General features: G+C 38.8%; 1 protein-coding gene and 1 long non-coding RNA gene across 6 annotated transcripts; both read left to right on the plus strand.

Annotated features, from left to right (window-relative positions):
• The first annotated feature begins 9,363 nt into the window (after nt 1-9,363).
• LOC107798616 (protein DETOXIFICATION 31) lies at nt 9,364-52,443 on the plus strand. 5 transcript variants are annotated; one of them, XR_012703645.1, is made up of 7 exons: nt 9,368-9,760; nt 10,377-10,646; nt 10,814-11,085; nt 11,416-11,502; nt 45,287-45,393; nt 51,198-51,254; nt 52,198-52,443. XR_012703645.1 is itself a non-coding variant. In XM_075240581.1 (5 exons), exons 1-5 carry the CDS (start codon nt 9,458-9,460, stop codon nt 17,662-17,664), a joined length of 1,101 nt encoding a protein of 366 aa, XP_075096682.1. In that variant the 5' UTR covers nt 9,364-9,457; the 3' UTR covers nt 17,665-18,087. The 5 variants fall into 5 exon arrangements, 2 of the variants coding, with proteins under 2 accessions (XP_075096682.1, XP_075096684.1); XR_012703644.1 differs by lacking the exon at nt 51,198-51,254 and having other exon boundaries at nt 52,198-52,442; XR_012703643.1 differs by lacking the exon at nt 52,198-52,443 and having other exon boundaries at nt 51,198-51,470.
• LOC142174669 (uncharacterized) lies at nt 38,458-41,177 on the plus strand. Its single transcript, XR_012703646.1, has 2 exons — nt 38,458-40,199; nt 40,603-41,177. It is a non-coding gene; the product is annotated as an uncharacterized LOC142174669 (long non-coding RNA).
• Nucleotides 52,444-58,829: the final 6,386 nt, after the last annotated feature.

Genomic DNA, 58,829 nt, shown 5'->3' on the forward strand with positions numbered 1-58,829 from the left:
GGCCATGTAGAACATCTCAGAATTGTGTTGCAGACACTACAGGATCACAAGCTATATGCAAAAATTTCTAAGTGTGAATTCTGGTTGAAATCAGTAGCGGTTTTGGGCCATGTCATCTCAGGGGAAGGGGTGAAGGTGGACTTTCAGAAAATAGAGGCAGTGAAGAATTGGCCTAGACCCACCTCAGTATCTGATATAAGAAGTTTCTTGGGTCTAGCAGGCTATTATAGGTGTTTCGTAGAGGGATTTTCTTCTATCTCATCCCCTTTGACTAGATTAACTCAGAAGAAAGTCAAGTTTCAATGGTCGGATGTGTGCGAGAAAAGTTTTGAGGAGTTAAAGAAGAGATTGACTTCAGCTCCAGTCCTGACACTACCAGAAGGAACCGAAGGGTTCGTTGTTTATTGTGATGCTTTAGGGATTGGCCTTGAGTGTGTATTAATGTAGCACATTAAAGTCATAGCCTACGCGTCGAGACAAATCAAGGCTCACGAGAAGAATTATCCGACTCATAATCTTGAATTAGCAGCTGTGGTGTTTGCTCTTAAGATCTAGCGCCATTATTTGTATGGGGTACATGTTGACATTTTTACAGATCACAAGATCCTCCAGTACATCTTCAAGCAAAGAGAATTAAATCTACGTCAGAGAAGGTGGCTCGAATTACTTAAGGATTATGATGTTGATATCATCTATCATCCGGGGAAAGCAAATATTGTAGCTGATGCTCTCAATCGGTGTTCTATGGGAAGCTTAGCTCATGTTGAGGCAGACAAGCGAACTATGATGAAGGAAGTCCACTGCATAGCAAATCTAGGAGTTTGACTTTTGGACTCCGAAGATGGTGGCGTTGTTCTCTAGAACAAGGCTGAATCCTCCTTAGTAGCCGAAGTAAAAGAAAAATAGTTTAGTGATCCCTACTTAATGCAGTTGAAGGAAGGAATTCACAAACACAATACTATGGCTTTTGAGCAAGGGGGGATGATGGTACTTTGAGATACAGAGGCAGACTATGCGTTCCAGATGTAGATGGGCTCAGAGAGAGGATTATGTTAGAAGTCGACAATTCCAGGTATTCTATTCACCCATGTTCTACAAAGATGTATCATGATCTTAAGGAGGTTTATTAGTGTACAACAACAACAACAACCCAGTATATTCCCACTTAGTGGGGTCTGGGGAGGGTAGTGTGTACGCAAACCTTACCCCTATCCTAGGGTAGAGAGCAGTGCCAAATAGACCCTCGGCATCCTTCCCTATAAGAACATCCCACCTTGCTCTTGGGGAGACTCGAACTCACAACCTCTTGGTTGGAAGTGGAGGTTATGAAAAAGAATATAGCAGATTTCGTGGCTAAGTGTCCAAATGCCAGCAGGTGAAAGTCGAACTCCAGAGGCCTGGCGGTTTAACTCAGAATATAGAAATTCCCATTTCGAAATGGGAGATGATAAACATGAACTTCATAACAGGTCTACCTTGCTCGTTCCGGAAGCATGATTTGATTTGGGTGATTGTAGACTGACTTACCAAGTTAGCTCACTTCTTGCCAGTGAAGACTATAGATTCGGCCGAGGATTATGCCAAGTTGTATATCAAAGAAATTGTCCGATTGAATGGGACTTCTTTTTCCATTATCTGAGATCGTGGTGCTCAGTTCACAACAAACTTTTGGAAATCCTTTCAGAAGGGATTGGGCACAAGGGTGAACCTTAGTACCGCTTTTCATCCCCAGACAGATGGCCAGGCGGAATGCACCATTCAGACTCTTGAGGATATGTTGAGGGCGAGTGTTATTGATTTTAAAGGTAATTGGGACGATCATCTACCTCTCATTGAGTTTGCTTATAATAACAGCTATCACTCTAGTATCAAGATGGCACCGTACGAAGCTCTGTATGGGCGAAGGTGTAGATCACCAATTGGTTGGTTCGAAGTCGGAGAAGTGGAGTTGTTAGGACCTGATTTGGCTATCAGGCTATGGAGAAAGTCACCTTGATACAAAGCATTTGAAGACGTCTCAAAGTCGCCAAAAGTCCTATTCGGACGTGCGGCGTATAGACTTAGAATTCCAAGTTAATGATTGGGTGTTTATGAAGGTATCACCCATGAAAGGCGTTATGAGATTTGAGAAGAAGGGGAAGCTTAGTCCCCGCTATATTGGTCCATATAGAATCCTGCGAAGGATCAGACAGGTGTCTTATGAGTTAGAATTTCCACAAGAACTAGTTGTTGTACACCCAGTGTTTCATGTGTCCATGTTGAAGAAATTCATGGGAACTTGTGGTTCCTACAGAGATTATAGGGGTTAAACACAGCCTGTTCCAGTAGCTATTCTTGATCGTCAAATCCGCAAGCTCAGAACTAAGGAAATTGCTTCAGTAAAAGTGCTTTGGAGGAATCAAAGGGTTGAAGAGGCTACATGGGAAGCCGGGAAGGACATGAAGTTCAGATATCCCCATCTCTTTGAAGAGCAAAAGGAAAATGTGGAAGGTAATTAACATTTCCATTCAGTTCTTAGATTATAATCTCCATGTCCTTCAGTATTTACTCATCTTAGTATTTAGTGATCACGTGCTCGTTCAGTTTGATATACATGTATTCATGATATTTCAGTATTATCATGTCCCCATCACACCCGTTTAATGTCCATAGATAGTCGTAGTTGCAGCCAGGACCATCATTCAAGGACGAATGATCCCAATAGGGAGATAATGTAACACCCCATAAATTTAAATTAGTTGTGGATGCATTAAATGAGTATTCATGTGATGGTTATCAATTGGTTATGATAATAAGTGTAAAAGGCATATCATAATGATTTGGGATCCAAGGAAAGGCCTAAGTCTAAGTCAAGTTTGAAAACTTCATGATAGACTAAAATTCAAAATGAGCACGCACAAGATCAAACTTTGCATGATCATATCTACATTTATATAAAGTATTATGTGATTCAAAACCTATCAAATGAAAGATCTTTGAGTCTAGTTTTAAACTCTTCAAACCGTTCGTCATTTAGACACTCCTACCAGAAGTTATGACCAAATTACCAAAAGCTCGCAAAATTTTACACTACCGCGCCGCCCCATGCGGCGCGGCCGTGTAGATTAACAGAGCACCTCCAAATTTCATTTCTAAACACATTTTTCATTACCACGTCTCCCCATGCACCGCGACTGTGCAAATATTCATTTTTTGTCAACTTGACCCTATTTTGATATAAAAACTTAGGGGGTTATTTTCCCCACTTTATTTGGACGAATTTTAGGGTTTTTCTCCACCCTCTCAAAACCTTAAACCCCTCCCATCTACAAGGTAAGTAATCCCCATTATCTTGGAGGATAATGATAGAATTGGAGGATCTCTATGACCAAACCAATGGAACCAAGCTATACTAAATTCAGAAGGAAATTAATGATTTATCTCAAGGCGTCCTCGACGTTACAGGTTATTAAACAAAAATGAAAAGGTTATGGGAAGAATTGAAAATTTTGAGTACCAAATCTCAATGTAGTTGCCACTGCACCTGTGGAGCCAAGGAATCCATGCATAAGGCCAAACAAGACAGGCGCCTGATCCAATTTCTGATGGGACTTAATGAAGTATATACGGTTGTGCGAGGTAGTATTTTGATGATGAATCCATTGCCATCAGTGGCTCAAGCATTTTCTCTGCTGATCCAAGAGGAAAAACAAAGGGAAGTTAGGCCAAGCAACTCACTTATGATGGAATCTGCATCTATGAATGTCAACTCTTCTAGGAATATCAGCCTACCTACAATGGAATCTACCTCTTTGAATGTCAATACATCTAGAAATGAGGGCTTCAAAACCAATTATTCAACTAGGAATCACCCAAATAGCAGGCCTCGTCCATTTTGCGATTATTATAAACATCTAGGGCATACCAAAGATAAGTGTTTCAAGCTACATGGTTATCCCCAAAACAACACCTTTAATTCTAGAATCAATAAGGGTAAGAGAGTTTCTGCAAATGTGCATTGTGCACTAGTTGAATCTATGTCAGTTAAGGATGATGGGATGAGCTCTCAAGGGTGTAGTGACAACAACAACATGAATTCCCCTCTAAACTTGACCAAGGAATAGTATGTGCAACTATTAAGTCTACTACAACAATTTCACATTGGGAATGGAGGAGAGAACACCACCAGTCCGGCTCTAACCAATGGAAATGTAAATTTTGCAGGTATCTTTGCTTGTTCTTCCTCTGTCTTGTCTATTGATTTTGGTTTGCTATCATGTAGGTGCTTTACACCAAGTGCTGACCTCTGGATTTTAGACTCTAGAGCATCCAACCACATGACCTTTAATAAATCCCTGCTATCTCACACAAAAACTCTTTCATATCCTTTGCTAATTATTCTACCCAATGGATATCGAGTGAAAGTGACAGAAATTAGAATTGTAACACTTACATCTCACATAGTATTACATAAAGTTTTTTATGTACCTTCTTTCAAGTATAATCTCATTTCCATTCATTGCCTTACTTCACAGCTTAAAAGCTTAGTTGCCTTCACTGACTCTTCATTTCTTCTGCAAGCCCCTTCAATGAAGAGGCCTCTGGAGATTGGTGGGATCAAGGATGGATTATATCATCTTTGCTCCAGCTGTCTAAAGAACTCAATTTCAGCTTCAGACTCTGCTCCTTTGAATTCTTGCACTATTTTACCTACTTCATGTCATGTAAATAGTTTACATTCTCACATTCACTCACATGTAAATGTTTCACATACTCACACTCATCCATGTTCACTTGTAAATACTTCCAATTGAAATAAAACACAGTGCTCTACTTCACAATATACTTTGCCTAATACAAACAGTGTGGACCTTATATGGCACAATAGGTTGGGACATGTACCTTTTGTGAAGATGAGGGGTATATCATCAATTCCAGTCCAATTTTCTTCAAAACAACCTTTCCTTTATTCAATTTGCCCTATGGCCAGAAATCCAGGCTACCCTTTCCTCAGAAAACAAGCTCCACCAGTAATATCTTTGATCTCCTACATGTTGACCTATGGGGACCTTATCATGAACCTACTCATGACAATTTTAAATACTTCATTACCTAGTGGATGATTATAGTAGGTGTACCTGGACACACATCTTAATATCCAAAAGTAATGCTTTACAGATCATTAAAGCCTTTGTGTCTATGGTCAGCACCTAATTTCAAACTAAAATCAAGTGTATTAGGTCAGATAATGGCCTAGAGTTTACCAACAGTGAGTCCACTTATTTCTTCCATTCCAAGGGAATCATTCATCAGAAAACATGCCCCTATACATCTCAACAAAATAGAGTAGTAGAAAGGGAACATAAGTACCTCCTTGAGACTGCCAGGGCACTATTGTTAAAATCCAAATTACCTCTCAAATATTGGGGAGAATGCATATTAACTGCCACCTACCTTATTAATAGATTACCTACTAACCATCTCAAAAACAGAACTCCTTTTGAATACCTATACAAAAGAGTACCTACTTATTCTCATCTTAGAAGTTTTGGTTATTTGTGTTTCCCTACCACTCCTAAGCCTCACAGAACAAATTTGAACCAAGAGCAACACCCCATGTTTTTGTAGGTTACCCCTATGACACAAAGGTTACAAGGTCCTTAGCCTACTTACCAAGAAAATCTCTGTTTCCAGAGATGTGGTGTTTTATAAGAGTGTATTTCCCTTTGCTATTTTATCTGACTCTATACCTTCTCCTTCTGTATTTCAATCTGTCCCTTTTGTTGATGATTTGCCTCCTCCTTATACCAATACTGATAAATCTACAACCCTTTCTCCTTCATCCAACATACCATCCTCATCCGTTTCTCCATTACATTCTTCTTCTACTCTTCATCCCATTTCTCCTCCTATAGCTACTAGAAAGTCTTCTAGACCTCATAAGTTACCTGTTCACTTAGAGGATTATGTGTGCTCTCTTCCCAACTTAAAAACTCATGTCTCCTCTGATTCTCCTTTGTCTCTTAGTGCTTTGTTCTCCAATCATCACCATGTGTCCCTTACTTCTTTACTCTCAGATAGTCAGCATCTTGTGCAAACTGTTTGTCATGATAGCGAGCATTCTTCTTATGAAGAGGTAGCCTTGCACCCTGCTTGGCAAGAGGCTATGTCTTTGGAGTTTGGGGCCTTACATGCAAATAACACTTGGGACCTGGTTCCTTTACCTTCTGGTAAGAAAGCCATAGGTTGTAGATGGGTCTACAAGGTTAAACACAAGGCTGATAGGAGGATAGAGAGATTCAAGGCCAAGTTAGTTGTCAAGGGCTATACCCAGCAAGTTGGGATTGACTACACAGAAACCTATTCTCCTGTTGTGAAAATCACTACAGTTAGAGCACTCATAGCCACTCCTGTTAAGAAACACTAGGGCATCTTCCAACCTAATGTGAACAATGCCTTCCTCCATGGTGATTTGAAGGAAGAAGTTTACATGCAATTACCACCTGGTTTGGTAGTAGACATATCTGGAGTTTTCGGCAAGTTAAGAAAATCTCTCTATGGCCTAAAACAGGCTAGTAAACAATGGTATGCATAATTGGCAACTGCTCTATATTCTAGAGGTTATGTTCATTCCTTGCATGATTATTCTCTCTTCTACAAGAAATCACCTTCTTCCATAATTTTTGTTGTTGTGTATGTTGATGATGTTATTATTACTGGGACCAGTTCTATAGAAATCACTGAATCGAAAACCTTCTTACATGACTAATTCAAGATTAAGGACTTGGGCAGACTTCACTATTTCCTTGGTTTAGAGGTTCTTTACAAAGAAGATGGAGTTATCATCTCCCAGAGAAAGTTTGCACTGGATCTCCTGAAGGAATTTGATTGTCTCAATTGCCCTAGTCTTACTTCTCCTCTTGATCCCAATGTCAAACTAAAAGCTAAGGAGGGAGCTGATCTTTCATATCCTACTTACTACAGGAAGCTCATAAGCAAACTCAACTTTCTTACTAACACCAGGTTGGACATTGCCTTTGGTGTTCAACACTTGAGCCAATTTATGCAGGATCCCCGCGAGCCCCACTGCTGCCCTTCACTTGCTTAGGTACCTCAAGGGTGATTCTACACTTGGTATTTTTATGTCCAATGATCATGATTGTACCATCAAAGGGTATTGTGACTTTGACTGGGCTGCCTGCCCAGATTCCAGAAGGTCTGTCAGTGGTTACTTGGTGCTGCTGGGTACTAGTCCTATTAGTTGGAAGTCTAAGAAACAAGAAACCATCTCTCTCTCTCCTCTGATGAAGCTGAATATAGGTCTTTTCAAAAGGTAGTTGGAGAATTGAATTGGTTGTGCAGATTGTTTGAGGAACTGACTGTTTCTTTTCCTACACCTGTGAGTGTATATTGTGACAGCCAATTCGCCTTACACATTGCTAGGAACCCTGTGTTCCATGAGCGGACCAAACACATCGAGGTTGATTGTCACTTTGTACGGGATAAACTTCAAGAAGGTCTCATATCCTTACATCATATTGGCACACACAACCAACTGGCAGACATTCTCACCAAGGCTCTCACTGGTATCAAGCATTCCACTGTGTTAAGCAAGTTGGCTGTGAAGACCTCACCTCCAACTTGAGGAGGGTATTGAGCTATGAATATTTATGTATTTCACTTACTGTTAGTTAGCTTAGCTTAACTGTTAATTAGTTAAATGTTAGTTTAGCTTAGGTGTCAATTAGTTGGCAATTAGTTAGTGTTCCATGTTATAAGTGGAGGACCCCACTCATGTATATATGTACTCACTTACTGAACAAAACAAGAGTTCATTTCAGAAGTTTATTCTCTCTCGAAGCAGCTTCTGCATTTTCTCCATGACAGCTCAAGCTTGAGCTCAAGGATCTATGTGGCTTCTCCCTCTTTACACATTACGTTTTCAAATTTATGTGTTTGGAAGAAATGACCAACCTCCATGATGGTAAAAATTGCAAGGCCGGGAAGTGGACCATCCCACAGTCACATGTACCATTGTTTGTTAGATATGAGTTTCAATGTACAGGATCTTAGCCATGTTTAGTTTCAGCACTTAACTCAAAATTTATGGCTTGTTTCAGTTTTCAAACTTATGTGCTAACTGAATAAACTGCTTACTTAATCATTGTTATATTTATTATAATTTATTATCCCATAAAGGTCTTGTTCCTCCGCTTAGAGGGTGGTAAACAAGACTTACTAGATACATTTGGGGATACTTAGCCTGATTAAACTTACCACAAAGCATGACAGGCGCTGAGTATGTAGGTGACAAAACCCATAGCTAGTGGCTGGATCCGTAGACTCAGAGTACATGTTCCATTGATTTCCTCCCCGCCATAGCGAACCTTCTCAGACTCTCATATTTTCCAAACATTGTTAGTTATTCCCATTGAGTGGCCCATAGACTTATATTTTCAAACTTGCAATTAGATGCTCATGACTTTGTTAGTGGATGTAGTTGTCACACATGTTAACGTTTATAATAAAATTCAATTTTCATACAATGATTTTCTTATTATGAATTTCTTGAGTATGATGTTAAGTGCGGACTTTCAGCTAGTTAAAACAAGGCTCGCTTGATGGGTTAGATAGCTCGGGTGCCATCACATCCCATCCTAGTATCGGGACGTAACAAGAACACACATAATTTAGTCTTAGAACAAATGAGAGTATGTTCAAACTTTTTTGCCCTTTCAAATGTATTAATTATTCTTCACCTACTCTCGAAAGTAATTTATTACTCCGCCTCATCCTTTTCGTATTTGTTTTTTTAAAGTTTTAGAATACTAGCAAAAATTTAATAATATTAATCATATGAATTATTCGATTAAATTAATTTTTTATCTCTTTGCAAACTTATTCTGAAGAAGGGTACGCAGGAATTCTTTAAAAAAGATTTATAGTCATTTACCAGAAAAATAATATATTTTGAGAAATATGCTTAACCATGGGCGGATTTATAGTGTACCGAAGGACTTACGTGAACCCGTGGTCTTCGTCAAAAATTATGTATATTATGTGTATAATTTATATAATTTATCTAAATACTACCTTTGTGAACCTATAATTATATTTGTTGTGTTGGTTCACTAGTTAAGTAGCTCTAATTTTTCTCTAAGGATCGATTCTTCTTGAGTTCATTTATTCTATTTTTTTTATACTATCAAACTAGTGGTGAACTTATCCTTTAAGAATCCTAAGTTCGCCCATGTGCTTAACGTCTATATTGGCTTTCTAAATCAAAAAACTATTTTATGCCAAATAATACAAAGCATAGGAGGAAACAATATTATATTTTAAAAAAAAAAAGTCAAAACAAAAAATGAAAAGAAGAGAGAAAAAGAGCAAACAAATGAAACACAGGATTTACTGTATGGGAAATTTTATACTCCACTATCTTATCAGGAAATAAATCCGAATTCTCTTTTGTCCTCCAATGGAAGACTCCCCTAAGCAGCCTCTTCTTTCACCTTGTGAACCCCAAATCACCGCACAAACTTCTGCATCTTCTTTTGTTGCTGATATTCCCCCTATCACTGGAATCCAAGATTTCTTCAGAGAGTTTTTTGTTGAATCTAAGAAATTATGGTACCTTGCTGGTCCAGCTATTTTCACCTCCCTTTGTCGCTACTCTCTTGGTGCTGTCACTCAAACATTTGCTGGACATCTTGGAACTCTTGAGCTTGCTGCTGTTTCTGTTGAAAACTCTGTCATCGCCGGTTTCTCTTTTGGTATCATGGTAATGAAGTGCCACATTTTAAGTGGCACTATTTCCTCTTTAGTAATTAAAAAATGAAGACACTTTTATATTTGAAACTCTTTAATCTTTAAATTTTATTTTATCTTAAATTAGTACTTCATTTATGATAGAATCTTAATAATACCAAATATGTCTAAGATGAATATACATGGAACGACATGGTCATTTAAAAATCATATAGCCGACCGATCCCAACTTGCTTAAGATTGAGGCATATTTTTGTTAGTGTTAAAACGGGGCAACAATGACTAGTAGATCTCGTGTTTTGCAATTCATATTGGAATCTGCTAGTTATTGGACAGATTCATTCATCTTCACGTAGTGGTGGAAAAGAATGTTTCGGAGGCAGAGAGCGATTATAAACTTCACCTCTTTTTGGACCTTTGACAATTTTCGTAGACCTGAACTGCGTGTGCGCTTCTGCCATAACATAATCCTCTGTGTACTTAGTGTATAATTTCAACATTATCTTCCAGCAGAATTCCATATTGGCTACAAATATGTCGGAACAATCATGCTACTGATTTTACTATATGAATATTTTGATTTTTGTTTGAAATTTTAATGGTCCTTTTTTTGTTATTTTGGAAATTAGTTGGGAATGGGAAGTGCGTTAGAAACACTATGTGGACAAGCATTTGGAGCAGGACAAATTGACATGCTAGGAGTATACATGCAAAGATCATGGGTTATTCTCAATACAGCAGCAGTAATTCTAATGTTACTTTACATTTTCGCGGCACCATTTCTGAGATTAATTGGACAAACAGAGGACATATCACGGGAAGCAGGGAAAATGGCTTTATATATGATTCCTCAGCTTTATGCATATGCCATGAATTTTCCAATCGCCAAGTTCTTGCAGGTATAGGTTGATTCAGGATTCAATTTGATGGTTAAATTTTTAAGTTCTTGTTATTGAACATATTATACGTTTGAAATTACGAGTTAAACATTTAACATTTGGTAGAATTTTAGTAATTTTCTCACACACACATATAAACACTCTCAATGTCAAAATCTGCATTGCAGGCACAGAGCAAGATTATGGTCATGGCATGGATTGCAGCAATATCTTTGGTTCTGCATACTTTTTTTAGCTGGTTATTTATGCTAAAACTTGGGTGGGGACTCGTTGGCGCCGCCGTGGTACTAAACTCATCGTGGTGGTTCATAGTGGTGGCGCAGCTGCTGTACATATTTAGTGGGACTTGTGGACAAGCTTGGTCAGGTTTCTCATGGAAGGCTTTCCATAATCTTTGGGGTTTTGTTAAGTTATCTCTTGCATCAGCTGTGATGCTATGGTAAGTTATCCACAAAAATTTCATCTTCTTTCATTTTGTTTTGGCCTTTAACTCTTAGTGGTGCTTAATATTTGGTTTTATTATATTTGAAGAATCAATTTCTTTAAATTGCATTGACAAATAAAGAGTTTACGTTCCGCGTATTAATTGCTTACAAATCTTTTACATCACCAGGTTCAGTTGATTTACAATAATAGATAATTTTCGAAGAAAGATAGAGCCTAATTTTCCAAGAAAAATACTTGTACCTTTGTAGATTAGTGATCTATTATGTTTCTGATAATTATGGTTTTCTTGAACTGATTTAGTTGGTATCTAATTACTATGCAGCCTGGAAACTTGGTACTTTATGGCATTGGTCCTCTTTGCTGGTTACTTAAAGAACGCAGAAATCGCTGTTGATGCCTTGTCCATTTGGTGAGTGCCGGATTACTCATTTGACGCTTGTTGTCTGGCCATAATAAGAAGTTTTGACTCTTTAAGGGGCCGTTTGGTATAAGGGATAAGTAAAAATAGTGTTGGGATAAAAATTTAATACCATCTTATACCTTGCTTGGTAACCTAATCTGGATAAGTTATCCGGAGATTAAAATAAGTACCGGGATAACTTATAACTTATAGGGGATGAGATAATTAATGCTGGGATTATTATCCTAGGACAAAATAGTGAAATTCAAACAATAGCCCTAAGGTCCTCAAACCCTTTTTCTACGTCATTCACAAAAAACTGGTGGATCTTGGTTGAACCTCTGATGTGCATTTTTTTTTTTTTCAAATCGCAACACATTCCATGAATATTGAGAAGACCAAGAAATCAGTAGCATTATATATATGGAAATTAGCTATCTTACATCTGAAGGAAACAGGTTAGTAAATATGATAACATTGAGACCAATTAATTTAACAAGAGTTATATCATTCCTTGGGGTGAATACTTTGCACGACAGCCTCAATCACTTCCTTGGCTCTTTCAAATACATATGGTCCTTTAACTCATCAACTGGGGTGCCTTCATCAATGTCATCACTAGTTCCGTGAGTTTCCTTGTGATGCTGAGGTTTTTTGTCCTTGTGAATCATAGCCTCAATCTCTTCCTTTGCTTGATCTATCAAATTTGGTGCTTTTACATCTTTTGCGTCAGCAGTAGATGTTGGGGCTTCATTGCCTCTGAAGTGGAGTTGGTTGTGTGTAGGATCTGGTGAAAGTGAAGATCATAGCATATGCAATATTTTTTATATAATGTTTGATGCTTTAAGTAGTATAAGTCAAGTTGTTGAACCGATATTTTTTGTATGGGCACAACTCTTGTTGCCAGGAATGGTAGAGCAATATTTCTTCAAATTTGGTTCTGCAATAGGGATTAAAGTTAGGAAGAAGATTTAGAAGAATGAAATCAGCAAATATACAATAACACAACAACAACATAGTCGGTATTATCCCACACACCGTGGGGTCTGGGGAGGGTAGTGTATACGCAGACTTTACCCCTACTTTGTAATGATAGAGACGTTGTATTCAATAGACCTTCGACTTAGGAAAACATAAGTACCACATTAATGAAAATATAGATAAGAAGGGATAGTAAGAAATCAGCAAATATATTTCAAAGAACTGAAAACTAGAGCCTCGAAAGATTATTTAATACTTGTTGATGTAAGAATTGGAAATTGACGTATGTCATTTGGATAAAGGAGCAAGAAGATGGAGGCTAAATAAGATGGAGGATATTTTTGTAAACAAACAACTTCTTCTTAGAAATTATGCAATGCATATTATTTTTAATATAATATACTAAATAGTAGATAAAAAATAATACCGGGATAACTAATACCAGCATAACTAATCCCAACATAATTAATTTTAACGTTACTTATCCCATCATAACCTATCTTCGAACCAACGACCCCTAAAACTATATCATACTATTCTACTTTAGTGGCTATTGTAGACGACAAAGGAGTAGTTGGGGTGGTTTGACTAATAATTGTTTGAGGACAACATTTGACAGTCCCTCACTTGTCCTTTGGTGCAAGGTAATTAGAGATAAAATCTAGTAATACTAATACACTACTAGCAGGGAGTAATTTAATTAATAATTTGCAAAGATAATACTGATTTAACAAAGAATTAAAAATAATGTCATTTTTCAGAAGAGGCTTGCGTTATACTGCTATTGCTTGGAGATAAAAACAAACTTTGACAATGCAGAGAGAAGAAGTGGATTCCGCCAATGCCTAATTGTAACTTGTAAATATCATTTAAATGAACTTTGGGGATTCCTAGTGGATGATCATAATTGTTATTATTATTATTATTATTATTATTATTATTATTATTATTATTATTATTATTATTATTATTATTAGAAGTAATAATTGGACAAACTCAATCAACGAAATCAACTAAAAGAAGAGCTCTTTAATTATTCCTCGGAAAAGGCCTCCTATCTAGAACACAATTAGGGGTGTACAAAGAAAACCGACAAATCGCACCAACCCGAATAATCCAAGTCAAACCAGGAAAAATAATTCGACTATGGTTTGATTTGATTTGATTTGGTGTTGGGAAAAAAAAACCCGACCATAATTGGTTTGGTTTTAACTAAAGAAAGTCATACCGAAACCAAACCAACCCGACATTACATATATAGAAATTTTAATAGATATATTTAATATATAAATATATTTATTGTGATGTAATTTATAAATATTTCTTAAAAAATTTCATAATTTTATCTTTTAACGTATTATTTCAAGGTTGGACTTAGAACTTTTGAATGTTCCAATAATTTTTATAGCCATTAATATTGTAAAAACATCACGATATAGCCAGTTTTCAGACTGGTCATTCAAAAATAGCCAGCGTTTACGAAGTCAATGAAAAATAGCCACTATTTGCTGCAACAGAGACCAGTCCAGCATAATATATTGGAGTTCGGTGCACCTGTGTATGAACTCCAGCATATTATGCTGGACCGGTATACTTTGTTGACTCCAATATAATATACTGGAAACTAGAGCACCGGTGCTCCAAACTCCAGTATAATATATTATACTGGACAATTATACTTGCTGGAACTCCAGTATATTATGCTGGAGTTCTAGTGTACTTATGCTAGAACTCCATCATATTATGCTGGAGTTCCAGCATACTTATCCTGGAACTCCAGTATAATATGTTGGAGTTCAAGCATACTTATGTTGGAACTCCAGTATAATATACTGGCGTATTTTCCGGGTTTTGAACAGTGTTTTCGCTCAGATTTATCTTTACATGAAAAGTGGCTAAATTTCGATTACTTTTGAAACTGGGCTATTTTTGAACGACCAGTTGTAAATCTGGCTATTTTTGAATTTCTCCAATTAATATTAGTGAATGAAATAATGCTAACAAAAGCCCAAACCAAAATCAAATCAATACTAATGCTAACAAAAGACATTCAATTCCATACATTTTTTGTTTTGCAATAATTTAGATAAAAATGCATAACCTATTTTTATTTTTTCTTTAGCATTTAGTCATGTAATTGATACTCCCTTATTAGTCTACTTATTTTAGCATGACTTAGTACTTTTAGGTTATGTTTATTTTTATTATGGCTTTTTAATTAGCAATATTTATATTACATATCTTTATTGTCTTTTTGTTGAATATTTTAGGATAATGCCATGACACATCTCATATTTTGTATTATTTTCTTGAAAAATACTTTATATAGTTATATCTTAGTAGGATTAAAGGAATATTTTGAGCACAAGTTATATGTTTGGTTCTACAAAGATTTTACCGAAAAAAAATCCGAAAAAACCCCGAATAACCCAAAACCCGAGAAAAACCGAGATTGAAAAACCCGAGTTTTATTGGTTTGATTTGGTCTTTGAATTTAATAACCCGACACAATTGGTTTGGTTTGGTAATTGTAAAATCCGAACCAACCCGACCTATGTATACCCCTGAACACAATAATGAAAATACGGAAAGGAAAGATCCTACCTAGATTAGCTGAGCGAAAGCTAACTTTAGGCATGTTCCATGAGAATTGAGATGATATTATTTGTATACTTTGGATTCAAGAATATATTCACTAGTGACACTTCTATAATTTATAATCTAAGATTTGTAAGGCTATAGTCCCTAAAATGATTACTAGTCCTTTTCACTATGTTTCACTTTCGTACTCTTTCTCTCCCTTTCACTATGCTTCACTCTCTTACTTTTTGGTACACTAATTTTTTCTTTATTTTTTTCAAAAATTATTTGAAACATCTTTTCTCTTTAAATTTAGCTACTTATATTTGAAATTAGATTTTATTTCTGTAACATGCATAGGCAACTGAGCCTGACATTAGTTCTAATAAGTAATGGTATATATGTGAATATGCATGGTGTACTTTTTTTCTCCGCATAGCTTCTTTGGATATGGGGGATGGGTTTTATTTTGTTGAGAAGGTGTTAGAAATTCGGGAGGTCGTGATCGTCAAATATGCATAATGCATCCATGTATAATAATTTCTATGTGGATGAGTCCATGCCACTGGTCCAAGGAGAGAAAGAAAGAATAGAATGAAGAAGGAAAACAATAGGAAAATATATAATATTATAGTAAAATCAATGTTATAAAAATAAAAAAATTTAAACATTTTTTGGCTTCTCACTCTATTCAAGAGAGTGCATTTCACTCTCCTGGAGATCCGACCTTAATTGTACTTGTGCCTTTTTCCTTTTATTGAACTTTCTTACCACCAGGAAAAAAGCTAACATGATTTAATGTTTCACTTACTTCAACTTTGAGCTACGCAACTCAACTCCTCGGCTTACTTCCTTGTTCTAACTTCGTCAAATGCCTTCAAACTACATATATCAAACAAAAGATCTTTTTTTTAAACCCCTCCCAAATTAGGAGGATATATAGTGTTTCCACACTTTCCCTCCAACGTGACTCGAACCCAGGACCTAACGGTCGTAGGTGGAGGTGTTTTACCAACTGAGCAAGTCTCGCTTGTCTCCACGGCTTAATTCCTTGTTCTACCTTAGTCAAAGCTTTCAATTTCATTAATTTTTATTTAACATGGTCAAATACACCTATCAGATTACCTCAAATAATTTAGTAAGTGTAAATCCACAAAATCAAGGCAAAACATACATAAATTAATGTATATGATGTTGAATGATTGAACCCAATCAATTACATTAATGTCACACCCCTTTTTACAACCTCACTAACCCCCTTATAAATAATAAAAAAAAAATTAGTAAAACATGAAAAGGGGTTTCAATTAGAAAGTGACAAAATTGTGTTCAAAAGGAAATAACTCAGAGTCGCCACCTGACATTTGATTTCGATGTGCAGGTCACCATAATTTTTCCTTTAAAACACTTTGTACTCCAAATTGAGTCTGCACCAGAGATTCGGGTAAGGGGGTTCGTTTGACTCGAGAGAAAATATTAGGCACTCCCTAAGTCCCGTAACTAGTACGGTTGCGTACATGATCAAGTTGGCTTTAAAGAATGTTCAGATTGAGGTAAAAAAAACACAAAAGAAAATAAACAATCAAAAGGCTTGAGGTCGTCCCCTCCTAATAAAATAAAAATAAATATAAAACAAGAATAAAAGTACTACGAGTTTTGCTCTCGGCCTCCAAATACAAATACCTCGGGGCATACCCCGAAAAAAATATATATACAACTCCTTCGGGGCATTTTCCGGATAAATTTAACTAAGGGAACGACCTCTTGCCTCGAAACTAACAAAATCCTAAGGCTTGCCTACCCGGATGTTGCCGGCCTAAGCATACTACTAGCGGGTAAATAGAAATAAGAAGGTAAAATGTGACAAGGAGTACAACACATACAAATTGCATTTTTTAATCTCCAAGTTCCCAATCCCACTACTAGATGCAGTACTTCTAATTGATGTCACTAATGTCCTTTAAATTTATTATTTTAACTAACCTAGCAGCCAATCATTCAAACTCCAAACAAAGCTCAATTCTATGTATTAAGAGGACAATTTCATACTTGGCAAGAATTTCATCATCACAAACAAACTGAACAAATTTCCAAAATATATTGAACAAATTGATGATATAAAGGAAAAGAATAAACCTTTTGGCGAGCAAAGTTTCTCTTAATAACAGATTGATGAACTGGAATTCAACACGGTGACCAAACTACGAATAAAGTAAGCGAACTGAACCTCGAACAGATGTGAAATCCGATTGTCGGACAGTTAAACGATGCTAAGCAACTCGCGCACAAGATCCAAACTGAAAAACCTCGCCGGAAAACCTCGTCGAACTCTGGCCGGAACCTTGAGCTGACCTTCGATGGCCGGAATCTCGCTGACGAAACCTTGATAAATAGGACCGCTTTAATGGAGGTTTTGGGCTAAAACAATGGTATTCCTGCAGGTTTTGTGACAGTTTGAGCAACTCTAGTTGCTGCGTTTTTTGGAGTAGGGCTAGCGGTTGGTTAGTGTGGAGAAGAAGGAGATGGCGTGAGGGAGATGGAGTTTTCGCCGGTTTGATAAGGGTGGTCGCCGGCGTCCAGTCAGGCGGGGGTAGTGGGTCGACTGATTGAGAATCGTCGGCATTGCTGTGGCTTGGAGATGAAGAAGAAAATGAAAGAGGTCTAAGGCTGAAGCTTGAAGATGAAGAAGCAAAAATAGTCGAACATGACTGGGAGGGTCTGTCTGTTTGTGTCTTGGTCTCTAGGGTTTGTATTGTTGTCTAAGGTTGAAGAAGAAGCCTCTCCTGTTGTCCAAAAATGGCCGATGCCAAAACTAGCTCTAAGTTTTTTTTTTCATTAAGGAAAATGGGGTATGGGCTAACAAGATTTGGGCTTCCAAATTGGACTCTAGTATAATGGGTTTAAATTAAAAGAGATGGACTCACACCTTTGGGCCTACAAATTTTCTTGTTGGACAAAGACAAACTCAAAAAAATCCTACCAAAAATGTTAATTAAACTTAGTCAAGTAAATAAACAAAATTTTAAAATGAAACTATTTTTTGTATTTTTAAAATTTTGTATTTTTTTTTTGTATTTTGTATTTTTAAGTAAAGAAAACAGGCTAAAGTCATGATAAAATTAAGATACCATGAATAAAAATATACTAATTGATCTTAAACTAAAGATGAAAATATATAAAAGCGATAAACACGATAAATAAAACTATTTTATATATGTCTTAGGACTAAAAGTAAAAGATTAAAATTATGTTAAAATAAACTCAAATAAATATTTTAAAAATATTAAAATACTAAAATTACCTTTAAAATTTGCGCGGGTCAAAAATTACGTGCTTACAGCTGCCCCTCTTTGCTTGGAAACACGAAGAGTTTTCGGAGCAAAGAACAATAAGCAACGTAATTGATTTATGACCCGACGCTTATTCAAAAAAAAAATAAAGATGACTAAAAAGATTGTGACCAAGCCCTGGTATTTGAGCTGCCTACTTATCCTTGGCTATAAAGGAATCAAGCCACGTGTAGTTCAGAAGTGAATGAGGTGATGGAGATACCGAGGTAGAGAGACGGTCGAGGTGCCGTTCCGTCGAGGTTCCGGTCCGCGGTCCTGTTATTACATCAAAATCAAAAAAATAAAAAAGACTAATTAAGCCTGTCAGCTATGAGTTACAAAATTCCTATCTATAAGTCTTCTGAAGCTTGATCTTGAGTCTTGAATGGTTCTTCATGCAGACTTTAGATTTGAACCTTGACGCTCGCTAGCTGCAGGTGCTGATTGACTACTTCTGTTGGTCACCTCGGACTGTTGACTCGAATTCTTGTCGCGAGCTTCTGCTACTTCTAACTTAAATTGAGTTCTGAAATGGCTTCCCTCGTTCTCCAGGTGGATGCCTGCTACTGACTTGAAACTTGAAATGACTCTAAAATGAATTCTGAAATGTCTTCCCTCGTTCTTCAGGTGGGTGCCTGCAATCAAAACAACAAAATAAACAAATTTTTCTCCCTCAGTTTGTACTAGGAAGATTTGTGAGTTGTTAGCAAAACTGTAAATTACCTATGCTATTGATGCAATGATGCGAGTAAAACTAAAGACTTGATTGGGATGTGCGTCTCCCGTGAATCAAACCAAGAATATTTGACTAGCAAGTGTGTCTGCTAAGGATAGAACCTGAATAACCCAGACTAGGAAGTGTGTTTCCTAGATTTAAGATTGAGCTTGCGGAAAACTATAAACTAAGCTTGACTAAAGTAAAAACTGACCCTATTCTCCAGGTGGGATCCCTAACTTCAAGGAAAACTAAAGATTAATAACTTAAGAAAACTAAAGATTGATCCTAGGAGAAAGTTCATCAGACTAGGTCTTTTTTGTTATCTTAGGAGAAAGATTCATCCGACTAAGATTTCTATCCTAGGAGAAAATTCATCAGACTAGGTCTTCTATCTTAGGAGAAAAATTCATTAGACTAAGATTTTGATCCTAGGAGAAAGTTCATCAGACTAGGTCCTTTTTTTTGGTTATCTTAGGAGAAAGTTCATCAGACTAGGTCCTTTTTTTTTCTATCTTAGGAGAAAGATTCATCATACTAAGATTTTGATCCTAAGAGAAAGTTCATCAGACTAGGTCTTCTATCTTAGGAGAAAAATTCCTCAGACTAAGATTTTGATCCTAGGAGAAAGTTCATTAGACTAAGTCTTTTTTTTTGGTTATCTTAGGAGAAAGATTCATCAGACTAAAATTTTAATCCTAGGAGAAAGTTCATCAGACTAGGTCTTCTATCTTAGGAGAAAAATTCATCAGACTAAGATTTTGATCCTAGGAGAAAGTTCATCAGGCTAGGTCCTTTTTTTTGGTTATCTTAGGAGAAAGATTCATCAGACTAAAATTTTGATCCTAGGAGAAAGTTCATCAGACTAGGTTTTCTATCTTAGGAGAAAAATTCATCAGACTAAGATTTTGATCCTAGGAGAAAGTTCATCAGACTAGGTCCTTTTTTTTCTTTTTTTTTGGTATCTTAGCAGAAAGATTCATCATCCTAGGAGAAAGTTCATCAAACTAGGTCTTCTATCTTAGGAGAAAAATTCATCAGACTAAGATTTTGATCCTAGGAGAAAGTTCATCAGACTAGGTTTCCTATCTTAGGAGAAAGATTCATCAGACTAAGATTTCGATCCTAGGAGAAAATTCATCAGACTAAGACTTCTATCTTAGGAGAAAAATTCATCAGACTAAGATTTTGATCCTAGGAGAAAATTCATCAGACTAAGATGTTGATCCTATGAGAAAATTCATCAGACTAGGTCTGTATTGGGAGGAAAATCCATCAGACTAGAACTTTTTTTTTATCCTAGGAGGAAAAATGTGAGGAGAAATGGTAACATTTTATGCACACTAGCAAGACAGGCGACGACAAAGATTTGAGAAACTTCTCTTTTTTTTCTTTTTTTTTTTTTAAAATCATACATGTATTACAAGAATCATAAAATATATGGACTGATCCACCTCTACTTGATCTCCGCCAAAAAGCCAGGAAAGATATATTGATTGATCCGCCTTTAGCTAACAAAATTAATACGATTCCAACAACTTCAAAGGGGAAAATATTAAAGTAAAAAGACAGTAGACAAATATGTGATTGTTATTAGCAATTACAGCACTAGGATTCTTCACCTGCATCGAGGAGTAGTCCATTTGATGCAATATTTCCTACCAGTGGCCTTTTCACAGATTTGATGGACGATCCAGTAAGACAAGTCAGCCTGGATTTTGTATTGGCCTCAGCCAGTGGAATTGGCTTCTCTTTCCTAGTCATGCGAACATCCCAAACACGTATGATCCCATCTGATGACGCGGATGCTACTATGTGTTGGTTATCTTCAGCATCCCCATCATTGTTTTTGTATAAAACAACAATGCCTTTCACACGGGTGGAATGTGCATCTTCAATGCTATATGCAACTTTCCCACTAGTTATGTCCCAAACTTTAATATTGCTTGGAACTTCTCTATATGAAACTTCTCTACCCTCCTACATCAGTACACAACCAATCCTAACTCTTGAAGCATCACAATACATGGTATATGAACTTGAAGTTGATGGCAAAACCAATACTAGAGCTGTGGTCAAAGCTGTCTTAAGGTTTTGAAAGCTCTCCTCACACTCGTCCGACCATACAAATAAAACCCCCTTCTGAGTCAACTTGGTCAAGGGCGATGAGATAGATGAGAATCCCTGAACAAACAGGTGATAATAGCCTGCCAACCCAAGAAAGCTACGAATCTCTGTGGCTGAGGATGGTCTGGGCCAACTCTGAACCGCCTCTATCTTCTTTGGATCAACCTGAATACCCTCGCTGGACACCACGTGCCCTAAGAAAGCCACTGAACTGAGTCAAAACTCACACTTACAGAATTTTGCATAAAGCTTCTCCTCCCTCAATCTTTGTAACACAGCTCTCAAATGCTCCGTGTGCTCCTCCTGACTACGTGAGTACTCCAGGATATCATCAATGAATACTATAATGAACGAATCAAGACAAGGCTGGAACACGCTGTTCATCAAATGCATGAATGTTGCTGGGGCATTGGTTAGCCCGACAGACATTACAAGGAACTCATAATGACCATACCTGGTCCTGAAGGCAGTCTTAAGAATATCTGAATCCATGATCTTCAACTGGTAATAACCAGAACGGAGATCAATCTTGGAGAACACTCTCGCTCCGTGAAGTTGGTCAAATAAATCATCAATGCAAGGCAGATGATACTTATTCTTAATTGTTACCCTGTTCAATTGCCTATAATCGATGCTCATTCTTATTGTGTCATCCTTCTTCTTTACAAACAGAATGGGTACACCCCAAGGTGACACACTAGGCTGAATGGACCCTTTATCAAGGAGTTCCTAAAGCTGCTTCTTTAATTCCTTCAACTCCGCTGGTGCCATACGATATGACAGAATAGAAATGGGCTGAGTGCCCGGCACCAGGTCAATACCAAAATCAATATCCCTGTCCGGTGGTATGCCCGGCAGGTCTGCAGGAAACACATCGGAAAAATCCCTCACAACTGGGACAGAATCCATACTGGGAGTCTCAGCTCCAACATTCCTCACAAACGCTAGATATGAAAGGCAACCCTTCCCAACCATACGTTGGGCCTTCAAGAAAGAGATCACTCTACTAGGAACATAATCAGTCATGCCACGCCAATCGATCCGTGGTACACCCGCCATAGCCAAAGTGACTGTCTTAGTATGACAGTCCAGAATAGCACGACACGGAGATAACCAATCCATGCCCAAAATGATATCAAAATCCACCATGCTCAATATCAATAGATCCACTCGGGTCTCTAGACCCCCAATAGTCACCACACATGACCGGTATACACGGTCTACAACAATAGTATTACCCACCGGGGTAGATACATGAACAGGTAAAGCAAGAAACTCACGGGGCGTACCCAAATAATGAGAAAAGTATGATGACACATAAGAAAAGGTGGAACCGGGATCAAATAATACAGAGGCATCTCTGTGGTAGACTGAAACAATACCTGTAATGACAACATCTGTAGCAATGACATCTGGCCTGCCTGGAAGTGCATAGAAACGGGCCTGGCCTCCCCCTGATCGACCTCCCACTCTGGGGCGACCCCTAACTACCTAACCTCCACCCCTAGCTGGGTGGGTGGGTGGTGAAGTAACTGGAGCAGCAGCCAAGGGCTGACCCCTCTAATGGGACGAATTAGCAACCAAACGAGGACACTGCCTCCACCCATGCCCAAACTCTCCACACTCAAAACAAATCCTAGGTGCTGGAGAAGGGGACTGAAGGGAGCCCCTTGCACCGGAGTGACTAGCTGGTGCACTCGGCATAAAAGAACCTTGAGCTGACGGGGCACGAGATGAACTCTGGGCTAGAATGGCGCCGAATGAAGGCTGGACCTGCTGAGACCCATGATAACCACGACCTGAAGAAGCCCCGCGATATTCTGGACGGGCCGACTGAGCAGGCCTGAAAGAACGACCTCTACCATGCTAGAACTGGCCCCTCAAAGGAGCACCACTATAACTGCCCGATTCTCGAGGACTCTTGGTCTCCCTCTCCTCTCAATCCTAACGGCAAACCATCTCAATATCGTGGGCGATATCAACCACCTCCTCGAACGTAGCACCCAACACACTCTCTCTGGTAATAAGAATATGTAGATGATAGTTAAGGCCATCAACAAATCTCCTGATCCTCTCACAATCTGTCGGATCCATCCAAACGGCATGACGAGCCAACTCAGAATATCTCGCCTCATACTGTGACACAGCCATATCCCCCTACTTCAGCCACTCAAACTGCCTACGCAACTCCTCTTTGCGGGACTGCGATACATATTTCTCTAAGAAGAGTGTGGAGAACTCCTGCCAAGTAAGGGGCGCTACACCAACCGGCCTACGCCTCTCATAAGCCTCCCACCAAGTGAAGGCAGCCCCAATAAACTGAAAGGTGGTAAATGCCACACCACTAGACTCGAGAATCCCTGTTGTATGGAGCATCTGCTGACACGTATCTAGAAAACCCTGGGCATCCTCTCCCTCAGCACCACTGAATGATGGAGGCTGGAGTCTACCAAACCTCTCAAGACGACGCTGCTCATCATCTGGCATAACTGGCACAACAAACTCCTAAGCTAGTGCAACCGGCTGGGCTGGAGGTTCCCCTAGCGTCTGAAGTTCCTGCACTACCAGCTCAGGTGTGCGAGCAGCTGGAGTTTGGGTGCCTCCCCTGGCCTGTGAAGTAGTTGCGGCTGTAGTGTCTGAAAACGCCTAAGCCAGGCCAGTGTAAACTGATAAGATATGTGCCAAGGCCTCCTGAAGACCCAGAATCACAATGGGCACAGCTGGTGCCTGAACTGGTGCTGCTGGAGCCTGATCCAGAGCTGGGGCAGTTGGTGGATCAACAGCTACTGTCCTCGCTGCTCTACCTCTGCCACAACCACGACCGTATCCACGGTCTCTGGTGGCCTCAGTAGGTGGCACTCGTGGTCGTCCACCTCGTTTGGTAGCTCGCGTCCTCACCATCTGTGAGAGGATATAATTAGGGCTGTGCATTTGGATCAGATATCCGAAATCCGATCCGATCCACTCTATTTCGGATTTTCGGATTTCAAATTTTGGATTTTCGGATTGGATACAGATTGTGTTTTATGAAATTTCGGATTTTTGGATTGGATTCTGATTGGTATGATTTTAATCCGATCCGATCCGATATCCGAAATTATATGTACCTATATAAATACACACTAAAATTTTAGGGTTATGCTTATTCATTTTTCACACACCCCATCACTCACTTAGATTTTTCTGCCTCTCTTGCACCTCTCTTCTCTTCAGTGAAGACTAAAAGAGTCTCAATGACTCAAACTTCCGATTTTACTTTGATTTTATGTCTCTTTCTTCCGCCTCTCTTCTCTTCTCTTCTGTCTTTTATGTCTATTTCATGTTCTATTCTTCAACTTTTGATTTTATTTTGATTTTTTTGTTTGTTTTGGTAGATGGAAGATGAGATAGAGACACCGAATGAACTTTAAATTGTTGAAAAATTTTGTGACAATCCGATCCGACAATCCGAAAAATTATCCGATCCAAAGTTTAAAATCCGATCCAATCCAATGTTAATTCGGATCGGATTCGGATTGCCCTTTTCAGAATCCGAAATCCAAAATCCGAATCCGAAATAGGCTAAATCCTATCCAATCCGATCCGTGCACAGCCCTAGATAGAATAACAGAAGTTTAGTTCTCGGATCAACAAAGCCGCACGACAAAAATTTCGAGAATATGAAGTTTTTTTTTCCTAAAAAGGTTTTGCAGCCTCTAGAGGATAAATACAGATGTCTCCGTACCGATCCGCGAGACTCTACTAAACCTGCTCATGACTCGTGAGACCTAAGTAACCTAGGCTTTGATACCAACTTGTCACGACCCCAAACTCAACCCATCGTGATGGCACCTAACATGGAACTAGGCCAGCCTCAAACCAACACAATCCAATACCCATTTAAATAGTTAAATACCATAAATAGTTCTAGAACATGATATAATAATCATAATTTGCAAAAATAACGATAACAATAGTAGAAACCATCTCGACACAGCCCAAACCGGGGTGTCACAAATCATGAGCAACTAATAGTTCCGGATACTAGTCTACTAGATACGAAATCAATTACAGAAGTTCAAGAACATGAAAATAGTAAGATAAGGGAGGCACGGGGGCTGCGGACGCCAATAGCTACCTCGTAGTCTCCGAAAACACTGCCTGGACTAGGAGGATCAACACTCAGGAGCGGACTATGCGACGCCTGAATCTGCACAGACAGTGCAGGGAGTAATGTGAGTACTCCGACTCAGTGAGTAATAATCATAAATAATGGCTGAAAGCAAGAAAACACGTAAAGGCACAAAGCAATTCTATATCAAGCAGTAAAATAACTTAAAGCAGTAAATCCATGAAGAAGTCAAATGAAATTCCTTTAAACCAAGTAAAACAGTTAATTTAGTAGGTAAATAACAAGTAGAAATCCGCCCCTCGGGCACAGTAACAATCACTCAGAACAGTATCAGCCCCTCGGGCTCACTCTCGGTACAATATCAACCCCTCGGGCTCACTCTCAGTACAGTATCAGCCCCTCGGGCTCACTCTCAGATCAGTATCAGCCCCTCGGGCTCACTCTCAGATCATTATGGGTACCCGCGCTAACTGTGAGTGTGCAGACTCTGGAGGGGCCCCTTACGGCCCAAGCGCTATATCAAGCCCTCGTGGCATCATCTCTCAGCACTCGGCCTTGCATCACTCAACATATCCTCACATATGGTCCTCGGCCTAACTCAGTCCGAAAACCATCACAAGCCCCTCGGGTATTAGTAAAACAGTAGTCCTTAGCCGAAAACATCACTTAGAAATATCATTTAAGTTCAAATAAGGATAAAAGTGGTTGCGTTTGTAAAACAATAAATATCAACAGGACTGAGTTCAAGTAATAAGTCAAACAGTGAGGAATTAGTGATAAAAATCTCAGAAGGGTTCAAATAGTTGGCACAAAGCCCAAATATGGCAATCAGCCCAAATCATGATGATAACAAATAAATTTCAGTCAAATACGCGGTAAAATCATCAATCGAGACGGACCAAGTCACAATCTCTAATAGTAAAAGACCCCACGCTCATCACCCGGTGCGTGTCTCACCTCAATACAACACTACGATGTGCAATCCGGGGTTTTAAACCCTCAGGATATCATTTACAATCATTATTCACCTCGAACCGGCTACAACTCTAGCTCGCGACGCCTTTGCCCCTCGAAATCGGCCTCCACGCGCGTCGAATCTATCCAAAATCAGAAGAATACATCACAATATGCTGAGGGAGCAAAGCCCAAGCGAAAACAATCGAAAAATATCAAAAATCTCGAAATTAGCAAAACCCGAGCCTCAGGCCCACTACTCGAAACTCAGAAATTTTCACATCATTAGATTCCTTATCATATCACGAGTTCATACATACCAAAAGTTCTCAATTCCAACCTCAAATGGTCTTTCAAATCACAATTCAAAAGTTCAAAATCCCAAGCCCTAGGTCTTCCATTGTTAGCTTAAGTTCCAAGAATTTCTAGGTTAATTTCACAATAGATTCGAGTTTGAGGTTCAAAAATCTTACCTCCAATCAATCCTCCTTGAATCCCTCTTTAATCACCTTCAAAAATCTATCAAAATACTCAGCTATGGTGGAAAATGGCTCAAAATCGCAGATGAAATGTTTAATAAACTTTCTGCCTATGGGTTTTTTGCATCTGGGGGCAAAAGCCCACTTCTGCGGTACCGCATATGCGGCCCAAACAACCGCTTCTGTAGTCACTCACTTACTAGCCATAACCGCATTTGCGATGGCAAATTCCGCATCTGCGGCTTCGCAGATGCGGCCACCTTGACCGCTTCTGCAGAAACTGCTCACCCCGTCCACTCTCGCATCTACGACTTTTCTTCTGTACGTGCGACACCGCACCTGTAGTCCCCAAACTGCAGGTGCGAAAACACCAGAACCAGCAAAATCTGAAATTGCAATCAACATCAAACTTCTCCGTTAACCACCCGAAATCATCACGAGGCCCCCGGGACCTCAACCAAAAGCACAAACATAACCAAATACCTTATTCAAACTTGCTCCAATCGTCAAAACACCTCAAACAACATCAAATCTACCAAATCACATCGGATTCAAGCCTAAGTTTCTAAAATCTTCCGAAATACGATTTTGATAAAAAACCTAACCAAAACACGTCCGAATGACCTGAAATTTTGCACACACATCCCAAATGACATAACGAAGCTACTGCAACTCTCAAAGTTCCATTCCGACCCACGGATCAAAATCTCACCTACCAACCAGAAATCGCCAAAATACTAACTTCTCCAATTCAAGCCTAATTCTACACTGGACTTTCAAAATCAATTCCGATCACACTCCTAAGTCATAAATCACCGCTTGATGCTAACTGAACCATTAGAACTCACATCCGTGCCCTCTAACACAAAAATCAACATCTAGTTGACTTTTCCAACTTAAACCTTCTTGAAAGAGACTGAGTGTCTCATTTCTTACCAAAACCACACCAAACGCAAGCCAATCAACTCGATCACATAAAACACCGATAACGAAGCATAAAGAAGCAGAAATGGGGGAAACAGAGCAGTAACTCATGAGACGACTGGTCGGGTCGTCACATCTTTTTGCAACTTCCGATCCATGCCGGCTTGCATCTCTTGACACACAATTTTCATAGCAGAAGATATACTGGACTCTATGTTTGCCTGATGTGTGTGACTCTTTTTTGGGAGGCTTCTTTCCATACCCTTTTCCACGAAATAGGATTTCTCTACAAGATAGTTCCAGAGAAAACATATATAAGCAAATATAAAAATAACAAATATGCATATGTGATAATAGGGGAATAATATATTTTCACCGTAGATTTCTCTACTTCTGCAAAAGACCTTGTACCACAAGCATGCTTAGTTATTTGCTTTTCCCATTTTTTTGTTCCTTTCACTTACAACCTGCAGTAAGTCAATAGATTAATAAACAACCATTGCAAGATGGGTGTGGAGCCATTCGGTTGGCAGAATCTTCAGGTATTAAGTTACCTTAAAATTCGGACTTCCAAAATATTGTATTAGGTATTTCCAGTCCTCAAGTTCAACATCTTCAGGTCGATGAGATAATCTTTCTTTATTAGTACTGTATTTAGAATAGTGAATGCTAAGTCGAGCTTTCCAATTCCTTTCATTTCCTAAAACATCACATAAAAAGGAAAGGACTGATTAAAATAGAGAAAATATTATTAATTCATATATCAGAGCATTAAAATTAGTTAGTTGATAAAAATGTTAAAATAAAAACTGATTTTACTTCACTGTTGATTCAATTATGAAATTACGGTTTTAAACATCATGAACAAATTACATTTAGTCTAATAAGGATACAAATACATGGAACTTTCTAAAATAAGATGCAAATATAAAGCTACAAGCATCACAAACTAATATCATTGTAAGTCTAATAATTACAAACATATAGAGAACTTTTAAAAATAAGATATAGACATAAAATTTCAAGCATCAAGAACTAATTCATTGTTAGTTTAATAAGGACAAAATATAGAAAATTTTCAAAACATAATGTGGACATCTATATAATCAGTCTTTTTCTTCATAGTCTTCAAGAGGATGTATCTGTATCCTCCCCATCATCATCATCATCATCAAATAACTATTCTTTGCTATCTTCACTCTCGGATATATTTATATAATTGCCGTTAATGAAATCATCTTCCTTATTGTGTATATTATTTTGAAAAAAGTAATTCGAGGAAGAATTACAACAACCTAATCATATAGATTAACCACATTAAACTATAAAGTGTGTTATGATAGGAAAAAATGGGTCATTCCTTCCTAGTCCTAATTTGTTATATCAACAAAGATTATGGTAATCCTGTTCTTGCACTACATCGATAGTTATTGTTAAATTAAAAGCAAGAACACAGTTTAGAGAGTCACTAAGAAAAAAGTCTGAAGTAAAACATAAATTAGAGTAATAAAAGCAGCAAAAAACTTGGAAAATGAATTTAACATACATACCAAAAACTTATTTTTACGACGCGAACACAAATTAGTACACTATCAACAACAAGTCATTTTCACATACCTAAAGCAGAAACAATGTAGCAGAAATAATAAGAAAAGATACTTAACTGGTTTGACAAATAATATGCAAATATAAAATGCTCTTGTTTGAACACAATAAGGGAAAGACACATGGTAAGCCTCTTATTCTTAGCATAAACAATAAGAGAAAGACACTTCCGGTTGTTACTTTAATTGTTAAGAAAACCCAAATCTATAATCTAACATAAGAGTCTCTTGCCAAAGTTCCATTCTCCTCAAAGCTTCACATAATGCCAATGGAACACAGGGTAAGCCTCTTTATATAACATTAAGAAAGCGCTCTACAATTAGCAATTATCATTTGACGCTGAATCTTCTATATGATAGTTAACTGAAAAGTTGCAACAATACTAATGGCATAAATGTTTATCTAAGAAAAAAACTAAAAAACTGAAATAATAGATAAATAGGATCCTTGTCCAAAAAATTCTACCAAGTCATCTCCTATTTTTCCTACTCTAAACTCCTTTTTTTTGTAAAATAATTGGCTTCATTGATTTCATCAAGAAGATGCAAACATTACAAGAAGCAGCAAAAGCATAGAAGCTTCAAAAAGCAAAAAAGATCACTTGTTAGCTTACTACATATATGCTATCTTAGATACAAAGAACTAACAGAGTTTAAAAAGTTTCCGGGAGTTTCTATAGGGGAAATATTTGCCCAGCTAAATAAAAACATAAGGCATTTAGCTTTTAGAGTGTGGTTAGGAGTTGGTAGTCCATCTAAACTCCTTTTATAGATGACAAGAAAGCATATTACATTCAAATTATTATTTAAGTAGCCAAATACATGCATTTACCAAAGAAGTATTATGTTTTCTTATAACCTTACAGTAACATATATGTTCCTTATTAATTTTAAAAGTATGTATGCACTGATTTAGGCACATAGTCATAAAAGAAAAAAATAAGCATGGAATACCAACTTGCAATAGGTCTCTCAAGAAGAATCTTTTAACTTACCCAAAAAGAGATAGGTGAGTGTCCTGTCAAGACGGAAAATCAACAATAACAACACCAAATAGGCTTCAAATGAGTCTTTTTGCATGTTTTTTTGTATTCCAGTAGATTATCAAATGGTTCAGAGAAATTCAAGATGAAATCTAAGAATACAAATGTAAAATCACTGAAATAATAATAATCCTAACTGCATGTTGAAAATTTTACCTTACAGAATACAGAATCCTTATTAAAAAGCCCCAAACATAAATTTATATATAAATTAATATGAGTTTTCAGTTAAACATATGTACAAAACTCAGAAAAGTACCCGAGATTAGAAAAAACATTAGGTCACCAGCAGCTATATGAGATTAGGAAGAGAAATTGGATGTGCGATTCTTCCTCCACAAAACTTGATTTTGTTTATGAAGCTTCCTCCACAAAACTCGATTATGCACTTCAGTTTTTTTTCCTAAAAGAAAAAGGGGAAAAATTAGGGATTTGACCACAAACCTGATAAATGAGATTCACATCTTGATTTGAGAGATTTAGAGCTAGGTAAAATTTAAGCAGAGAAGGATTTTAGAGAGAGGGAGGAGAGATTTTAGAGAGAGAGAGAGAGAGAGAGAGAGATGTTTGAGCGTCTCTGTTTTGTGTCCTTTAATTAGGAAGACTTTTATTTATTTTATTTTGTTATTTTTAATTAAAATATAAGGGGTCTAGTAGCGACCCAGTCGCTCCAATAGTACTTTAGCGACGAAAACTTAAAAGTCGCCACAAATAATATGGAGCCAAAATTTTAGTTTGAGCGGGACAGAAAATTTCAGCCACATTAGAGGTGACCTTAGAAAAGTCGCTGTTAAATAATCATTTTTAGTGGCGACCTATTAAAGTCGCTGCTAAAAGTATAACTGTTGTAGTAATATATAGGGTCGCCGCTATATGTTGCCGCTAAAAATCCAATTTCTTGTAGTGCTTGGGCTGCAATGATGTTATCTCTTTGAGATCTTTGTAATTTAGGTTGAGTACATCGTTTATGGTTTATAGCATTCACCACCAACATTTACAAGGGTTGGTTTTCACTTGCTCACCAACAAACGATAAAGGGTTGGTTTTCATTCTCTCACCAATGACACTTTGGTTTTCACTCGCTCACCAAAGAAACGAACAATGACACAACCTCTTAGTATTTTTTCCTTTCTATCTATCTTTTATGACACTTGTAAACTTAAGAATACAGTGCTTGACTGAGGTGTAGAAAGAATAGGAAAGTTGTCTGCGTAGATGGTACATTCTTCATTTTCAAAAAGCTCCTTTCATAGTATTCTTGAATATCTTACGTTGCTCCATATGGTACTTTTTTGAGATATAAATCTCCTTGATTTCTAGACAATCTCTTCCTTAAATTCTTTTGTCACGACTCCAAACCATCCCGGTCATAATGGCGCCTATCAAAGTAATATGCCAACCGATTCAACACTAATAACATAAATTTCTTTTGTAAATTTATTTATTTTTCTAATCAAATATGATCACAAATCTTTCATTTTTAATATCTCAAATAAGCGGAAAACAAATACGCAAATACAACAACACCGCCCGATCCTGGTGTCACTAGTCATGATCCACTAAGATACAGTCCACTACTGTCTACTTAATACAAGATAAGATTGAAATATATAATACTAAGGATAAGAAGGAGGAAGGCAGGGATGCGGACGCCATGTAGCTACCTTGCTATTTCCGGAAAAATATTTAGAAGTTGCTGGATACTCTCTCTCGGATGCTCTGGCACCTGGATTTGCACACAAGGTGCAGGGAGTAACGTGAGTACGCCAACTCAGTAAGTAACCAAAGTAAATAAAGGCTGAGTGTAGTGACGAGCATTTAAATTTATACATAGTCTAACATGGAATCTTAATACAAATAACAAAGTCAAATCCGTAGTTCAATTTCCGAACATCTTGTAAAACTCCAGTTTCAATAAAAATTATTTAACACATTTGTTCAATATTTTTCAATAGAGGCTCAGTATTAAAAAAGAGTAAAAATAGTAATTTCATAAATAAGCCCCTCGGGCAAAGTATCCCTCATATATATAGCCTCTCGGGAAAGCCTCTCAGTCACTCGTGACTCAAGTCTCATCAATCATCACTCACACTCAGCACTCCCTCTCAATAGATATCTCATAATGATAACCGCTGGGCGTACAACCCGATCTGTAAATATATATAGCCGACTGCGCTCACTGGGGGTGTGCATACTCTGGAGGGGCTCCTACAGCCCAAGCACTATATCGTTGCAGCGTGCAGACCGATCCAATATATATCGCTGCAGCATGCAAACCGATCCATATACATAAAAATATCGTTGTGGCGTGCAGCCCGATCCATAAATATATATATAATCCTCACCATCAGGTCCTCGACCTCTCTTAGTCATCAACCTCACAGCCACTCGGGCATTTCAGTTAAAAAATCAGGGAACTCAGCCAAACAGTTTTCATATATTTGAAAGTAGAGTAATGAAACTAAATCAAATAATAAACAGGTAAAAATCATGACTGAGGATATGCTTTTGGATCAAAACAGTGTGAGGATAGTAGTAAAATACCCCTGAGGATCCAAACAGTTCGGTACAAGGCCCCAAACATGGCATTCAACCCAAGTTAACAGATTCATTTCTAAAACACATAGATATCATATAGAGTTTATTAAAATATGCAACTCTACGATTGCCACGGGACGGACCAAGTCACAATCCCTACGGGTGCACGCCCACACACCGTCATCTAGCATGTGCGTTACCTCAATTATTAAAACAGTACGAAAGTCCAGAGTTTCATACCCTCAGGTCTAGATTTACAATCGTTACTTACCTCAAACCGAGAAAAAATCTACTTTGTGATGTCCTTACCTCTCGATCCAGCCTCCAAATGCTCCGAATCTGACCACAATCAGTATATTATCATTAGTACACGCTAAAGGAACAAAGCCCATGCAAAAATTACCAAATTAACTCAAAAATCCCGAAATTGGTCAAACCCGACCCCCAGGCCCACCTCTCAAAATTCAATAAAAATTACATCATTAGGATCCTCATCCTCCCACGAGTCTATAAATACCAAGATCACCAAAATCGGACCTCAAATGGCCCCTCAAATCCCTAATTTTAACTCTCCAATTTCAAGCCCTAATCTCCCAATTTCTTCTCTAATTTTCCCATAAATTGCATGATTAAACAATGAAATAATAACCATAAACACAAGATACAAACCCAATTAGCTTACCTCTCTGAATACACTTGATTCGCTCTTGAAATGACATCTTGGAGCTCCAATATCGGCCAAAAATGGTGGAAGAATGACTAAAATTCGGGAAGTGATGCTTATATAGTTTTTGCCCAGGTATTCCGCATCTGCGGCTCCTTTTCTCACTTCTGCGGACCGCTTATGTGGTCAAACCAACCGCACCTGCAGTGTGCACTTAAAGGCCCCAGGTTCGCATCTGCGCCCCGGGCACCGCACCTGTAGTCCCACAGATGCGCTCAATATACCGCACCTGCGGTTCTTCTTTTGATGGAAACCTCCGCATCTGCGGTCTCCTCCATGCACTTGCGACCTCGCACCTGCGGTTCCCAATCCGCAGGTGCGGAAATGACAAAAGCAACAGCTAAAGCTGCTCAATTTCAAGTCCAATCTTTCCAACAACCGTCCAAATTCATCCCGAGTCCCCCGGGACCTCAACCAAAAATATGAACCAGTCATATACCACTATTCAAACTTATTCCAACCTTCAGAAAATACAAAACAACATCAAAACACCAAATCACCCTCGGATTCAAGCTTATGGATTTCAAAACTTCCGAATTCCGCAACCGATCCAAAAAACCTATCAAACCTCATCCAAATGACCTAACATTTTGCACACACGTCACAAATGACACAACAGACCTACTCCAATTTTCAGAATTCCATTCCGACCATGATATCAAGATTTCCATTGTCGACCGAAAAATGCCAAATTTTCAATTTCGCTAATTCAAGCCTAAATCTACCACGGACCTCCAAATTACATTCCGAACACTCTCCTAAATCCAAAATCACCTAACGAAGCTATCTGAACCATCAAAATTCACATCTGATAATTTCTACACATAAGTCAACATCCAATTGACTTTTCCAACTTAAGCTTCCAAATAAGAGACTAAGTGTCTCATTTCACTCCATGACCATTCCGAACACAGAACAACCAACACGATATGACGGAATACAGCTGAACAACACATAAAGAAGTATAAATGGGGAGAAAGGAACTGTAACTTATGAAACGATCGGCCGGGTCGTTACATCCTCCCCCTCTTAAAACAAATGTAAATCCTCTAACGAGTCAAGAAACATAATTGAAGCCTCAAATAGGTGAGGATATCTGTTCTGCATCTCCCACTCGGTCTCCCAGGTAGCCTCCTCTACGAGCAGACCTCTGCGCCACAATTTCACTGAAGCTATATCCTTTAATCTCAGCTTTCGAACCTGACGCTCCACAATAGCCACTGGCTCCACATCATAAGTCAAATCACCATCTAACTGAACCGTGCTGAAATCCAAAACATGAGATGGATTGCTAATATACTTCCGGAGCATAGAAACATGAAATACCGGATGCACACTCGATAGGCTAGGTGGCAAATCTAGCTCATAAGCCACCTCCCCAATCCTCCGAAGCACCTCAAAAGGCCCAATGAACCGAGAACTCAATTTACCCTTCTTCCCGAATCTCATGACACCCTTCATGGGTGAAACCTTCAGTAGAACCTTCTCCCCAACCATGTAAGACACATCACGAACCTTCCTATCAGCATAACTATTTTGTCTTGACTGCACTGTACGAAGCCGATCATGAATCACTCTCACCTTTTGCAAAGCATCCTGTACCAAGTCTATCCCCAAAAGCCTAGCCTCGCCCGGCTCAAACCATCCTATTGAAGATCTACATCGTCTCCCATATAAAGCCTCATATGGAGCCATCCGAATACTCGACTGATAACTGTTGTTATATGAAAACTCCACAAGAGGTAGAAGCTGATCCCATGACCATCCACAATCAATGACACAAGCGCGCAACATGTCCTCCAATATCTGAATAGTGCGCTCGAACTGCCCGTCCGTCTTTGGGTGAAAGGTTGTGCTCAACTCAACCTGAGTACCCAACTCTCTCTGCACGACCCTCTAAAACTACAAAGTGAACTGGGTACCTCTGTGTGAAATGATGGAAACTGGAACCCCATGCAGGAGAATAATCTCTCGAATATAAATCTCAGCTAACCGCTCCGAAGAATAGGTAGTACACATAGGAATGAAGTGTGTGGACTTGTTAGCCGATCCACAGTCACCCAAATAGCATCGAACTTCCTCAAAGTCCGTGGGAGCCCAACTACAAAATCCAAGGGTATCCGCTCCCACTTCCACTCTGGAATATCTAACCGCTGAAGCAAGCCACCCGGTTTCTAATGCTCATTTTTCACCTGTTGACAATTAAGACACCGAGCTAAAAATATCACTATAGCTTTCTTCATTCTTCTCCACCAGTAGTGCCATCTCAAATCCTGATACATCTTCGCGGCACCCAGATGGATAAAATACTGCGAGCTATGGGCCTCCTCTAGAATCAACTCCCGAAGCCCATCCACATTAGGCATACATACCTGGCCCTGCATCCTCAATACTAAGTCATCACCAATAGTCACATCTCTGGCATCGTCGTGCTTAACTTTGTCCTTGAGGACAAGCAAATGAGGATCATCATACTGGCGCTCTCTAATGCGATCATACAAGAAAGACCGAGAAACCACACAAGCTAAGGCCCGACTGGGCTCTGAAATATCCAACCTCACGAACCGATTGGCCAATGCCTGAACATCAACTGCAAGAGGTCTCTCCCTAACAGGAATATAAACAAAACTGCCCATACTCATCGCCTTCCTACTGAAGGCATCGCCCACTACATTGGTCTTTCTCGGATGGTACAAGATAGTGATATCATAATACTTTAGCAGCTCCAACCATCTCCGCTGCCTCAAATTGATATCCTTCTGCTTGAACTAGTGGTGGAGGTTACGATGATCAGTAAACACATCACAAGACATACCATAGAGATAATGCCTCCAAATATTCAATGCGTGAACTATGGCAGCCAACTCCAAATCATGAACATGGTAGTTCTTCTCATGGGGATTCAACTGACGAGAAGCAAAAAACAATCACTCTACCCTCTTGCATCAACACACACCCAATACCAACTCTAAATGTATCACAATATACTATATATGAACCTGAAGCTGATGGTAAAACTAACACTGGAGCTGTGTTCAAGGCAGTCTTGAGCTTCTGAAAGCTCGACTCACACTCATCCGACCACCTAAATAGAGCACCCTTCTGAGTCAATTTGGTTAGGGGTGATGCAATAGATGAAAATCCCTGAACAAACCGACAGTAATAACCCGCCAAACCAAGAAAGCTGCTAATCTCTATGGCTGAGGACGGTCTGGGCCAACTTTGAACTTCCTCTATCGTCTTTGGATCAACCTGAATACCCTCAGTGGACACCACATGCCGCAAGAAAGCCACTAAACTGAGCCAGAACTCATACTTGGAGAACTTTACATAAAGCTTCTCCTCCCTCAACCGCTGCAACACAACTCTTAAATGCTCAGAGTGCTCCTCATGACTACACGAGTACACTAGAATATCATCAATGAAAACAATCACAAATGAGTCGAGATAAGGCTGAAACACGTTGTTCATCAAATGCATGAACGCTTCTGGGACATTGATCATCCCAAAAGACGTCACAAGGAACTCATAATTATCATATCGTGTCCTAAAAGTCGTCTTAAGAATATCTAAGTCCCTGATCTTAAGCTGGTGATACCTTGACCGAAGATCAATCTTGGAGAACACTCTCGCTCCCTGAAGCTGGTCAAATAAATCATCAATTTGAGGCAAAGGATACTTATTCTAGATTGTGACTTTGTTCAACTGCCTATAATCAATGCACATCCTCATCATGCCATCCTTATTTTTCACAAATAGAACAGGCGCACCCAAGGCGACATACTAGGCCGAATAAACCCCTTATCTAGGAGTTCCTGAAATTGCTCCTTCAACTCCTTCAACTTCGCTAGTGCCATACGATATGGTGGAATAGAAATGGGCTGAGCGCCCGGCACCAAATCAATACCAAAGTCAATATCCCTGTCCGATGGCATGCCCGACAGGTCTGCAGGAAACACATCGGGAAAATCCCTCACTACTTGAACAAAATCGATACTAGGAGTCTCTACAATGACGTTCCTCGCAAAAGCTAAGTATGAAAGAAAACCTTTCCCAACCATCCGCTCGGCCTTCAGAAATGAAATCGCCCTACTAGGAATAAAATCAGTCAAACCTCGCCACTCAATCTGTGGCACACCAGGCATAGCCAACATTACTGTCTTAGCATGACAGTCCAAAATAGCACGACATGGAGATAGCCAATACATGCCTAATATCACATCAAAATCCACCATACAATGTAACAAAAGGTCCACTCGGGTCTCCAGACCCCCAATACTCACCACACACGACCAATATACGCGATCCACAACAATAGTATCACCCACTGGAGTAGATACATGAACATATGAAATAAGAGACTCACAGGGCGTATCTAAATAACGAGCAAAATATGATGACACATAGGAAAAAGTGGAACCATGATCAAATAACACAGATGCATCTCTATGGCAAACTGAGACAATACCGGTAATCACGACATCTTAAGCAATAGCATCTGGTCTAGTTGGGAGTGCATAGAAATGGGCCTGACCACCACCGGATCGCCTTCCCCTCTGGGGAGAACCCTAGCTGACTGACCCCTACCCCTAGCTGACTGACCCCTACCCCTAGCTGACTTGGAAGGTGGTGACGTAATTGGAGCTGAAGTCGAGGGCTGACTCCTCTGCTAAGATGGACCCCCAAGAAGATGAAGACACTGTCTCCTCATATGCCCAAACTCTGCATACTCATAATAACTTCCTGGTGCGGGGGACGAGGATTGAAGGGAACCCCTAGCACCGGGATGCCTAGCAGAAGAATCTGGTACGGAAGAGCCCTGAACTGATGGAGCACGGTTCGAACTCTAGGCTGGAAGGGCATGAAGTAATGAATGGCCCTGATGAGAACTGTGAGAACCATGGCCCGATGATGCCCCACGATGAACTGGGCGAGCTGACTGAGCATGTATGAATTGATGGCCTCTATTGTGCTGAAACTAGCCTCTCGAAGGAGCACTACCAAAGCTAACGGATCCCCGAGACCTCTTGGCATCCCTCTCATCTCACTCTTGGCGATGAACTGACTCAATCTCTCGAGCAATATCAACAACCTGCTCAAAATTAGCACCTGACACCCTCTCTCTGGTCATGAGGATCCGAAGTTGATATGTGAGGCCATCCAAGAACCTCCTGATCCTCTCTCTATCCATGGGAACCAACCAAATAGCATGATGAGCTAGCTCTGAAAATCTCATCTCATATTGTATCACAATCATATCATCCTGATGCAACTGCTCGAACTGCCTGTGCAGCTCCTCTCTGCGAGACTGTAGCACATACTTCTCAGAAAAGAGAGCAGAGAACTGCTGCCAGGTAAGGGACGCTGCATCCACAAGCCTACGCCTCTCATAAGCCTCCCACCATGTAAAAACAACTCCTGAAAACTGGAATGTAGTGAAAGAGACCCCGCTGGTCTCCAAAATACTTGCGTTCCGAAGCATCCTTTCCCTGGGCATCCTCGCCCTCTGCACCACTGAAAGTCGGAGCCTTAAGTCTACCAAACCACTCTAATCGACGCTGCTCGTCATCACGCATAACTGGTACTACATAATCCTGAGCAGGCGCAATCGGCTGGGCTAGAGGTACCCTCGGTGTTTGAAGTCCCTACACAACCTACTCAGGTGTGCAAGCGGTGGGAGTCTGGGTGCCTCCCGCAGCCTGAGAAGTAGTTGTAGCCGTAGTAACTGAGACCGCCTGAGCTAGGCCTGTGCACACTAATAGAATCTAGGCTAGGACCTCTTGAAGGTCTGGAATAACAATCGGCATAGCCGGTGCCTGAGCTGGTCCTGCTGGAGCGTTCGCAACTGGGACCTGATCGTGAACTTTGGCGGCTGGTGTAGACATGTCATTTTTGACCCTCATCGAAATTTCATACTTTTTAGCGTAATATATTTAGTTTAGGTTTAATATTGTTATTTTAAATAGTTTTGACTCTTTTACTTTATTCTATCACAAAAAAAATACAAAAAAAATATATTTCATCTTTAGTTTAAAGATAATTAGTATATTTATATTTATAGTATTTTAATTTCACTATGGCTTTAGCTTCTTCTTCCTACTTTTTACTTTATTATAACATTTGAAAATACAAAAAATAGTTTCACTTTTAGTATTTAGTTTTATATTAGTTTATTTTAATTAAGAGTGATTTTACACTTTATAGATACATTGTATTATTTGGTCTTCTTAGCCTAAGTTCAAACCCAAAAGACATGGTCCAACTCAATTACCCTTAGCCCATTCTTCCCAACTCATTAGCCCACTTAAGTGCAAGATTTAATCCTAGCCATTTATTTCCTTCTAATCCAATGGCCATCATCCCTTCCCACCTCCATATAAAATACCCAATTATAGAAACTCTACCCTAAGATTCCAATTCCTAGACCTAGACAACAAAAACACGACAACCATTTTCTTGAAAGGAAAGGATGGAACAAAAATCATTCAATCTCCAATTTCCTAAATCCTAAAAGGAGAGATATAACAGCTAACACACGGACAACACAAAATAGAGAAGTCTCCTTTGAAACCCATGGTTCACAATCAATTTGTTCCGGTAAGCATATGTCAGATTTATTTTGTTGTACTCTATGCTGTTATATCAACCTTTTTGGATCTGGCATATCCAAAAATATTATTTAATTGAGGTTTTAAAATTGCGTTAATATTTTACCAGTTTGCTAATAGTGCTTTGTTAAAAGAAGTGCTATTACTAGTTAAAGGTTTCTTCCTATCCTTGTTTTTGAAAGAAAAGTTTGAACCTCATAGATCTGTAGTTACTTTCTAAATAATCTTTGATCATTTGTGAGCAATTAAGAGGAAATGTAAAGTCGAGATGAAATTTTAGCTTTTTTTTGGGTTAAGCTTATAAACAAGAGTTTATGCCGTGTCTGCATAACAACTCACAATGTTCTCCACCTCATTTTTTTGGTGAATTATAAATCCCGAACTTTCAATAGAATCATGTAGTGCTGGCTTATTTGGGGATTGAAGTTCTGGGAGCTGTTGGCACAACCACTGACTGCTCAAAGGGGCATCTTATTTTGGTAATTTTTTAAGGGTTGTAGCAAATTAGCTGAAGTTTCTTGATTCATCAGATTTTTGGTGAAAAGTCATAGTTTTGGCTGTTGGTTAAATCAAGAATACAAATTTTTACTTGTGTTTGCTTCAGAAATGGTTAAAGAAAGGTTCTTAAGATAATGTTTTTCTTAGTTGGGTTGTTTTCTTTCTACCCATCAAGAAGGGTAAAAGTTTATTTTTAAGTTTGAGGATATATAGAAATTAGGGATTTTGCTGGTACACCTGGTACTTTGACTGAGCTATTTTTGAGGACGACTCAGTGCTTCTTTGCTGCTAGTTCAATTGCTTCAATGGTTACCTCTAAAAACTTCTTCAATGTTACTGCTTTTTGGTATTTTTTCCTTTCTTTTATCATTTCTGTATTTAATTTTGTTGTGTAATTTACTTGTATTGATGAACTAAATTCAAGGTTTTATATAGGTGAAACATATTATTTGAGAATATTGTTTAAAGGTTAGCACTGTTATTGCACTTTTAATGATGAAATGGGTCATGATGATGTTAAATGTGGTTTGAAGAAAATTGGGCCTAACAAGGTCGATCTGCAGACCCAAAGCTGATAATTAGCACACCACACATTTATCTTTAGCTTTGTCATGCAATTAAGGAAATAACTACTAAATAGTTTATGAATATCATAGTTTGGTTTAGGCGTGTAATTAAATCATCGTGACTACGGGTATGATTCCCGTGATGTAGTTGTGATACATAATTTTCAAATCCGGGGGTATATTTATGTGGCTCGGCCACAACAACTAATAATATTAATAATTTAAACATGTTGTAAATCGTGGGTACGGTTCCCGTGACACGATTCGCAATATGTACCAAACTAACAAGTGTACGACAATCGTAACTTGTTCCAGAATAATTTCATAAATAATTAAAAACAGTCAAAAGCTAAAAATGCACAATAGGTATAAAAAATGTAATTAATCAAATAATTAGGCCAATAATAATAGTTGAGCGACCGTGCTAAAATCATGGAACCCGGAAATGCCTAACACCTTCTCTCGGGTTAACAGAATTCCTTACCCGGATTTCTGTGTTTCGCGGACTGTAAAACATAGTCAAACTTTCCTAGATTCGGGATTCTAAACCGGTGACTTGGGACACCATAAATTATCCCAAGTGGAGACTCTGAATTTGAATATAAATAATCCTGATTCGGTTATTGTCACTTTAATTGGAAAAACTCCCTTATATACCCTTTCCGGGTAGAAAAAGGAGGTGTGACAACTCTGGCGAGACTGCTGGGGATGAGAACCCAGAATCTCTGGTTCAGGATTCAAGAATTCGAGGTTAGAATAATTGTTATATTTGGATTTTATTTATTAGCTAATTTTTATTACATGCTTGGGCCTAATGTGCTAAATGTTGCCTTTTACCGCTTTGATATTATTTGTACTATATATAAACTGCTACGAAAACCCTTATATTCTAATCTGCTGGAAAGTGCATGCTGGCGTGACTTCTTTTCTGTTAGTGTCATACCCTAATTTAAAATGAGGTTCGGACAAGTTACAAAGCCGGATGGCCTTTTGGTTCCCGGTACGTAGCCCTCCCCCCGGCTCGAGTTGTCCACTCGGGTAAGCCAGGTCTAGAACAATACACCCAGGATTTAAACCTAGAATAACATAGCCTTATGTCGGATCCCTAGTAGGATCGCTTGTTTGCATCATGTTTATTTCACCTTGGGGCCTCAACATAAGGTTAGGTCCGTCTAGGACAAGTGTACCCAAAAATAAAAGACCATCATGATGCATCGTATGTGCTACATGTTGTAGTCTTCAAGGGTAAAAGGGGTCATTTGGCGGACCAATGAGGGTTGAGGGTAAATAAGAAAGAAAGGAGGGTGAAGTATAAAAATGAAGCAAGTAGGGCCCATTTATATTTTTCTTTCACTTTTTTTCCAAGAAAAAGACAAAAAAAATCCAAAAAGATTTTGCTCTTTCCTATCATTTTCTAAAAAAAATAAAATAAAAAAAGAGGATAAAGAAAATCCAAAAAGATTTTACATGTTTCATCACTTTTCAAAACAAAAGACAAAAAATATATTTTCTCTAAATTAGTTGATTTGTTTAATTCTCGCCCGTATCAAATCTTTCCGGACTACGTTTACCTGATTCTCGTATTTTGAGGTGGGATATGTAGTGTAATGACCCGACCGATCATTTTGAGCTATAGCACGCCGTTCAGCAGTTTGAGACCATGAGTAGCTTCACTTCAGGTATTATGACTTGTGCGCATGGTCGGAATTGAATTATGGGAAGTTCAGAGTTGATTTGGAAAGAGAATTCTCATTTCGGAATCTTTAAGTTGAAAAAATTGACTAAGGTTGGATTTTTTGAGTAAACGACCTCAAAATCGGGATTCGAAGGTTCTAAAAGGTTCGTAGAATGATTTCAGACTTGGACGTATGTCCGGACTGGGTTTTGGAAGACCCGGGAACGTTTCAGTGCCTATTCTGGAAGTTAGCATTTTTGGAAGAATCTCATAAGTTTGGATTGAAGTGCATTTCAGGGTTATCAATGTCCATTTGAGATTTTTAGTCTGGGAATAGATCCGTATGGTGATTTTGGTATTGGGAGGGCGATCAGAAGTGAATTCGGAGGTCTGTAGGTCATTTTGGAGTCATTTGGCTAAAGATAGAAATTTGAAGGTTTTTGAGAAGTTTGACCGGAAGTGGACTTTTTGATATCGGGGTCAAAATCCAATTCCGGAAGTTGGAGTAGGTCCGTAATGTCAAATATGACTTGTGTGCCAAATTTGAGGTCAATCGAACGTGATTTGATAGGTTTCGTCATCGAATGTAGAAGTTTGAAACTCTAAAGTTCATTAAACTTTGATATGATTTGAGGCCTCGAGTAAGTTCGTAATGTGCTTTGGGACTGGTTGGTATGATTGGACGGGGTCCCTAGGGCCTCGGCTGGATTCTGGATGGTTAATAGATCAAATTTGGAGTTTAAAAAAGGGCTTCAGTAGCTAGTATCCGGTGTAACCACACCTGCAAGGTTTGGCCGTAGGTGCGGAGCTGCAGAAGCGGCTAGGAGGGACGCAGATGCAGTTCTGGACCAGAAGTGAAGAGACCGCAGATGCGGTCATGTAGCTGCAGAAGCGGGACCGTACCTGCGGTGGTTGAAGCGCAGAAGTGGAAAGGGCAGCCAGGTGAGAAACCGCAGAAGCGGGTATTGGGTCGAACCTGCGGAACCGCAAAAGCGATCAAGTGACTGCAGGTGGGGAAATGCTGGAGGCAATGAGTTCCTTTAAATCGGTGGTTGGGTTCATTTCAACCCCATTTCTTCCATTGGAGCCAATTCTGGGGAGCTTCAAGTGGGGGTTTTCATCATCAACGGCAAGGTAAGTTAACCCCACCTATCTTGAGTTAAATACATTGATTATGTATGAATATTTGCATGTAAATTGGTAGAAATTTGGAGGTTTGACGAAAACCTAGAAAATTCGTATTCTTGGATTTTGACCATGATTTTGGGTATGAAATAATGAGAAAATCATATATTTGAGTTCGTGAGTTCATGGGTAAACTTTATCTTCGAAAAATTTCAGAATCCGGGCACGTGGGTTAGAGAGCAATTTTGTCAACTTTTCGATCGAGGTTAGGAATTGTTATAAATTGGATTGTAATGAGTAATTGAACATATATTAATGGATTTGCATAATTATTGGCTAGTTTTGGAGTATTGTGCATCGATTCGAGTCTTCGGAAGAGCGTGGAATGCCGGTTATGGATCTTCAGAGCGAGGTGAATCTCCTTTCTAATTTTGTAAGAGGGAATTGTCCCCATATGTGATATAATTGGTTATGTGCTCCTATTTGTGGGAGCTACGTATGCACGAGGTGACGAGAGTCCGTGTGTAACTACTATTATGTGTAAGTCCGGGTAGTCTAGGACCTAAAAGCATGCTATACTTGGAATATCTATAATCTTGTTGGCAGTTGAATTGCTTAAATCCTATCGAATTGGTAAATGAATTTCAAAAAGGATTAAACTTTATTTTATAAAATTGTTAAAAGAGAATTGGCTTTTCTTTGGATAATTGTTCTCTGTTGACTTCTTGATTGACTGTCTATATGCGTTTAGCGTTTAATTTCGGAACGGGCCAAACGCCTCAGTAGATTAAATAGATGCATCTATGGTTCGCGTCATTCGACCCTCTGGCAGTGCACAATTTAAATATTGTTGGATCGGGCCGTATGACCTCGACATGATATGTGCATGCTTGTATTGCTTGCTTGAGAATTTTAAATGTTGATAATTGCTCCTTCATGGCCAGAGATAAATTGATAAAGATAATGAAAAGTAAACTTTTGGAAATCCTTTATTATTTGAGAAGTTGTTTACCTGCTTTCTGGCTTTATGAGTTAAATTTTGCTTTATGAAATCCATGAATTCCTCATACTTTTTCTATATTATCATTGGACCATTAGTAAGTGTCGAAGTCGACCTCTCGTCTCTACTTCTTCGATATTAGACGGGATACTCATTGGGTACACATTGTTTTCGTACTCATACTACACTTGCTGTGCATTTTTGTTGCACAGGTTCAAGTGTGGCTAGTGGCTTAGTGGCATAATGACATGGTTGATACGGAGATGTAGGTGAGTTGCATTTATCGAGACGATCCGAAGCCAGCGGAGTCCTCTTCAGAGTATGTTACTGTATTTTTCATTTATGTCCACTTGTATTCCGGAAAGTTACTATATTTTATTGCGTTCTCTAATAAATTCTCATGCACTTGTGACACCGGATTCTGGGATGATTATGGCATATCTTATATTAACTTCTTAACATTCATATTTGATTTGAAACGATTATCTTTTACTGGTAAAATTGTAGGAAAAATCATAGTTTTCAAAATTATTTAAATAAGAATTTAATTAAGTATTTTGGTTGGCTTGCCTGACAGCGATGTCCGGCGCCATCATGCCCCTTAGTAAAATTTGGGTCATGACAACATGGTATCAGAGCACTAGGTTTCCTTAGGTCTCATGAGTCATGAGCAAGTCTAGTAGAGTCTCATGGATCGGTACAGAGATGTCTGTACTTATCTTCGAGAGGCTACACGACTGTTAGGAGCACCTCCCTACTTGATTCCCCATCGTGCGATTAGATTTCTTAAGGCTTATGGCTTGTTTCTTTCCTACTAAATCTTATGCAACGTGAAGCGCTTATTATAAATCGAGAATTGGGAAAATGTAATAGTACTACAGATGTGGTGCGGGATGTTCCCCCCTGCGTATTTGATCGAGCTATTGTCGTCGCCTTGCGGAAGGTCGTTCTGTCATTTCAGCTCAGTTTCAATATTACCTAAGGTTTTGAGATTTGGCATCAATTGTTATGATGATTCGTGCGTTGTTATCACACAATATTGGTGTAATGGTAGAGTGTTTGTCTATGCGTTGAAGTAGTGACTGACTTGGAAGGATGTTTACTCAATGCAAGATTCAGAGATTCAGAATTTTATTTCCCGTTGGAAGAGAGGCAATCGGGCTATAAATATTCAACTTTGGTTTGATGGAGTAACGAGACTTGGTATTTTCGAGCGTGGTGGAATTTTCATCTGTGACGTGGTATCGTCGTCCTCGATTGAATATGTTGAGTTTGCCGGTGTTATGGTTTTCTTCAATTCGCCTTTGGGGCAGGATATTGTGAAATAATAATGGAGAGGCAACTGTCAGAGATCACAATGTGCGATGGTTCAGGATTGAATCGGTATATCTAGTGTTGATGGCCCAAGAAAGATGACCTCGGGGAGATTTAAAGTTAGTAGCGGTTGGTGGGTTCAAGCGCTACGTAGGTGGAATTTATTTGAGGTAATAGCTGAGTAGCAACGGATGATGAAGGACATGTGGGGAGTGTCAGGCAGTGGTTAAAACATCTAGAAGTCCAGGTATAAGAAGCAAAGGTCGAGTAGTAGATTAAAGGGGTGAGTTCTGCCAAAGTGGGAGAGTGGCGGAGTTGCATATGGCCTTTGCGGTAGGATGACTATGCACCTTAAGGAGAGTTTGGAATGATTTGGGAATTTTAGAGATTGGTGATTGGGGCCTACGGATATAATTTGGAGCATGGGCTATTACGCAGCAGGAGATTTGATATAATAGAAGGGAGCTGCCTGAAATGAAGAAGGATACAACATACCTTTGAATTGGAAAGATGTTGCCGCACATTTAATTGATGTCCATGAGGGGTGAATGGACTTGTGCAGCTAGAGAGTGAGCTCAGACTCAAGATGGGTTATTGATGTCGTAGTGATTGTACCCCGTGCAACAGCGTTGGAAGATGTCGGAAAGTGATTTCAATAGGTGGGTTATTCCCTGTGAGAAGGTTAGCGATCGTTTGGTTGGCAAAGCTTCTGCAGAAGATTTTACTGGCCATTCCGGTAAGAGGTCGAATATGTGAATGTTGACGGAAATTTAGAGTGTTCATGAAATACTAACGAAATGATCTCGAGGAATTTGGCGGTGGATTGCGCAAGGTTATGTCAATGAGAGATAAAGAATCTTGGCGGGTTCTGGAGTTGTGTAATAGTGGCTTCAAGCTAAGTGGGAGAGTTCCACCGCCTACGGTTGGATTGCATGGTCGTTTATTTGTGAGATTTCAGGTTATTAGCATATGGATGTATTTCAGCTAAGGGAAACGAACTTTAGAGGTAATTTGAGCAAAGGAATTGTTAAAGATGTTCTATTGTTAGTCGTATTGACTCATGATCAGACTTGGGAAAGGGTACAGGATTTATGCGTTGTGTAGATGCAGGTTTCAAGGAAAGTGATTCGGCCTGGTGCTTCATCGAGAAGGTGTTCATGTGCTAGAAGATTCATGGAGTTGATTATGTTCGGGACCAAGTCAGAGTGGATAAATCTCAACAACGGTCCTAGTGAATTCAAAAGATTTAAAAATGCGGTGCCTAAGGGTTCAAGCCCACAGTATGGTTAAGAATCGATCTTTTGTAGAAGATTATGATAAGAGGCTCGGAATTATCTATGATGTTTTCGACTTGCAGTGTAGCATCGGGAGGAAAAAAAGGGAAAAGACTTTGGATTCATAGAGAGATTATCAGAATGGGTGCACCAGTTGAGGATGCGAATGTGCGCACAAGGGAGGTATGAAATAGTTCGTGGAATTTGAGACAATGTGGTCTCATGGAATGGGGTCACTCAAGATGAGTGCGGATTTATGTTGGTGATGTAAGGAATGGAGCTAATATTATCTCTAAGGCAAGTTAAGGATGAATTAGAGGAAGTTAGATTGGTCAGCCATAGTTGAATTCGCATAGTGGTGATGGTGCGCACGAGGCTCGACGGTCGCCGTAATTGATTATATTCAGAAGTATTTTACTGTTATGGCCGATTATGTGTAGGCAGATCCCGGAAGGGCTATGGTGGCTTAGACCACTACTTAGAGATTTGCATATTCTACAGTTATGAGAATTCACTTGTGTGTTTCTATGGTTCTCCTAAAATGAGCTAAGTAAAAAGTTTCTATACGATGAAGTATTAATCTATTAATGGTTCCAGAGTTATGATGAAGATTGTGTTCTATCGTATATTGGCATGTTGGGTGCAGGGAGTGGTATGGAATTTGAAGTGAGGATCAAGGTTGCAGTTTGGTGTTGAAAAGGATGTCACAAGCTCGGATGAGTAGTAAAGGAGTCTCGATGTTTAAAGCAAGTTGGTATTGTCTTCAACGTCACCTGAGATCGGTGTTTTGTGAAAAAGGCTTCACATCCTGGTTAAGGATTCTTGATCGCTTTTCAGCGTTAGTGTGACCGGTGGTTTGGATGTACATACCTGTCATCTGTTACAAAAGGTTGTGGGAGCGTGCCCCACGGGAATGTTGTATATGTGTGGCATGTAGTCACTTGATTGATTGAGGAGTTAAACCAAGTATGAAGATTGTAGTGATGTCATTAAATTGATAATTGATGCCTGGAGGACACTCAGTTTATAGGGTTGTTAACTGTGGAGGATTACTACGGTCATGATGGTAGTTCTCCTGTGTATGAGAAAAAAGGGAGTTATTATGGACGTTTGAAAGGTTATTAGCCTAGTTTAGTGCGCTCAGAATAAGCTTGAGGTCTGTGGATGGATCTAAATGTGAATATGGGCTTATATTAGACCAGATGTGTTCATTTCAGCAATGCGCTCCTTATGGAAAAGTAGTCGGGGTACTATTTTGTCGTCAACTATTTCATGTAGTGATATATCGCGCCGCATGGGTTATGAGACAGCTTGGTAAATTTCTTATATGTTGAGGTTCCGCGTAAAGATGATGTTATATGAGCATAATGGCTCTTGAGATTCAGATCGTATATCGCACCTCAGTTGTGCTTGATTTTTGTAGCTTATGGCGCTATATGTCTCCCTATGGATGGTATTATGCACTTAGCGTGCTTGTGACCGACACTCGGTATTTTGTTGTAATGAGCAATCTGGCTCAGTATGTATCTTCTTATATGAATTCTATGTGTGGATCTGGTGGCATGCCGCCATGGGTATGTTGTTTGGATCGGGTTGCGCGCCGCAACAATGTGATGTTGAGTACAATTCCCCGTATCTGTTTTAATATCGGGGTCAGAATCCAATTCCGAAAGTTGGAGTAGGTCCGTAATGTCAAATATGACTTGTGTGCAAAATTTGAGGTCAATCGGACGTGATTTGATAGGTTTCGTCATCGAATGTAGAAGTTTGAAATTCTAAAGTTCATTAAGCTTGGATTGGAGGCCGAATCATGATTTTAGCGTTATTTGATATGATTTGAGGCTTCGAGCAAGTCCGTAATGTGTTGTGGGACTGGTTGGTGTGATTGGACGGGGTCCCGGGGGCCTCAGGTGGATTCCGGATGGTTAATGGATCAAATTTGGAGTTTGAAGAAGGGCTTCAGCAGCTGGTATCTGGTGTAACCGCACCTGCGAGGTTTGGTCGTAGGAGCGGAGCCACAGAAGCGACTAGGAGGGACGCAGATGCGGTTCTGGGCAAGAAATGAAGAGACCGCAGATGCGGTCATGTCGCCGCAAAGAGGGACCACACTTGCGGTGGTTGAGGAGTAGAAGCGGAAAGGGCAACATGGTGAGAAACCGCAGAAGCGGGTAGTGGGTCGCACCTGCAGAACCGCAAAAGCGGTCAAGTGACCGCAGATGCGGAAATGTTGGAGGCAGTGAGTTCCTTTAAATCGGGGATTGGGTTCATTTCAACCCCATTTCTTCCATTAGAGCCGATTTTGGAGAGCTTCAAGTGGGTTTTTTCATCATCAACGGCAAGGTAAGCTAACCCCACCTATCTTGAATTAAATACATTGATTATGTATGAAGCTTTGCATGTAAATTGGTAAAAATTTGAGGGTTTGAGGAAAACCTAGAAAATTCATATTCTTGGATTTTGACCATGATTTTGGGTATGAAATTAAGAGAAAATCATATATTTGAGTTCGTGAGTTCATGGGTAAACTTTATCTTCGAAAAATTTCGGAATCCGGGCACGTGGGCCCGAGGGCAATTTTGTTAACTTTTCGATCGGGGTTAGGAATTGTTATAAATTGGATTGTAATGAATAATTGAAAATATATTAATGGATTTGCATAATTATTGGCTAGTTTTGGAGCATTGTGCATCGATTCGAGTCTTCGGAAGAGCGTGGAATGTCGGTTATGGATCTTCAGAGCGAGATGAGTCTCCTTTCTAACCTTGTAAGAGGGAATTGTCCCCATAGGTGATAAAATTGGTTATGTGCTCCTATTTGTAGGGGCTACGTACGCACGAGGTGACGAGAGTCCGTGCATAGCTACTATTATGTGTAAGTCCAGGTAGTCTAGGACCCAAAAGCATGCTATACTTGGAATATCTGTAATCTTGTTGGCAGTTGAATTGCTTAAATCCTATCGAATTGGTAAATGAATTTCTAAAAGGATTAAACTTTATTTTATAAAATTGTTAAAAGAGAATTGGCTTTTCTTTGGTTAATTGTTCCATGTTGTCTTCTTGATTGACTGTCTGTTTGCATTTAATTTTGGAACGAGCCGAATGCCTCGGTGGATTAAATAGATGCATCTATGGTTCGTGCCATTCGACCCTCTGACAGTGCATAGTTTAAATATTGTTGAATCGGGCCGTACGACCTCGGCATGATATGTGCATTCTTGTATTGCTTGCTTGAGAATTTTAAATGTTGATAATTGTCCCTTCCTGGCCAGAGATAAATTGATAAAGATAATGAAAAGTAAACCTTTGGAAATCCTTTATTATTTGAGAAGTTGTTTACCTGTATTCCGGGTGTATGAATTAAATTTTGCTTTATGAAATTGATGAATTCTTCACACTTTTCTATATTATCATTGGACCATTAGTAAGTATCAAAGTCGACCTCTCGTCTCTACTTCTTCGATATTAGACGGGATACTCAATGGGTACACTCTGTTTTCATCCTCATACTACACTTGCTGTGCATTTTTGTTGCACAGGTTCAAGTGTGGCTAGTGGCTTAGTGGCATAACGATATTGTTGATACGGAGACTTAGGTGAGCTACATTTATCGAGACAACCCGCAGCCAGCAGAGTCCCCTTAAGCATATTTTACTATGTTTTCCATTTTTGTCCACTTGTATTCCGGACAGTTACTGTATTTTATTGCGTTCTCCAGTAAATGCTCATGCACTTGTGACACCGGGTTTTGGGATAATTATGGCGTATCTTGTATTAACTTCTTAACATTCATATTTGATTTGAAATGATTATCTTTTACTGGTAAAATTGAAGGAAAAATCATAGTTTTCAAAATTATTTAAACCATAATTTAATTAAGTATTTTGGTTGGCTTGCCTGACAGCGGTATCCGGCGCCATCATGACCCTTAGTGGAATTTGGGTCGTGACACGTAGGCAGCCCACATAGAGTCCGATTTTCCTAGTGAGTCTTAGGTTCTTGGCTTCGAGGCTCGTAGCCAATTCTTGCATGTCTAGCCACTTTTGGCCATATCGGTCATTTTGCAAAATATGGCTATTTTCGCAAAAGTGGTTTGTTTAATTGTCTGGAGAGTCTTGAATCCACAATTAGGTGTCTCTTTACTTTAAGGTCTGTCCTTGTCAAATTTGCATGTCTAGCCATTTTTGGCCACATAGGTCGTCTTGCAAAATAGGGCTATTTTTGCAAAAGTGGTTCAGTGACCCATGTCTGAGTGTCTAGGTCCACAACAAGATGTTCTCTATGTTTAAGGTCCATTGTATTGAATTTGCATGCTTAGCCATCTTTTTGTCCACATAGGCTATTTCTACAAAAAGGGTCATTTATGTAAAGTAATTTTTCCATGTCCTAGAGGTCACTTTTGTTGAGTTTGCATTTCTAGCAACCTTTTGGCCACATAGGCCATCTTGCAAAAATAGCTTCAATCATGTCATGCATGTGTCCGATAGGAATTTTATTGTCTCACATAGTGTTCTAATCTTTAACTCTATTTGGCTTTAGTTTTCTCAGACAAGTATGGATCTACTTACCGGAGTTTGAGCATGCCAGACACCCCAGGACCATCTGGTCAGGATCGTTGCATCCAGGAGTTGCTTAAGGAATTTTTTTATGTTTTGAGTCTGTTTCTTTTTTTTTTATGTTGTCTTGTACTTTATAATTATGCCCAGTAGTAATGATTCTTTTAGTTGGTGTTGGAGTTTGTTGTAGTATAGTTTAGTTGAGTCTCTCATTATCGCATTTTCTGTTTTGTATTTGAAAATAAAAAAAAGTTGTAATGAATAATCCAAAAACATTTTTATATATTTTTTAGTTTAATTTATCCATTACTTTTCCAGAACTACGCTTGGTCTGATTCATGCAGCGTCATGATACGTAGGTAACCTACATAGGGTTCGATCGAATTATTTTTTTTAGTTAAAAGAAAAAAAAGGGAAACAAAAAAAAAGAGATGGAATATAGGATGTGAAAAGAGTGATAATTAGAAGAAAAAAAGAGGAAGGAAAATGGGCAAGCCAAGAAGTGCTAGAAAAGAAAGAAAAGAGAAGATTGAAATGAACAAAATTGGGATGATGGCAAGTGACCCTGTGACCCTCGAAGTCATTCTAGAACCGTTAATTGCTGCTAGGTGAATTGCACGCAGTGTGATATTTTTAGCTGTTAAATGCCATAATGCTAACAGGATGACCCCATTTTGTTCCTTTTGTTATCTTCATTGAGCAGAATGGTGGTTGGTTTGTGGTTTTTAAGTAATTCATCCATACAATACAAGGTCAAAGAGCAAGGTAGCCATGGTTAACAAAGACTTGGACACGGGTGTTATTGATCTGTCTAAGGAGATTGTTGAGTCAGAATATGAGTTGAAAGAAGAGGTCTTAAGGTTGAAAGGACAGAGGGCCGAAATATACCAAGCCTAGATTAGTGCGTCCTCCACCATTATTTCCGACTAACTACCCTGAAAGCCTTGTCACCATTATGCCACTGTCACAAATCAAGATTCCGACTGCTGCTAATATCTCCCCACAACCTTTTCATATCCAGCCGCCAAAATCACCTCATACCCTATCCTTTGACCACTCATGTTTTTGTAGCTCCTCCACTAGCTATTCTTCCTCGATCCTCTAGCGAGACTATGGGAATTTGCTGGCTGAATTTAGTGACATTGAAGTGGGTAATGGTCTTGATAATATTGACGTGGAACTCAGTGGCTAGGATGTCGAGCTTGGTAATTGGAAAGACGCTCCTTTCTTGGATAGCCAGGGGAGTCCTGGTGGTTTAGTTTATTGTCATTTCTGTTGTCCGGGTTAGTCCGGGTTATTTCAGGGTTGTAATCCGGATATTGTCTTATGACTCAAACCCTTCTATCCTTTTATTTTGCCTAGTTCCTCTAGTCGTAGTAACTCATTTAGTGATGTCTAGGTTTGTTCCAAGGTTGTAACCCTAATTTATTCTACTTGTTTTGTTGCTCAAACCCTTTCACCGTCTATCTAATGCAATTTTCTGTTTTTCTGTTATTTCTAGTCATTTTTTGTTTAGTTATCTTCTCCTTTTACAGTTCTTTTCATGCTGAATCTACTGACATGACATGTACGCATAATTCTAGTCCTGGTCTTAAAAGATAGTTTAATCATAAAGCAATGAAACAATTTTGAAGATGATAGGGACATTTGAGGGAAATAAGTACAAATTTGGACATTTTGAGATCATTTAAAGCCCGAACTATGTGAAACCGGCGCAGATAATCGGGAAGTTAATAAGATGACAAGAATTCGTTAAAGGAGAGTGCATCCCGGACAATTTGAAGCAGGCAACTTTGAGTTCAAGTGCATCTATAAAGTCAAGAAAGTTTTCTCCGACTTGACGGAGGATATCCATTGTGAAGAGGGAATCACCCAACGAGGGTTCTGTACTTGACAAGGCACTAAAAAAGGTGGAAGACATATCAGTGATATCAATACCGAAGGTGCAAAAGAAATGTTGTGCATGATCTTCCTTTTTCATTCTCAAGTTGCATGTGTTGTACTTGACATTTTCAGAGATTGGGAGGCCCACTTTTAGCTACCCAAACACTTTTATACCATTCGGTACCCCTTTTAAGCCTGTGCTAATTTTCTTGACCTCCCCTCTTTTGAAATCAAGTCAGAGTCATAAAAAGAAAAGAAAAAAAATTCATGTCCCCATAGGTTGGTTTTACAAAGTTCATTTTAAAAGGAAAGTCAAAAAGAAAAAAATCAAAAGAGAAAATAGAAAAAAAAAGAAGAAAAAGAAAAAACAAAAAAAGAAAAAAAAAAGAAAAAAGAAGAATAGCAACGAAAAGAAAGTATCCCATTGAACTATGTTTGACCTGATTCTTGTCACCGCAAGATACGTAGGCAGCCTTATAGTTCGTTCATACCAAAATAAAATATTTCATTATCCCATGAAGTCAAGAGTGTGGCAATCTTCTTAGAAATTTCATCTCAAAAAAAGAAGATTCAAATTCCCTTATTTTAGAAATTAGGGCAAAGTTTTTAGAATGGATTCCAAAAGTTGTAAATAAATTAACCCCGATGTCTTAGTTGTTTTGAGCCTTTCTGATTCCTTTCTTTCTAACCCTATCCAAAAGCCACATTAGAGTCCAAAAAAGACCTCCTAGATAATCTTTGAGAGTTCTGAGCTCGACATGCAAGGAGCATATGATGTTTTTACTATGGTCAATGCCTTGTCATCTACAAAATTAGAGGAAATAAAAAAAAATAAGAGAGACTTATTGGTGAAAACCTTCACAGGCATCATAAGGCGATGGTAAGTTGTGAGAAAGAATAAAATGAGAGATGTTTGATGGTGAAAACCCTTCGGGCACTACAAATCAAATAAGGACCGTTAATCAGATAGGATAATCGGAGCATGGAAGCCCAGTTTCACGACTCAGAGGTACAACGAGAGTTGAACATTAGACTTGTTCGATAGATTAGGCCACTTAATCCAAAGGTGCATATCATGGTCATTAGAATCGGTATCCACATCTTATAAGTTTCTACTTTGTAGTTTTCTTGTTAGGAATCATCTATTTTCATTGTCCTTTACTCTGTTTCTTTTGTCTTGTTTACTTCCTCTTCCTGAGTCTGTTTGGTCAGAACAAGTGAGAAATGACTTCAAAATTTGCCACCAGTTTTCCAATTGCATAAAACGGAATCTGGCTAGCACATCAAAGTGGCATACATCAAGAAAGAACAATATGCGCACTGAGTTGGTAACAATCAACGTGCTTTGGGATTCATGTGAAATACAAAGGTTCGAAATATGTCAATTCATGAGCACAATGCAACAGATAAAGGGTATTGGGTTTGAACGGATAAGAGGTATTTTCCGTGATAAGGGTGACAGAGAAAGTGGTCAGTCAATAAACAAGCAAGGTCTTTCGAGTTGAAATCAAAGTTATCATGGGAAGTGAAGGAGCAATCGCCCTCAAAGTCAAGGCCACAAACCAACCACCATGTTTAAACTCACAAGTTTTCTTTATTTGAAACAGGTATGGAGACTATGTCCAAATCAAAGCTTGGAAACTTGAATTTTTTTAAGTGTCATGCCCAAATTTTGTCAGCACAAAGGCGGTTTGAGAAGGGGCAAGAAAATTTGTTCGATCTGTAGGAACCTCCTTGAGGAAAGCATAGTTAAGAGGCAAGGAATTTTGTTCGTTCAGCAGAGATCCTCAAGGAAGAGAGCATGGCTCAGGTAAGTTCATTCTCAGCTTCTCAAGACCCTCTTAGATAACGGGATTTAATTTCAAGTTTTCAGGACCCTCTTGGATAATGAGATGTAGTTTTAAGTTCTCAAGACCCTCCTGGATAATGAATTTAATTTCAAGTTTTCAGGACCCTCATGGATAATGGAATTTAATATAAAGGTTCAGGACCCTCCTGGATAATGGGATGTAGTTTTATGTTCTCAGGACCCCCCTGGATAATGGAATTTAAATTCAGGTTTTCAGGACCCTCCTGGATAATGGGATTTAATATAAAGTTTCAAGACCCTCCTAGATAATGGGATGTAGTTTTAAGGTTTTTTAAGACCTTCGTAGATAATAAGATTTAGCGTAAGTTTTACCATTAGGAAATAGAATTTAGCTTGGAAGTTTTCACTCTTAAGATGAGATTTAATTTTAAATTTTCAGCACTCTCTTGGATAATGGGATTTAGCTTTTAAATTCTTATAGCTCTTTTGGATAACAAGATTTGATTAACACTCACAGATGTTCCCGGTACCAAACTGGAGCAGAAAAGTTTCTTTTGTTTTGTTTGTTTTGTCACAATGCAAACGCCCACCTGGATAACAAGGGAATTCATTTCACGTTTTCGTATGAGGCACCCACCTGGAAAACAATGGAATACATTTCAAGTTTTGGTATCAGGCGCCTACCTGGAAAACAAGGGAATACATTTCAAGTTTTGGCATCAGGTTCCTACCTGGAAAATAAGGGAATTCATTTTAAGTTTTGGCATCAGGCGCCCACCTGAAAAACAAGGGAATATATTCAAGTTTTGTTATCAGGCGCCCACCTAAAAAACAAGGAAATACATTTCAAGTTTGGCATCAGGCTCCCACATGGAAAACAAGGGAATACATTCAAGTTTTGGCATCAGGCGCCCACCTGGAAAACAAGGGAATTCATTTCAAGTTTTGGCATCAGCCGTGTTACACCCCAAGTTTTCATACGTGAGAGTACATCGTAAGTCATTGATGCAAGCTCGGAAATGAGATTATATTTGGAAGCAAATAAAGTAAGTTAATCATGTTACCTTGGAGGATACAAATATTTAAGATCATGAATAACGAGTACCAAGAGGGTTGGAAATTTTAGAAGCTAAACCAATTGAAGAAAATAAGTTTTGTCAAAAGTCGACAAGTTTGGAATGTTATAACATGTACTTTGGGGTGAGACTAGGGTTATTAACATGATAAGAAGGTTATTCTATGAGTTATTTTAGTCGTATGATATTGATTTTCTACATTTTGAAGGCAAGCAAGTTGTGGAACAAGAGTTGGCAAAGGTCATCACAAGTTACATTCATAAATTTGCTGAAATTTAGGTCAAATGTATCTGATAATTTCTCCAAATATACTTGGAATCATGGGGTGTTCTACCTATCAAATTGAACGTCTACGAGTCTATTTTGTAACGCATTAAACCGTTTGTCAATACGACATCGGGGTAGAGAGATATTCGCATTTTCGCGAAACCGCGCAAGCAGCTCCCAATGGGACCCACTTAGGCGGTGGTTGACCTACTTCAATTTATAAACGATTTGGACGCCTATTTTTACTCATTTTTCAACTAAAATTCGTTTCCAAACCTCTCCTAACCCTCCTAAACTTATACCACAAGGGTTTGAAGTGATTACACCATATTTCAATATCAAAACTTAGTTCTAGTGAAGAACAACACCTCTTTGAGGTTGTGTTGTCATTGAGGATTGTTGTGGGCTGTATTTGGATGAAATTCCAAGTTGTTGCTGCTGTCTAAGGTGAGTATAACAACCTAATAATTGTGCTTAAGCTTGATTGTATGTTGGTTAAGTTGTTAGGATGATAAACTACAAGATAATACTTGGATTAACTTAAGTCACTTCTATGGTGTTGTATTGCTATTAAGGGTTGTTGTAAACTGAATATAACTTGGATTTTGACTTGAAGTTACTGTATAAGGTATGTATATTGTGATCTTGCTTGTGCCTAAGGTTATCTTGATGTTGATTAAGTTAAATGGATGGGCTAGACATGAACTCGTTTACCTTATGTATTGATGGATTGCTATGGTAATTGTTGTTGGTATATGGTATTGGAAGAGACCCTTGTTATAAGGGAGATGCTGCCCAAATTTACGTAAACGAGCTACTAGCTTAAGTTATAGACTTAGCCTTTGCTCAGCACTGATTTTGAATCTCCTTATACTATGATAGATTGAGTTGACTTGTTTGAAGAGTTGCTTGGAAGGGATTACGGACTCAATGAGTTTAAGGTATGTTAAGGCACTTTCTTCTTTTTTTTGGCATGATCTAAAATGAAATGAACATAAACGATACGCTATTTCATAATGACTCTACTCCTATAAACTAAGGTTGTCCATGTTGTTCTTTCCTTATAAAATTATTCTAAACAAGTGTGTATGATCCTTAAATCCTACTAAGGTTCATATTGATGGTAGGGATGTCCATAATGTTCTTAAGTCACTCCAAAAGGTTTAGAATGTGATTCCATGAGTCGAGCATGCATTATGTATATGTATCTATTTTACTCTACCGAGTCGCGCTATAGTCGGCCGGGTACGACACATATTGTGCAACCACTGATCAGTTGGGTTTTACCGAGCTCCACGTGGCCGGGTACGATGCTACCGAACCTTATGATGGTCGGGTACGCTTTTACCGAGTCCTCTTTGAGGCCGGGTACGATATGATGATGATGATACCCACAGAGGCGAATGTTTTTAAAATTTTTATGTATATATATATGTATTATGCATTTAATATCATAGCCCCTAGAGGCACTCAGATGTTACAGGTTGTATCTCCTCTATCTCTCTCTTTACATTACTGTTCTTGTTTATGCTTTCCTGTCTAACATACTCGGGACTTTATTCGTACTGACGTCCCTTT

Source organism: Nicotiana tabacum, chromosome 20 (genome assembly GCF_000715075.1).
Source record: "Nicotiana tabacum cultivar K326 chromosome 20, ASM71507v2, whole genome shotgun sequence".
NCBI lineage: Eukaryota > Viridiplantae > Streptophyta > Magnoliopsida > Solanales > Solanaceae > Nicotiana > Nicotiana tabacum.

Coding starts and splice junctions, on each gene's coding strand:
- LOC107798616 (XM_075240581.1), top strand. CDS start 9,458: ATGGAAGACTCCCCTAAGCAGCCTCTTCTTTCACCTTGTGAACCCCAA. Junction 10,647..10,813: donor CAATCGCCAAGTTCTTGCAG/GTATAGGTTGAT, acceptor TCTGCATTGCAG/GCACAGAGCAAGATTATGGT. Junction 11,086..11,415: donor GCATCAGCTGTGATGCTATG/GTAAGTTATCCA, acceptor ATTACTATGCAG/CCTGGAAACTTGGTACTTTA.